Source organism: Haliotis rubra, unplaced genomic scaffold (assembly GCF_003918875.1).
Source record: "Haliotis rubra isolate DU_JTF1 unplaced genomic scaffold, ASM391887v1 Scf43, whole genome shotgun sequence".
Taxonomy (NCBI): Eukaryota; Metazoa; Mollusca; class Gastropoda; order Lepetellida; family Haliotidae; genus Haliotis; species Haliotis rubra.
Window position 1 is genome coordinate 1377166 of NW_025767113.1, and position 57532 is coordinate 1434697.

Here is a 57532-nt window from a genome sequence, read left to right on the forward strand (position 1 = left end):
CCTTTTAGTAATAAAGTGTATTGGCTGAGTATTTAGGTAGATATAATACCATTTTGCCTTTCATGTGTACTACTAAATTTAAGCATATGCATACGCGCTGGCTATCGGATTCGTGCTGGTGTTGTTTACGGTTTAGAATACAATGAAAACACATGAGAACCTTTTTTGTGTGTAAATGTATACTTTCTTTGATCCTTTATAACATATTACAAAAGGTTGTGATTTAATATATTTCTTTTAACATATATAATCATGTCATAATTTCCCATATAATATGGGGAGCAACTTATTTCGAAGCCATTGAAAATGTCCATGCATCCTATTTTAAAAGATTTCTTACAGTAGGTAAATTTGCTTTCAATAAAACCATACTTGGCGAAACAGGACGCTATAACATGCATATTGAGAGTCAAATGAGAGTTATTAGATACTGGATTAAACTTTATAAGAATGCCTGATTATCGCTACCCCATCAAAGCTATCAATTATTGTTATCACTAGATAAATGTGGAAAGTATTCATGGGCTTCAGATGTGAGAAATATGTTATTTTAAGCGGGTTTTCTTATGTTTGGTTTAAAGATGTTGGTGATATAAAAATGTTTTTGTCAACATTTAAACAACGAATAAAAGATATATATATTCAGAATTGGTACGCATCAGTCAATTCATCCAGTTTTCTTAGTCATTATTCACAATGTAAATCGATGTTCGAACCTAAAACATATATCAGTGTTCTTAATGATAAGTCCCTTTTAAGAATTTTTTGTAAATTTAGAATCTCTCTACATGCCTCATTGGAAGATTTATCATGTTCTTATTGTTCTTCTGGTAAAACTGAAGACGAACGTCACTTATTTAAAAGTATTTCAAATGCTCTCATGATGCCCCACAAACGATATATAATGTACTTAATTCTAAAAATGCTGATATTATTAAATCTGTTGCCATTTTCATAAAACATTTGATGTCCATCCGTAAATCACATGTAAAATCCATAATTTCATGTCACGTGACCAATAGTTGAAATTTAGCAACTTCAGTTGTACTCTGGGACACTGGGCCTTAACTACTGAATAAAACCTGTGTGACTGTCTGTCTGTCTATCTGTCATTGTCCAGGTACTCCATCAATGTCGGGTGGTTATTTGCAAGCCTGAACTTCAAGGTATCTAGTCGTTCCTCCAAATCTCTGTACTTCTTTTTGGGGACAGTCTTTGGCCGGCATTGTACTGAAGCATCTTTGCCTCGTTCAGTCCTTGTTCATCTTCCAGGAACTTGGCCATCTCGAAAAGGTTGGGATGTTGTTTTACCACAGCCTTCTTGAGACGGCCATGTCAATTGCAACCCCGGAGGTTGTTGTTTGTGCGGGGGCCGTCAGTATTTTTGGTACTGTCTAAAAGATTTACTTTGACTTCGTTGTGTACAGGTCAGTGGTTGTGGTCTCCAGGTATTTGGGAAATTATGTCGTTCACTGTTAAGACTGATATGCAGTCGTTCTGAATGCATCTCCACGAGATCCATTTTCCCCTTTTTTCTTGTTCACAATAAACATATAACCATTTACATGTATGTATGTTCCACCACGAGAAGTATGAAGAAACCAATTGTGCATTTTCCATAACTGAATTTGTGGAAATGATGATGAAAACTGTCAATTCCAACATTCTTATAACTTGCAAGTTTATGTAAGAAATTGAATAACTCACTACTAATGAATTGAGTGAACTAAGCTCACTCACTAAACCCGCTGGTTCACATGTCAACCCGCTGGTACAAATGTCATATTTCGTTCCCTGAGTGGAGACGTTTTACATTTTGTAGAAAATCAGTGTATTACTCCCTTAAAACAACACCGTTTTCACAATATCAAACATCAACTAAATTTGACAGATTTTTTACTTAAGGTGTTCTGGCACTAACCCCTCGATTAGTTTACTTAAATAAGTAGTAATGTTGAACATGAAATCAGTGATTAGAGATCAATAGCAGTACAACTGCATCACAAAAGGTTATTCCCCGATTTTCCAATATAACAATTTCTAAAACGTGCACGACGTCGATTTTGTATTTTTGTCGTAGATCATTCTTGTGTATTCTGCACGACGTCGTTTTCGACGTAGTCTTTTTTATGCAACGTCGCCCACGACATAGTTCTTATTTTACGCGCCACGCGATAGCAATTATAGTACACCATACAAAAAACATCTACTTTACTTTGAATTACCTTCCAACACAACAAGGCAGAAATTGTTGAACGAAACTATAAAGATAAACTAAAGATCTCATACCAAACAATGGCAATGACACCATTCGACAGGATAACAGTCCTCAAGAGGTTGATTTTACCTTCCCTAAACCCTCTTTTGACCATGCTTCCTAATCCAAAAAGAAGAATAATACATGCTCTACAAAAAAGATGTTTAGGTTTATGTGGAAGGATAAACCCGATAAAATAAAACGTACTACTGTAATACAGACATATGAAAATGGTGGACTTAATATACCCTCATTTAGGAAACAATACAGTATCAAAAGATCTCTTGGTTAAGAAGAAATATCAATCGATGCGAAAATAGAAACACTCATAGATATTAACATTACAACAGAAACTTTGTTTCCAACCGAGATGGGAAATAACTATTTGCGCAATTTTATTGTTCCCAAAATACCTAATCCTTTTTGGCGTGATGTCTATGAAGCATGGGCAAAATTACAATCAATACAAGAACACGATATGGCAGATACACCAAAACAATTTATAAGGGCAAATGACAAAATAACTGTTGCTAAGAAACCTATAATATACAGACACTCCCAACTCCATTGCCGGCGCAGCTCTTCGGCAAGGGTCCTTCGGCTGCGTCTTGCCAGACAAATTAGGACTCGGTGATCACGGTCATTGGTCTTTCTCGGCCTTCCAGGTCCGGCACGATTTAGGGCAGGGCTTGTGTAATTCCGTGGGAATTACATGTTTATTTGGGGAACCTATACTGATTGCAATCACTATAGTGTATGGATTCAGAAAAAAAGGTTCCAGTTTTTCTGTTTGCTGTAATTGTCATTGTGGGGTGATTGAATATGAGTTCCCAAACTTGCCTGCGACACCATTTCGAGAAAAACATATTTTCATAAACCTATCACAACATAGTCATGTAGCATATCAAAAGGTAGCTTATGATGTATGCTATAGAAATAACCATATATATGCTTCTAATTTCAATTTGGTGACATAAAATGTGACATAATCATATAAATTAATCAAATATTGTCTTTCCGTCATCGGACACCAACATTGTAAGTATTGGCCTATATTAATGGAAACCATTTATTCAATTAATGTATTCTCCCATTTCATAATACAAACTACCATGACACACTTATGTAGTAATAATAGTACCCAGGTAAGGTTAATGTGACTATCATAAAGTCGTGCATAAGTGTTAATCAGGCCTACCGATACAGTCAGAATTGACTCACTGACACTCGTGTCTGGGTAATTAAATGACAAATGACATAAAGCCAAATCTCCAGTCAATATAAACTGAATATATTAATACAGGAGTGACAAATTATATCATAGTGAACAGATAACTACATATTACAAGTGGGGTATATATATAATGTGCAATATATAATGTGTACTAGTATATTTATTTTAACTTTCACATTGTTAAGTAACTTGCATAGTCAATCAATCAGTCATTAACCTGAAAGACCAAACTATGCTGTTGAAATACAAGCTTCGAAATTATTTCACATACAAACACAAGCATGAATTCTACTCATATGCATATTGTTTTTTTGAGAACATGCCTCCACCTTGCACAGCAATCTCCAGTCACTATTACATTGTTAAAGTACTACTGTGTACTTGTACTTTAATGTACTTTCACCAAACACTACGCAGGTATGTCTTGTGTCATATCTAACATAACCACCAAGCTTTATTCAAATCCATCCATAGCCTTTTGAAATATTAATCATATTCATCATTTATTTAACATTGCGATTATTTTCAGTACCTAAATGTACATGTACTTTAACATACACTCTTCAAACAAAGAAACGCAAAATGAAATTTGAAGATAATAATCAAAAGTTTGCAGGCATATGTCAAATCAAGCTTCTTTTGAGGGTTGAATATTGTTTGTTGTTGGTTTGGTTTTGAAGAAGATGCGTGAGCGACTGCAACCATAAACGGTTTTGAAAGGTTTTATCGATCAAGATTGTCATGATGAGCTTGACTGTTATGGAACACAACCAAAAGCCGCAATTATTGCTGTACATGTGCAAATGCATCTCGCAAATTCATCCAAGATACTTGTCCATACTGGATGAGAAAATAGGAAGTCTCAACGGTGCCCACCGACATATATCCACTGGACGATTACAAGCTGGCGAATCCAAGAGTGTCGTGGCGAGGACCTTCAGCATTCATCCCAGCACAATAACTCGTTTGTGGGATCGTTTGGTGCATTCCATTCGACAAATGACCATCCAAGACCAGGAAGACCGAGAGTAACCACACCAGCCCAAAATCCGGGTAACCCACATACGTGACTGCCATCGCTCCGCCCTGGACACAGCACAAGAATGGTTTGGAGCCCGTAGAAGGTCCGACCAGACAATCGGAACCGTCTCCGAGAGGCAGGTAGGAATGGAGAAGGATTCCACAACGAAACATCCAAGAACTGATTCGATCTGTGTCAAGGAGGTGTCGTGTAGTTCTAGCAGTAAGAGGTGGTCATACAAGATAGTAACGTCAATGCCACCTCGTTGACAGCTGTAATGACTATGATGACTGTCATTCTTGTGAAATGTGCACGAGATACCAATGTATTGCTCTACATAATTTCCGTTTATTTTTTGTTGATTTACATATAATATGAATAAGACCAAATTTTCAATGGTATTTTGCTTTTGCGGGTGTTTTTTAAAGAGTGTATTGTCTTCACCATTAAATTGATTTGTCCTGGGTACACACCCAAGAGATCCAGTAAATTTCATTGAAATCCATCTAGTAGTTTTTGAGTAAAGTTGCTAACATATAAACACACACGCAAACAGGGTTGAATATATACCCTCGGCAACAAACCTTCGGCTTTGGCAGAGGCAGTTATGATCATAGTAATTATTAAGCACATATATTATTGAGATTCATGATATATAATGGTAGTTGTAAGGCACCCATCGCAAGGTACATTTTGATATATTACTTGCCTATGTTGTGATAGGTTTATAAAAATATGTTTTCTCACATTGGTGTTGCAGCTCGATTATGGGTACCGATGTTCAGTTACCCCAGAATGACATTTATAATCATCAGAAAAAATGGAACCATGTTCTTTCTGAATCCATATGCAATACTGATTGCAGTTATCAGTGGTTCCAAAAATTAGCATGCACTTTCCACGGAAAGCATATTTGCTACACAAGCCCTGCACTAGTTGTTTACTTCCCCGGTGGCCACGCGCTTCCTCAACAGTCGACGTATAACCGTGTTGTTCATGTTCGACGTAGAACCGTGTTGTTCATGTTCGACGTATAACCGTGTTGTTCATGTTCGAGGACATCCCTACGTTATGCAGGCTAATAACCAGGTTTTGCAACTGTGTATTTGTTAAGACGGTCAGAAAACTGTTGTACCCGTGTTGCTGAATGGTCACTTTACAAATGGCATGGTGTATCCACAGCTTTCGGCCGTGGGAGCCGTGCCAAGTTACACTTGCTAGAGGGGAACACAAAGTACGGGATCTAGACCACCAGTTGTCAGAGTTCCAAATTTTGTAGATGCTGCGCTGGCTGAGTGGGTTGGACTGACTTATTGGTTCAAACTTTTACACCAAAGGATAGAAATCTAAAGCAGTGCTATATTATGTTGCACATTTAGACAAAGTTGGTAGGAAACCGTGGGTATGTTTTGTCCGAAATAGTTTGTTTTGGGTTGTGTTTGGGTTGTGTTTGGGAACCTCAAGTTGTTGGCAACAAGGAACAGTTTTTACAAGATTTTAAAGAGTTAGTGATTGTCAAAAGCAATTCATATTTTCTGAACTGCACAAATGTTCATCACTTGATGTTTATTCCAGTTTCAAAATTGTATTTTGCATTAAACCATATTTAACTTTATTGAAATCTAAAGATGCGAGGCGTAGAATAACAATGTTACGAATCGGTGCACTTCCAATATATGAAAATACCAGTAGATTTGATGGAATTTCGAGGCACCAAAGACTTTATAATATTTGTAATGATAATTTTGTAGAAAATGAATTTCATTTCCTATTTGAATGTAAAATGTATCATGATTTGCGCTGTAAGTATTTTAAAGCATTACCAAATTACATAGACCAGCAATACTTTCTGAACACATTGTCACGTACGAATGTTTCAACAGCAACAAATTGTTCTACTTACAGTAAGGAAGCATTGTCATTGCGTTCTTTATACAGATGAATTTGGCTGTCAATTGCCGCTATCTTATAATTACACTTGTTTATTTGTATTGTACGTGGGCCTAAGGCCTTGTTACGAAATAACTTGAATTCGGAATTCGGAATGAATGGGGAAATATAGTGACATGTGAAAGGAAATGTTGCCAAGAGGAAATGTTGAATGTTGTGCAATAGTGTCTCATCTGTACAGTGTCATGACAAACACGAATCCCACTGAACTGTGAACATTTGAATAAACACAAGTGTGTTACACCTTGTCTGTTACACATGGCCTGTTTTACCAATGGCCGGAGACACCTTGTCTATGCAGCACACTCTCTGTTTCACACCTTGTCTCTGTTACACCTTGTCTGTTAAATCTGGCCTGTTTTACACATGACTGGTACATCTGAACTGTGTTACATCTGTTCTCTGTTACACCTTGCATTTTAAACCTGGCCTGTTTTACACAGTCTGTTTTTACACCTGATCTCCGTTACACCTGGTCTCTGTTACGCCTTGTCTGATCTGTTTTAACCTGTTCTCTGTTATACACGACAGGTCTGACAGCTTGTTCTCTGTGACAGGTTACACCTTGTCTGTGTTACACTGTGCCTGTTTCACCTGGTCTCTGTAACAGTTGGCCTCTGTTACGCATGGCCGGTTACAGCCTGTCTGTGTTACACTTTGTCTGTTACACTTGGTCTCTTTACGTATGATCAGTAACACATTGTTAAATCTGGTCTGCGCTGTACCTAGCTTGTGTAGCAGGGTCACAATGACGACACGCAAAGTGAATGCAGGGTTGTAAGTTCTGTTTATTTCCAAGTGGATGGAGATTTCAACATACACGATAAACCCTGAAACAATCGTAGCAACAACATAATAACAATATAATAACAATGTTCGGCATGTTTGCAGAACATACACTGACATCTATTTATATATATTCAGTATATTAACATTATAAATGTTAATAGAGCTTGAATGCATGAGCGCCGACGATATTATCTGTACATTAAAACATTACGGAAATATAATGATCGCCGAGGGATTGAACTTTACAAAGATCAGGGGCGATAACTCATGACATGACTTAAACAAAGCCATAAATGATATCGGCGGCAATCACCGCACAACATACACTATTTACCTTAGAAGGTTAATATAAAGGAACGATGATTCTGTATGCTAGAATGATATATACACATGATATAAACAGTATTGTACGGCACATTACATACCCTATGTATGGCACAGGGGCCCGTGTTTATGCCTGGCTGCCATAGCAGACGATGGAATAATGTGTGCTGGAAATAACATAGATTCCGATCAAAACCAAACCGATTCAGTGTAAACTGTCCATGCAGACATAACAATAAGCATGGAAAGATATATTTTATACACTGTAAAATCTTAGATTGAGACACTTTGCCATTATTTGTGCAAAATGCGATAATAATAATTAGACAACATTCATACACAAAGCATACTCACAATGCCTCGCTTTGAAGTTATTTCATGCTATTTATGGGAATATATAATACACATTAAAATGGAAAGTTTGTGTTTACCCGCGTGCCGATTACAACACATGTTAACTACCCTGACGGCATTAATTACCCTTATTAATATACGCTATGTGTTTAAGATTACTTATTGAATGACTGCTACATTAGATATGCATAAACATTATTTAAGATAGTTAGTTTACTAACCTGATGAAAATTAAGTTGACGCCTATGTTCGTCTGTCTCTCACACAAGTTTTGTCAGTTGTGTCAGGGTGCGAGGTGTTCAGGCATAGAAAAAGCATGCAGGTTTGAATGGACCAATCGTAACGTGTTGTCACGTTTGGGTCGACACTATTGGTTGTATTACTAAAACTAAGCGATTAACTATATGAATTGTTTCAGAGCTGATATGAGCTGAAATCAAGAAACTTATTTAAAATACATGAATTGTTAACTATTTCATTTTCAGTCACTGTAGTGAGTTGAAACAAAGCAATATATTAAAATACATACGACCTTTTACATAACGCCTATTGGATGCTGAAATAAAGACGCCTGATTGTTGATGCTGAATAGTGTCTCAAAAGCTAACTGAATTAATGTAACATTTCAATACACATACCAAACCTGTCCCTGCCACACTGGCCTGTTTTATAATGTAAATGGTCTATGCAGCACACTCTCTGACATTGTCTGTGAAATCTGTCCTGTTTTACACATGATGGTACATGATCTGTATTACATACATCTTGCATTATAAACCTGGCCTGTTTAACACAGTCTGTTTTTACTGATCTCCGTTACACCTGGTCTCTGTTACGCCTTGTCTGACAAACATGGTCTCTGCTATACATGGCCGGTTACATTTTGTCTGTGTTACACCTGGTCACCTGGCCTCATTGACACGTGATTGACACGGCGACCGTCTGTTGTGAAACAAAGGAACTTAGATCTAGAGAGGAGATATTAACGCACACCGTCCTTCACTTTTCCTTGTCCGGAACACAATTAATACACCATGCAGTATTTCTTCTGATGAAATAGTGTTACACTGTCCTGTATTCACATCAGCTGAGCTAAATTATATCTCTGCAGAGCCTTTAACTTTGAATCAGGTAAACCCTGAAACTGTGTATATTGCTTGTCAGGAAATGTGGACGTGACATTTTCCAGGCACTAAATTGTAATGTCACATGAAATTATACTAACTTTTGTAATTGAACAGTTTTGATTGGTTCAGTCATGTACATTGTTCCTGTTTTATTTGTTTTCCTCTGTAGATGTTGTCAAGGTAACCGAGAAGAAACAGCAGTGTTTCGCTATAGATAGTCGATAGATTTTCTGTGAAAAGAATGTTAATATATAATACATTTCTGTCCACTTGAAGTATTCATATGTCAATGTTTTATCAGGACAATCCAACGTTTGTTTGTGACGGTAACAAAGCTTATCGGTCATATGGCACATCAGAATACTTGAGTTTTTATATCCCTGTAAACAATAGAAATAAACTACTCAGGACAAACATCTATGGATGTGTGCATGTTCCCCGAATATTATAGCATTTGGTAAATGTTTTCAGGACACAGGACCTAGTATTATCCCAGATATCATCAAGATGATATCCATTCCGCCCTCTGTTGTCTCCTTGAGCCATCCGTACAAAAACAATCTACTCGAGAGACCACGTATGAAGTCAAGTGTTTGTGATTCACGTATCAGGTACCGTGTTAGTGATGCGTGGCATGTGTTTGTTTATATAGTGGACCTTTAAGTTCTGAAACAACATTGTCAATGTGTTCGTTGCACATGGTTTGTTTTACATGAAGATCCGTAAACCGTACTCAAGTAGCATGATAAACGCTTGCAGTGATGTATAGAGTGACTAGATATTTGTAGACACTACCTACGACTGTGTGCTTTATCGCTGTGTAGTTTTATTTGTAGTTTTGTTCACTACCTACGTCACTGTGTGCTTTACCCCATCGCTGTGATGTATAGAGTGACTAGATATTTGTAGTTTTGTTCACTACCTACGTCACTGTGTGCTTTACCCCATCGCTGTGATGTATAGAGTGACTAGATATTTGTAGTTTTGTTCACTACCTACGTCACTGTGTGCTTTACCCCATCGCTGTGATGTATAGAGTGACTAGATATTTGTAGTTTTGTTCACTACCTACGTCACTGTGTGCTTTACCCCATCGCTGTGATGTATAGAGTGACTAGATATTTGTAGTTTTGTTCACTACCTACGTCACTGTGTGCTTTACCCCATCGCTGTGATGTATAGAGTGACTAGATATTTGTAGTTTTGTTCACCTACGTCACTGTGTGCTTTACCCCATCGCTGTGATGTATAGAGTGACTAGATATTTGTAGTTTTGTTCACTACCTACGTCACTGTGTGCTTTACCCCATCGCTGTGATGTATAGAGTGACTAGATATTTGTAGTTTTGTTCACTACCTACGTCACTGTGTGTGCTTTACCCCATCGCTGTGATGTATAGAGTGACTAGATATTTGTAGTTTTGTTCACTACCTACGTCACTGTGTGCTTTACCCCATCGCTGTGATGTATAGAGTGACTAGATATTTGTAGTTTTGTTCACTACCTACGTCACTGTGTTGGTAAATCACCCTCTTTCTATCAAGCACTAAGACGCAATATGTAAGAACGCGCACGTTAAATATCCAAATCATCACCATCATCATCATCATCATCATCATCATCAGGGCTGATGATCATCACGGTCATCATCATCATCATCATATCATGCAATCTTTGATTAGTAAATCATCATTTATTGCTTATAAATTATGCACGATCATCACATCAAATGTATATTTTACATCGTGGAAATGTATTTTACTGTAACTACAGATATCGTAGTGACTCAGAGGTGCGATTAAATGTCTTGTATAACTCATTCACCTCAACCTCACGCCTCCAATCAATATTCACCAGGTAAAACATGGTATCGTTGTAGTGTGAGTCTTTGTCCTGGGCCGGCGATTGTCTCAGTCTGAGTGTGGTCTCATCAGTGGTCATTGGACAGTACAATGATGTTCGGTGTGATGAAGTGGAATATCCTAAACAACAACTGACTGACATAGTACAATAGTTCAATATTTCACATTTAAGAAGAACGACTCGTGTGGAACAGATGGCTCGGTCATTTCGGCATCAAGCGGGTCGGATGGCATATGGAGAATCTTCTTCTTGATGAACATCCTGGCAATAAAACAGCACCTGCAGCACCAACAACAACAGCCACTAATGTACCGCCGACAACGGCGACGATTACAACCGGGCTTGGCGTCTGCATCGGTAGTGACTCGTCCGACTGCATGGGTAGTGACGTGGACGACTGCCACGGTAGCTTTGTTTCGGCAGTTACTTCGCCTGTAAGTGTTACTTGTTTGAAAGTTGCCATAGCTATCTTGGATTTATCAGAGTCGTGATTGACTTCATCAAAGGTCACCATGGCAAACCCGACCGTCGTCCAACCAACGGGTGTCTTGATCGTCATCTCCTCCCTGCTGTTGGCGGGGCTGGGCGCCAAATGTCCAGATATGATCATATTTGGTGTCACGTTTAGGCAAGACGAGAACTCATTTCTCAGTGCGGCAGTAGTTTCTGCGATTCGTATTTCATATCTGGAAGCTGAAAAATATACTTAGAAAATTGATTTAGAAACAGGAATCAATCTGCTGTCTAGAATGAACATATGATATAAAGCGTCCAGAAATATCGGTGGTGCGAGAAGGGATCTGACTCTGTGTGCCTTATCTAAAATACGAGGTTGGTCCACATTCTAAACTAAACAGACTGGTACCGTCTACGTGCATGAAAAATGTGCATCAAACTGCTGTTTGGTGTTTCAAAATGTATTTCGAGATTTTTAATTTGAATTACTACAGCAGAATTCACTTCTACGATCATCGCTAAACGACATTGTTGTCTCATTAAAAGTATTACTGAAAACGTTTCTAATGACCAAGTTCCATTCAGCTGTAAACATATATATTTTACCGGCTCATATGGCCCACGTCCTTCACGGTAGAACTGGGTGCCCATTGCTTCTCAAAATGTTATGTCATAGTCATAACTAATAGTCATAGTCTTTGTTTACCTATCGTGGATGTACCGTCATATTAAATCATTCATAAAGACATACCCTTCAAAATGAGGACAATATATGTTGATAACTGTTGTTCTTTATCCATGGTGGACCATGGTGTATCATGGTGGGTCATGGTGTATCATGGTGGGTCATGGTGTATCATGGTGGGTCATGGTGGGTCATGGTGTATCATGGTGGGTCATGGTGTATCATGGTGGGTCATCGTGTATCATGGTGGGTCATGGTGTATCATGGTGGGTCATGGTGTATCATGGTGTATCATGGTGGACCATGGTGGGTCATGGTGTATCATGGTGGGTCATGGTGGATCATGGTGGGTCATGGTGTATCATGGTGGGTCATGGTGTATCATGGTGGGTCATGGTGAATCATGGTGGGTCATGGTGTTCATGGTGGGTTAAGAAGTGTATCATGGGTTTACCTATCGGTGTACAGTCATGGTAAATCATATGGGGGTATGTTGATCATGGTGGGTGGACCATGGTGTATCATGGTGGGTCATGGTGTATCATGGTGGGTCATGGTGTATCATGGTGGTCATGGTGTATCATGGTGGGTCATGGTGTATCATGGTGGGTCATGGTGTATCATGGTGGACCATGGTGTATCATGGTGGGTCATGGTGTATCATGGTGTATCATGGTGGGTCATGGTGTATCATGGTGGGTCATGGTGTATCATGGTGTATCATGGTGGGTCATGGTGTATCATGGTGGGTCATGGTGTATCATGGTGGGTCCACAAATTCAACCTAAAGAAGTCTAACGATTTACAAATGTTTTGTTCCGTATCTCCGACGGATGAAGTTGCACCGTTATTTAAAAAAAAACGGTTATGTACGTACGTTTCATGCAGTTTCACAATATTCAAACCAGCACTCCCTTTATGTTGCACGCAACACAACAAACAAAATATTTACCAGTGCCGACATTGAGATCGTCCCCAGGTGCAGTCCAGGTCAAGGTCACTGTATGATTTCTGGTATCAAAAGAGATGACCTTCAGATCGGTGACTCTACTCGGGGCATACATGTCTTTTCCTTTCTCAAAGCCATCCACGTCCATTGCACCAGCAGAGGTTGAGCGGGTGAAATTCTCGGCAAGTTTAGTTGTGACAGGGGAGTAACGTCTGGAAACAAACCATGTTCTCAGGTTACAGATCTACCAGGTAACAGTGAATGTCATGGGATGTAAAGCTCAGTTACCATTACCGGCGTAATGTGGTGACAAATAATGCCCTCATCTAAACACAAATAGATACATACTGTGAAATCTTGAGTTTGCCCTCCCGAAGGCGGGACCTCCCTGAATGAAGTAGCGTGTTTTGTGAGCGATGGTCCTCACGTCTACATCCAGGGAGTATCTCTCGTTTCCGCTGAACTGGGTGAAGTACACGGAATACACCCCGTCGTCGGCCATGTTGTCCGGCACTGTAACAGGGACAGCCTCTCGTTAACGATGTTCATGTATATCAGAGTAGTTCGTCTCACTTGTACTTAGTGTGAATCTAGTTACATACACGTTCTCAGTAAAGTACAGATTCTAGTTACATTTTTGGTTGAATTCCATCTGGGATTCGAACCCACACTCTCAGTCAGGACCCGCCAGCACATAAAGTCAGCGATCTAACCGAATCAGGCACCCAGGCTTCAATAGAGGTGAAAGTGGTATACTTGGTGTACCGACCTGACGAGTGACGACTGACACGGCTTACACGACAGAAAGCTTTGAATACAGAATGTCATTTAGAAGGTGGTTAATGTAATACTAGTATTTGTCATGTTTGGAATTACACTTCCTCAGTGACGTCACTCAGTCTGCTTCTGATTCTATACACACACCACCTAACCAATAACCAAAGTTACATCTGGACACTTGTGGACACGTACATGAACATACGCTAAAAGGAGTTGATGACCCCGAAGTGACTCCGAACTGATATGTTCTCATCGACATGGTTACAGAAAGCTACAATTCAAAATTTAATATAATACACAAGACCCTGTATCTAAACGTGTCACACCTGAAACCACGTGGTCACTATGTGCATCCAGGAGTACTTCTCATCCTTCATGAGAAATGCTGACTCCCGTCAAACGTCATACAAAACAACCGTATTGGAAACACACATACATACAGTCTTCATACCATGTCCAATGCTATAGTATACATATATATTTTCCACACTCTGTAGATAGATCCACGTTATACTTACATGTCCCGTCATCCTGTGGTTTTAGAGTCACGGGAGGACCAGTTGGTCGTTCTACAATCACAGTAACGTCAGCGTCGACAACGGGGGAGTAGCCTTTGCGTACACTGACATAGACGATAGGTTTAACTGGGTTAGCTATGGAGAGATCAGCGCCCGTGGAGGACAGCCAGGAGTTGATCTCATAGGGTTGGGCGTGGTCCGCGGGGAGCGCCTTCACCACAAGGGTCACTGTGCCAGATGTCGGGCTCCACAGTGAATAGCGCCATACCCCTGTCTGAATACATAAACAAAGTTAAAACACGAATGTCTTTGTGATGACTGAAACGGCCCATGATTGTTTTAGTAATAAACTCTTATACCTGTGCTTTGTGGAAGTTGAATCTGACGATGTTGAGTGTGGGGTCGATGGAATATTCACTACTTCCTAGAGGGCTTCATACTTCACGCCATCAGGGGGGTATGAAAAGGTCACCTAAAACACAACACAAATGGCTTTTGTCAGGCCCTTACATAAGCTACTACTTTCCCCGGTGCACCACGATACATATACATGTAGCTTGTCTCTTATCGGACGCTGGTGGACGCTTTGGGTATGTTAATACCGACTTTAAGAAATAGAACCCAACAGGGCTTGTTTTTCGCCATTGAATCTGGCGTGTTTGATGTGTTGTTTCACCACGTACTTCTTAACACCCTTAGCCTTCCGGATCTTACCATTGTCGGCCTTCAGGATGGAGTACATCTTAGGCCTCAAACCTATGTACTCAGCTATGGGCGTGCCAGCACACTTGTCCTTCATCTTACCTAGGACCTTTTTATTTACCGTGCTGTATATGGCATGGTCCTTGGGGTAGTCGCTGGTGTCATACAAATCGAGGCGTTTCTTCATGTCCTCGTACACATCCTCGGTTCGAATCTCCATCAGCAGGGAATCCGTGTCAGTGTACAGCACTTCACACCTGTCGTCGTAAACAGGCCGGTTGAATTTTATGTGGCTTTTCTTCATGTGTAGGGCAACCATGTCGTCGGTGAATATCTTGCTACGGTTGAATGCCGGGCTGGCTATCAGTCTCCTGAGCTTGTCTTCCTCATTCGACCGAACCAGCTTCACGGTCACGCGTTTCCTCAGGTTCACCATAGTCTTACCAAACACCGAGTTGTTCATGAGCTTGTAGAGGTTTTTCTCAAAGTCACTGGTGGCAAGCTTCCGGAGGTCTGTGTTCATTCTGATGTATGGCTCCATCCATGGGCTCTGGTTGAACACGAGCACCCTGTGTATTTTGGTCAGCTTCATACCCAACGACAGGTACAGCTGTAGGTTGCGATAGTGAACGATGTACTTGGTCTTATTCATTAAGTTGGGTACGAGTTTTCAACGTCTGTCACCCGCCCACCAAACAAGTTATGTTGGTACTCAGACATCCAGTCTGGGTTAACCCTCATACGTTCGGGGGCCAGGGGGTAGCTGTTGTGTGATGTGTGTAATGCCTTGGGGTATTCTAAGTCAACCTCGAGGATATAACCTTTGTTCGAATCGTCCGTGATGCTCATAACATCGATCTCGGACGATACCCGGCCGATATCGGCCGATACCCATTCGAATCCCCCTGTGGGTAGATACTGGCTCATGGCCCAACCGTACAGGTTGTTGGCGTCGAGATAGAGAATATGATTGATTGGCTTGCTCACGGGTTGTAGCCCTTCACGTATTGATTATTTGCTTTCGCGTATCGTTTGGTTTCCATGGAAATCCCGCCTAGCAAGCCTTTCTCAATGAATAGGTGTAGTCGTAATCTGTGAGCAATTCCAACTTAACTCCGGTCTTTTTCAGCAAGGCATCCTTACCTTACAGACCTGGGCTGGTGTAATACCACGCGGGTCGAAGTTGATACTGCTTGAAACACGTCCGCCTAAACGCCTCAAACACGCCGGGCTAACAGCAGTACATCTGTCCTCACGCACAGGTCGTGATAGTCACCCAGCTTCTACAGCCCAGTTTATTCCATACCTAATAGCGCATGCAGTAATCGCCTTTGGGATATTGCCGAAGTCGGTCAGATTGCTGTAAAATTCTCTGATGGAGGGTAGTCTGTCTCGCTAATCTTGGCTCCAGCCATCCATGTACTCATAGGGGTACACACCCTTCCTCATCAGCAGGGGTCTAGTCTCGGCGTCGGTGTATCGATCGGTGATGGGGAAGGTATCGTTGGCCTTGACCAGACTGTCGAGTGACGACAGGAGGAACTGAACCGAGTCGATGAACCTCAGGCCATTCAAGCTGAAGGAGATGTATCTCTCCATGTTGTTGGGGATGCACGTTAGGTTGCCGCCGACTTTCGCGATGGCTTGCATGATCAAGTAAGAGTCATACCCTCTCAAGTTGTGAAAGACCACGGGGATGTTTATTGTCTTGGGGTTGATTCTAAGCTTGAGGTTGCATGCGCTGCGAGCGGCGCCTCTATACTTATCGTTCAGTGGTGAGTCACACACGTGACAATTAGTGCTACAGGCGTGGGCTAGCCGGTCGGCTTTGGTCATAAGCATGGGAGCGACTGTATACAGTGCATTCCCTAATAATTTTTTCTTCCTCCTGCAAACGCTTTAGAAACTTTTCAGCCGCGTCGGGACCCCTGTACACTACGGGAGCTTTCGTTTTCCCATCACAACGGACGACTACGTATCCAAACCCACAGGCCTCATGCTCCTGTGTTTTCTGTGTGAAGCTCTCGCCTGTGGGAGTAGCCCCGGCAACCTCAATGGGTTTGACCAAGGCTTCAAAGTCGGCATAGATGACATAAGGCACAGACATTTGGTTTTTGTGGCTGCCGAATTTTAGGATATTGTCACCTTCCTTAGGCATGTCGACTCGTATGGCCGTCTGCCCCACACCTTGGCAATCCTCCCGGTGGGTTTCTAGTAAATCAGCTCGTGTGAAGCCGTGTAGGCACCGTTCGCAGAAGTGGCTCTTTTCTCTGTGTGCCGATTGGTCATACAACAGCCTGCTAAAATGTTTTATCCATGCGTAGTGGTGCTTGTCACCTCGCTGGATCATGAATATATTGATAACGCGGCGTGGGGCGGTGCCCCCCTGTTCCCCCAACGGACTGACCCTGTGCACTATTGTTGTGTTACCTTCGTGCCCAAAGACGTTTATAGCTATATTATTCTGTTTTTCTATTTTAGTGATCTGAGATATGGGGGTGGGTTCATCTATACCATCCCAGTTGAGCCCATCGTCTTGGTGATAACTAGAAGGCCTGTTCGAATTAGTGTCAGCCGGAAACAAGGCTGACCTGATAGCTAACCTCAGGCAATCTTCTCCTCTATTCTTGACGTTGACCATGGCCTGTTTTTTCTTATAGTAGGGGGGCAAGTCTAGGTATGACCCGCCTCTGAATGGCACGTAGTTAGCTATGTCTAGATAGACATTATCGATTTTATCAACAACCCACCCGGACCCCATGTGTGTGTAGCGTTCTAGGTATTCTCATATCTGCTGAAAACTGGTATCGATTGATGCGTCTATGGTCTCTGTATGAGTGACGACCTCCTGTTTACCTCGGAAGTAAGGCTGAAACCTACTCAGTGACCCCAGTGGGGGTTCCCCCCACGTTCTTATCAAGTGACATTTTCACTGTGATCTGAAACTTTATACTTCCCAGATTGTTTAGTTCCTGGTTGACTTTATCAGCTATCAGAGGCTTGATATCTGTGCTGTCTATGTTCCTATCAACATGCATGCTCCAGCCTCGCAAATAGTTACCTACAGCACGCTCAGTGGGTATGAACTGTAGGTCAATAGCTCTATTCTGCCATAATAGTTCTACAAGCTGTGGCTTCCTCATACGGGAATAACCACCTTAACCCAAATTGCGTACCTCGGCTTTTAATTGTTTTACAGTGGGGAGCTGACGGTGAACGGGGTCATGTGATAACAATGGGACTAACCCGGCTCTCCCCAGGTGGGAATAACCCGTGAACCCAAGCTCTTTTGCTTGGACTTTAAATTGTTTTACCATAGGAGGGGCTTGTATGTTAAGTAATCTCAACACTGCTGATTTGGTCATTCGAGAATAACCAATTACACCCCGCTGCCTCGCGATCTGCTTGAGCTCACTAATAGTAGTCATAGTTGCGTACACACCTAGGTATATCAATCTCTAATTGGGCCGCCGGCAAGGGAGGTAACTCCTCCAACCTTGATTAAAAAAGTAGTGAGGCGCCCATAAAATCAGAGGGTTATATCTCTATACTTAGATGGGCCGTTTCGATCCAGTACTTACACTGGGGGATATAGTATTCCTTGAAGTTGTGCAGGGATTCCTGTATACTTGTAAAACAATTTATCTGGTATTGAGTCGTGATGCCCCGCCCACATGTGCAGGGGAGAGTATACTAAACACCCTCTTTAATCCATGCCGCTTCCAATATGACCTGAAATCTGAAGCGTCCCCATAAGTTCAGTTCATCTTTGAGTATGTTTTTGACCAGAGATTCGATGGCGGGTATACTTTCCCTGGGCTCAATTTCCACAAACATAGTTATCCCTAGGTGTGTCCTCCTCTAATTGGGGGTCTATCCTGAGGAGGCGCCTACGTTCTTTTATGAAGGCCTTTTTATTCTCGTAGATGAGATGATGTCTGACTACGTTTGCTCCGTGAGCTTTGCATAGGCAGTAGTGCCCTTTAACCCCTATACCACACACAGAACACGTGTAGTTAGGGCTTCCCATGTGTAAACAACAGTACCCCTCAGTCCTGCATCTCCTACCACAGGCTTCTTTCTTCCCCATAAGTATGTATTCGCATTGGTATGGAGCAGATCTCATCTTTAGCATACTTATATGAGTACTTAGTCTAATTGTTTTGCAACCAACGCAGTCGCTGCTATACCCAGCGCAATGAAGACCAGTTCACGGTCCATTTGCCCCTTGGATGGTATGTAGTGCTGAGCGAGTGTGGGGTTATGTAGTGGTTTCAGCTGTTTACCTGTTAGTAGGTAGTATTCTCTCGCTGCGTCGTCGACATCGTGGAATGTTTTAACGGCATGGCTCTCACGCCTGAGTTGTTCGTTAATGTAATCGATCCTCTGAACACGTTTTTTCGCGTACTCGGATTGTGCCGATTGTAATTTCTCAATAGCAAGGTCGTGCCGCTTACGCTCTGCCTGAATCTCAGCCACGTGTGACTCTCGTAGTTTCGAGAAGAGGAAATTACTCCCGGAAAATGCCAGGGCATTTACTAACTTCCACCAACCATCATGGCAATCGTGAGCCATCCTATATTTACTTCATAATATTTTCAGGTAGTATCCCTTGTTTTACTAGGATGTCCTTTGTGGCCATCGCCATACCAAGGTTCATTATGAGCATACCCATATCCTGCAGGTTGAAATCTAGCTTAATAGTCGGTTGTTTAAGCACCATTTTGGTCAACCTAGCATACCCTACAGCTAGACTGGCGACCACGTTGGCGTGGTATGCGTCGTTGACGAACGTTTTCCCCTCAGACATTATGTATATGATATAAAAATATATATTTTATAACATGATATGTGGGTTGACCTCTAATTGTGGGGACTCCCCAGGATCCCTGTGTCGTGTATATAACCATGAGATAGCCACGGCAGCAGTTACGCCTACAACCAACAAGAGTCGAGTCGGGTTCACCGTGATACTTTTATGTTGGTGACACAACCGTTTTTTACCGGCAGCTACTCTCTTAGGATTCTTCTGCCTGGTGACTGTAGGGGGTTGGGGTTCCCCCAACTTTGGGTTAACCTCCCTGGGGGTTTCCCACATTTGGGGTTTCCCCAACGTGGTGGTCTCCCCCAAAATGGGGGTCTCCTTGGGGGTTTGGGGTTCCTCCTGTGCAGTATCCATCTATACTATTATTATTATTTTTCCCCTCCTTAAATTGGCAATGCTTTGCCGTGATAATCGCCGCCGTCACCGGGGCTAACAACATACCATATTTGTGGTACAGCACGCAGCTGATAGAGCTCAAGGCATGTTCAATAAAAGGGTCTTTCTCAAGGTCTTCCCACAGGTAAAGTCGGCGCTCCGGGGGCATGGGAAGGAAGTACGACGCTATACCAGTGTATATCTGGGTCATAGCCGATCCTATAGTCTTCGTCATCTCTGGGCTAGTGACCATGTCGAACTCCAGAGAGATGTTGTTGATGGTGTAACTGGCCTCATTGCCGTTCGGCGTACGCACTACTTTGCTGTAGTCGTTAAACGTGAGCTCGTATTCAAGCCTATCACCCAGCGCGGCCTGGTAAAACGGCGTGTGTTCCGTGAGCAACTCGAAGTCGAGTGGCACGCAGAACCTGTTCCCATACGCTTGGGCGATGGCCTTTTCACCCTCTGATATCTTGTCTAGCTGGTCTTGCGTGAAGCCAGACCCCATGCGCAACCGGGTCGATTTGCTGATGCCTTGATACACGTCATTGACGCGTTCTCCCTCGCTTTTCCAGAGGTCCCCGTAGCAGTGAAACACGTCACTGTCGTTGATGCTCAGCACCTCGTTACCGCTGATCTTGATGGTGGTTTTCTTGATGATGGCTCGACCTACGTTCCGCACTAGCTCGCGTTTGTCGTTGCCGGAGGTCAGCGTGAGGTTGAACGCCAGTCGAACCGTGCCTGGTACAATGAGGTAATTCTTGCCAAGGTTTGGGAATCTAACCAGCAGCGTTTGTTTCTGGTCTATCTTGCTGGGATTGTTGGTGATGGTCACCGACTGGCGCACGGCTCTGACGCCTAGAGGCTCTCTTGATCTTCTGAAAGGATCTAGTTTTCTACCATACATTGTTATATAAATGAAATATATAAGTTTTAATACTAAATAATGGCTGAGTACATCCCTATGGATGATATGTAGGATGATAGTGCCCTGGCATTCGGGGAGGATGAAACCACATTCGAGAATGAAACCTCATTCTCGCAAGGCAATGAACTTGTGAAGCAGGCCATCAACGGGTTTTACGATGGTTTAAAAGGGGATAAAAATTATGTAGAGCCCTGAGGGCGAGACTATTCCAAGTTTTTTGTCGATGGCAAGGGCACGCTGCGATTGAGGGATCGCCACCTACCTTAACAAACCCTTACCCGGGTTCGAATTTACCGTTCGGGAACTGCAGGGGCTGGACAAGGCCATGCAAACCTTTCGCGGACATCTCGTGAACAACACGGCCAAACTGGATGCGATAGACGACCACATCGCCCATGAAAAGGTCGAACTCGATGAAACGAAGGACGAGTATCTGAAAGCCACCATCGAGGAACGAATACGTAATTTGGAAGAGGAAAGGAAGACCCGGCTGGAGCATCCTCCTTCCGAGACCAGCTTCGATCCCAGATCAGCCTTGCGCGGGAAACCGTTGATCGAGTCCTAGACCAGGACACCACGCTAGCTGACAGGATTCGGATCCTGTGCCGGGAGCAAGGGATCACCATCGCCAGCATTCTGACTGCATTGGGCTTCATCATATCAACCCTGGTGGTGTCATTGACAGGGGGTACACCCACGCCTGCCAGCGGCAGTGGCACACCAACACCCACAGGTGGCGTCAAAGACTGGATAAAAAACTCGGGGAGGCCCTGGCTAAACTGGCTGGTAAGGCAGCCGAAGCCCTGACAAGCATGCTGGGTAGCATCGTCTCGTGGCTGCTGAGCGCTCTGGCTAAAACTGCTACGTGGCTCAGTCAAAACCTGTGGGCAGCCATCGTCGCCGTGGCGGGTTTGGTGTACGTAGCGGCTAAGGAATTTTTAACCAAATAAGTCCCAAACCAACCGCGACCCCACCAACCACCAGGGCTGTTTTACGATCGATGTGCTGCTGATTGGATGCCTGCTGTGCAGGCTGTGGGGGTGTTGGTTGAACCCTAGGCTCCGGGGGTGGCGACACTATACCCGTTTCACCGGTCGTGGGTGGTGGGACGTGGGGGACGTTGACGTCGGGTTGACGCCCAACTTTTAGCCGCCGTGGCTATAACTATTTCGTTGTTGCAGCCCACCACTTTTTTTACTCTCAGTTGCATATCGCTCGGAGCCATGTACAGCCCCACGTCGAACACGTAGTCGACTTTCGACCTGGCGTATTCCAACACGTCTTGGTAGCGTTTGATAGCACTCGGTATATCAACTGGAGAATTGATAGCATCCTCAACGTTAACAATGAACTGTTTCTGAGCGTCGTAAGCAGTCCCCTTACCGAGGATGTTGGAACGCGTTTGCATCTGCGCACCCAACAGCGCCCACACGTACGTTCGAATCGAGTCGTTCAACCTGATTACCCCGGCACGAGTAAACCCTCTCGACGTGTCCAACATGAACTTTTTCCAGTCATCCGCTGCCCCCTGCTCAAACCTCCAGACTCGGTAATCCTTGCTGTTGTTGAAAGCCATGTAACGGTCATTCCACTCGTTTGTTGTGATATGATCCGACTTGTAACCCCATTCTTTCATCTTCTCGCTGGCATCCACGAGGGGCATGTTGTGAACGATGGGGATACCCAACCCGTGGTTCCGTCCAGGCAAACGCCAATCCGTCTTCGGGTTTAGTATGAATTCGTTGCAAGGCCCATCTATCGTACTGGTTGTTTACTGCGTTCCACGCCTTGTCCTGTGGGAGCGGGTCGCTGATCTCATTGAGGATACGTCTGACCTGGTAGTACACGTGGAACGTGAACACAGACTGACTCAGAGGTCCACGCCGAGTGTCTGTCAATGTCACACCACACCCCGCGCACCACACTGCGAAGTTGAGTTGATTCTGCCAGAACTGCATCGGTTTGTTGAACCAAGCATGAACTACCTTGGCGTTTGTCACCGAAAACCTATACCGATGGAACACATCTATGAACTGGGCGCCGAAATACAGCCCATCAGCGACTACGATCTTCATGTGGGGGAAATCTATGTCCAGTTTAGGGTAAAACACTCCAGGGGAGTAAAACACTCCTTGAGAGGATGCTCCTCCTTGGGAGTACATTTTAAAACTATTATATAATGAGCATATATACTCTAACATGTACATAACACTTCCAGGAATAACGAGCGGCGAGGCCATTCAGCTGACGCACGCGATCGATAACACGTCGGGTCAACTCGAAGTCGCACTCTGCGATATCACCTACCTACCGCGATGGACTAACATCAATGCCAACAACAATAAGCTGTTCGTCAGTGGAGCTTGCAGCCAGATAACTGACGGCTACTACAGCGTGTGCTCGCTAAGCGACGAGGTCTTCAAACCCCTGGGAGCCGAACTCAAGATGAACGACTCAAACGGCACAGTGGTGTTAATCAACAATGGAAGAAACTCCTTGAGGCTCGGTCGACCATTGGCGAGGACACTCGGTATGCCGCCTGACGAGATAAAATCAACAACTACCGGCACAGGCACGAAGTTACCCGACCTAGTACCGTACCGAGAGCTGTGCATTCATCTCGGCCAGGTGAGCACAACAGACAACAATGAAGGTGGGCACCCTTCCACGATACTGAGAGCAGTACTGGTGAAAACGGAGAAATACAACGACGGCAGAACCGAGTCGTTTTCATCGCGGCAGTATAAGAGGTTGACTCAGGGCAACATCCCTGAACTGATAATATGGGTGTTAGATATAAATCATAATCCCGTGAATATAGGATACCTCAGCGTAACGCTGCACATAAAATGACCAGCGCACAAGGCCCCGGAATGAAGTTGAAAAAATGCATCAATGTGGGGATCTCCGACCTCGGGGACACGCTCGGATTCGACGACCCCGGAGTAGATGGTAAATTGTACGCCTTGCAACTGAAAAACAACATTTACAAACGCGTTGAAGTCCCCTCCGGTGGAGCCTTGGTGATAAAGTAGATACCTCAAGAGCGGTCGTCAACACTCGGTACACCCTAGTAAACACCGGTGATGATAAATGGATAATATACCCATCGTTCGGGGGCAAACTGTTCGACTTAGACGATGTTGAGAGCACTACCGTCGCCCGAAACAAACCATATACGCTCGTCTTCACCGAAGATGACAAGTGGGTGTTGTTACCCGATAAAGGCGACTGGTTTCTCAATATTAGGCTCTGCTCCCCCTACGTGTTCACGGATAACAAAGACAACTACCTAAACAAAGTCGTGAACAACGGAACCCTGCTCGTGGCTTACGTCCCGACTCAGAGACGTAGCGTAATCATCAGTCCAGTCGCCAGTATAGCAGCCCACATGCTATCGGGTAAACCGGGAGTGCAAGACGTGACATTGCAGTTGGTGTCTGAATTTGCTGGCGTGGTCAACATCCTGACGAGCCTACCGGATAACGCCACTCTGATCATCAAAGTCTTCCTAGGGGAACCATCGTCGGATGATGTCGAAATCGTGAAGGGGATCAAACTCGGGTGGGCGAAACGACACCAGTATCACGTTTGCACCGTTTATGTACGGGTGGGTGTCGACTCCAAAACCAGTCTGCAGGGAGTCACAGTGATCGTGGAAGACACGATATCACTAACCAAGATCTTCCTACCCGACAACATACACTTCATGGGGGTGAAGTGCACCCCTGAACTATTATCAGAAAACCAGTTGGAAACTATATCGTAATAGTATTATAGCAATGACCAGTCATCGCCCCAACGCTACGCTTAACGACCTAGGGGACACAAAGGGATTTGATCAGCCTGGTGAGGAAGACACCTTATACATCCTGCACTTCAAAGACAACGTGTATAGGCGGGTGTCATTATCAGATTTTAAAGAGCCTGAATGGTTAGTCAACTTAACCCTCACCTCACCTTATATCTCATTAAAGGAACAAAGTCGTATCTCTGAAATTAGGAATAGTGGTATCTTACCCGCGTGTTTCGTTCCGGGGCCTAATACAAGGATTATACTAAGACTGGTTTTACCCAATATGTTACAGGCATTCCACGGGGGTGAGTTAAGGTATGACTGCTATGGGCACATAGGGGTTCCGGCTATGGTACCAGGCTCCACACTCATCATAGAAGTCTATATCCTGGTACATTCTGTTAGTAAAGAACAACAACTTTTACCCAGGGTGACAGTACACTGGAGTCCCCGGTACAATTCTCAACTTTACCGTATCATCATACAACCGGACCCCTCAACAGGTTCTATAACCCCCTCAATAAGCCCCTCCTATGGGGCTCGTGTGGATGCAGAGTTCCCTATTAACTTCTCACCTATTCTCCTACATGAGGATCTACACCTTATAAGCCTCAAGTACGTTGATCGACTGTTAACTGAAGACCAATTAAAAAATATCTCATAAGATATATTATAGGCACACAGGATGGGGCTATACCCAGTCGTAGAGGAAGTAGCGAAGACACTGGAAACTGTAGACGGGTTCTGCTTGAGACAGTTATGTGATGTAAAACGCCAACTAGAGCAAGACCGCGACACACGGAAAGCACTATGTAAGAAGTACCATAGAGCTTTCAATATCGTGGATGGGGCTGATACTGCCCTTATGACAACCAGCATGGGGCTGGGGGTGACAGGTGTTGGGTTGTTAACTACCATCGTGGCTACACCCGTAGTGCTAGGTATCGAAATAACAGCCGGGGTGGCAGGGGTGGTAGGGTTGGTGCTTAAGTTTGCATCCCGCAGACTGCATCGTAAGGCATTGAAACACGACGAGATCAGGGTTCTGGCTGAAGCAGAACTGAACCAGTAAGTGAGCGTATTTCCACGCCACTCACTGACAGTAAGATCTCAGAGGAGGAGTTTCGTTCAATCATCTCTGAACTCACAAAATATAACAAAATGAAACAAGAGATTCGATTAAAGTCTCGTAAGTCTGCTATCAGCGATGACGAGAAAAAAAAGTACATAGAACAAGGGGTACGAAAAGCCCAGCAAGCCTTTATTACGAACTCCAAAGAGATCATAAGGGGATTCACATTAAACTGTTTCATCGAGGTCAACGACATAGGGTAATCACACAATAGTGTCATAGCGGCACGTGGAGCTATTATAGACGCAGCCCAGCTTTGGATGATGCAATCCCAGGATAGACCCGTTAAACCGAGATTATTCAGCTAAGTCCCTGGTAGCTCAATCGGTTGAGTGGTGGGGCTGTGAGGTATACATGGGGGGTTCGTATCCCGCTGGTGTCTCAATTTTTTTAATTTTTTTTTATAGGTCGGGAAAGTAGTAGGGGTAATGGGGCGAGATCTAAGGGTCTGACAAAAGCCTTATTTGTGAAATAAGGCTTTGCAGAGGCTTTTGTTGGACTTGATTTCGTACCCCCATTATATATACTACTACCCACGTACCGTCACTGATGTTCCATGCGGGAGGGTGAAGACAAACATTGTATCACTCCCTACTGTAGCGTCCATAATTACGTCGTCTTCCACAGTTGTACCGCCAGTCACAAACTTAGCTGCTCTCAATATCTGAAAAAACAGACCAGGAATTACGCTGGTGTAGGGGCCTAGGGACATGGCTTTGAACCTCCAAATTCGCCTTGAACATGGAAGTTGAAGATGTCATCGTTCTGTGACAAGTAATAACAAAACCCAACATTGTTACATTGAAAGTAGTCACAAAACACATTCGAGTTCATTCCATATACTCCCGTTGTCAGGGATGTACATCTTCACAATGGAGGGGCACTCGAAAGGAGGCCACTTTCATAGTTGGTAAAACCAAAATCTGGGTATTCTGACTTTTAGGAAACGTGTGAAAGTGTTTAGTTTTACGGCGCTTTTAGCAATATTCCAGCAATATCACGGCGAGAGGACGCCAGAAATGGACTTCACACATTGTACCCATGCGTGCCTGGGTCTTCGGCGTGATGAACGAACGCTTTAACCTCTAGGCTCACCCATCGACTCCTCGTGCCAAAGAGCACGTGCACATGTCAGAATGGATCTTTGCCAAGCTTAGCACACAATACAACGAAAGAGTTGAAATAGCACTGGGTTCCTTCAGGCACTTGATCCGACCAATCCGACATCTGAGAGGCCCGGACTATTCTACAATGTTCCAGGAGTCATTATATGAAACCATCTGACCCAAGTGGTTGTCACAAACCATCCTATATATCACGTATGACTTTCCTAAAGAGGAATATATGACTACGTTAATAAGTTGATTTGCAACGATGTCGTGAACGTACCTCTATACGGACCCTGTTGTTACAGATGGAGATGTCTTTCATCAAGGTCTCGATGACGCTGTCGAGGACGGTGGAGGCGGCGCCCTCAGAATAGTAGGCGTATTGGCCACCTGGCAAACATCAGCAAGCCAATGAAATAATCTCCCCCCTCCTGATTCCCATTGCATGGCTTAATGAAATGTTCCGTAGGAGCAACAGAGCATAGAGTATACTTAGCATATAAATAAGCATAGAGTTGACTGACCTGTTTCATTTGCTAGTTTCCCTATGGCACGGGCAGCTGCACTACTGTAGGCCACTGCGTGTACCCGGACTCCAGCCTGGAGTAACTGTCCTTTCATATCAGCTACGTAAGGTGGAACGTTCTCCTCTCCATCTGTGATCAGCACTATCCTGCCTTCCTTTAACGCACCTGCACCTTCTAGCATCTGTCAGCAGCAGTTTATAGTCCATGTATGTAAATATACACATAATGTACAGCAGTCGGAGTAACAATCGTCTTTCATCAGCATGCATGACACATACACTAAACGCCAAAAGAAACCTTACCCTCCTTCCTTAATGAATGGGGTACCTGTCTTCAGCTGGCGTTGTGATGCGTGGACGTCCACTTCTTGGTCTGTCTACGGGGACCCCAGGCTGTCTGAAGCCCTGAATAAATCTTATAACCGTGATACGATGGCATCCGAGGGCGTTGGCAACGGCATTGTATGGCGACCCATCTGCTCAATTACAATGGCTCCTTCTCTCTCTTCAGCTGTTAATCGTGGCATATTTCTCGTACTTGTGTATCATATCATGCATTCTAGGCTCTCTTTATACCCTACAGAATCATTCTACATGTGAAATGGATGCTAATACTGCTTCAATATTACTGCGTTTTGGCAATTGATACTGCTATGTGTAAACAGAAAATGGAAAAAGCAAAAATGTTAACAAAGATAATTTCAGATATTCCCAAACTTTTTTTCACAATATCACAGACACGTTTTGCTTGTTTTCACTCATGCAAATCAGCAAAAAATGTTTTAAAAGACTGAAATCATGGGAATGATTATTTGACAATTTTACACACTCTACAACAGTTGTTTCTTGTTTTAATAGTTGAATATATTTTTTTTAGTTTCTTGTTGAACAGTTGTTTCTTGTTTTAATAGTTGAATTTTTTTTTTTCAACCTTTCTTTTGGACATCTAAATCATTGTTATTGGTTTATTTCGGCATGGACGAAAATAGGACAATTTATCGTCTCTTGAAAAAGATGCATTTCAGTTGAATATGAATGCATTTGAGAAATATATTTCGTGATTTGCATAAAGCTGTGTTGTTCACCTTTCCTGTAAACTAATACCTTCTAACATATCTTTGATAGTTTTTAAGTAATTCGTAAATGTAGGAGGGTTACGTTTCTTTTGGCGTTTAGTACACATATTCTGTAAAACTACAAATAAAGATAAAGTTCTTTCTACCTGTTTAGCAAGAAGGAGTCCACGACCAATCCCGGTGGAACCTCCATAGTTATAGCTGTGTCGGCAGCTGGTTTGAAACACGGTCTCTGTCAGCGGTCGTCGACAACAGCGTCAGTGGTATTGCTATAGACGCTGTGGAACTAAACGTTACCACCCCGACCTTGGTTCCCACGGGAAGGATATCTCTGATGAGTTTGTCTGCTGTCTGACCTTGTTTGAAGTAGCGGTCGTTCTAAAACACAATTCCATTTCGATACCGCATTACACATTCCATAACATAATGAATGTAAGACCAATATAACATTGGCAGTCAAACTGTTTCGTGTGTACTAAATATCCTTTGTAGTGATGTTCAGACTGTTAAGCCACCCTATATTGGGTTATAAGTCAACTCTTACCGATAGCATTGAACCGGAAACATCCAGGACAAGGACCACGGGTCTACCACAGACTTCCCCTCCAGTGTGTGTTGTGGTTTTAGCGTTGAACAGAACGTTGAACGTCGGTCTTATCTCAGCCTCGGTCTTGTTGACGGGTGGGTTGGTACCTCCCCTGAAGTCGGGGCTCTCCAAGATGACGTCCCAGGTGCCCTTGCCCCCACACATCTTGTTATGCAGGTTCGGGGCCAGGTCGTTGTGAAGGTAATCCGGGTCATTGGTATTGCTCTCACAAAATGTAGTCACCTGCAATATAATGTATGATGTATCCTGGACACTTGCTGCGGACAACAATGCTGAAAGTGCCCAGTGGTCACATCATGAAACACACCAAAACCATTGTATTCCGAGTTAGAACCGGATGTCCACATATGCATGTAGCAATCTTTTGTGGTCAAAGCATTCACTTAGACATTAATCTGTGTGTATCCACTGTATGACGTCATCAGTTATACTCATTGGGGAAAACGTTGTACAAACCAGAACGTATTACTGAGCAATATTCAAGTTACTGTTCTTTTTCAGTAATCTGGGCCACATAATCTGATTGACATCATGATCAACAAAGACATGTATAATTCAATTCAACGACCTTGAACACCCCATTCCATTCTTAATGGCTGCTCGGTACCAAATCTAACCCAGATCGTTACGGTCGAAGCAGAAACATCTCAGGATATAATAGTATCATATATTATTTTGTATTGTTGACCTTATTTCAATGAATGTATTTTAGTCCTAATATTACTATAACTGTCAGTGTTTCATATTACAAAATATATCTGTATGAGGGTAGACGAAGTCCCTAGTATGTTTTTTTTTTCTTTTATACCCGTCAAGAGGCAAAATGAATCGGTGAAAACACTTTACCGATTTGACGAAGACATCGTTCATGATGGACGCTCTAGCCGTGTTGCCGTCCACGTCCGACAGAAAGTAGCAGTCCTTCCCTGGCAGCTGTGTGGCCGGGTCGATGCTGCAGTCCCCTTGTAGCTGACCCTTGATGGAGTCGGTGCAGCCGGTGGGCATCAAGGTGTCGTCGTCCAGGTAGAAGTTGGGGAAGTCGGCGTTGCCAAGTCCATGCTCATCAAACACGCCGTAACGGAGATGCGCGAACTCATGTACGAGTGTCCGACCTGCAGGTCGCAGTCCAAGTGTTTTGTTTGTTATTTACAATTTCACTTACAAATCCCATCAACTTCACAACTTTGTTTTCTGAGCCTTCGAACCACACAGATATAAATACTTAATGGGAAACCTGACTTGATATGAGCAGCCTCAGTCACAGTAGCATCCGCCCACACAACAGGACCTGCTCACACAGCAGCATCCGCCCACACAACAGACTTGCTCACACAGCGGCATGCTCACACAGCAGCATCCGCCCACACAACAGCACTTGCTCACTCAGCGGCATTCGCCCACACAACAGGACTTGCTCACACACCAGCATCCGCCCACACAAAAGGACTTGCTTTCACAGCGGCATTCGCCCATACAACAGGACCTGTTCACACACCAGCATCCGCCGACAAAAGAGGACGTCCTCGCACAGAAGCATCCGCCCACTCAACAGGACCTTCTCACAAAACACCAGCCGCCTACACAACAGGACGTGCTCACACATTAGCATCCGCCAACACAACAGGACCTGCTCACACAGCAGCATCCGCCCACACAACAGGACCTGCTCACACAGCAGCAACCGCCCACACAACAGGACGTGCTCACACATTAGCATCCGCCAACACAACAGGACCTGCTCACACATCAGCATCTGCTCACACAACAGGACCTGCTCACACAGCAGCATCCGCCCACACAACAGGACCTGCTCACACAGCAGCAACCGCCCACACAAGAGGACCTGCTCACACAACAACATCCGTTCACACAACAGGACCTGTTCACACAGCAGCATCCGCCCCCACAACAGGACCTGCTCACACAGCAGCATCCGCTCTCACAACAGGACCTGCTCACACAGCAGCATCCGCCCCCACAACAGGACCTGCTCACACAGCAGCATCCGCCCTCACAACAGGCCCTGCTCACACAGCAGCATCCGCCCACACAAGAGGACCTGTTCACACAACAGCATCCGCCCACTCAACAGGACTTTATCATGCAACAGACCACATCCATGCAGTACCATCTGTCCCCCTAACAAAGGTGAGTCCTCATGATTTATTGCATCATGATAAGTTGGTGAGATAAAGGCTACCTACCTCCCTGGCCCCAGTTTGTCAGCCTGTACCGAGTATTGAGGACATATTCCGGTGTGAGGTGGATGAACTTCCCAGGCGTGCCACATCCAGCAGGCTGCTCCGTGTAGGGACTGTCCCCATATACTGGAGATGGCTGGTCGATTCGGATATCTGCTTCTTCAAATGTCTCATCCGTCGCAGTGCCCCAAGCTGGCTGTTTAGACCACGTGCCTGGGACAAGGAACGTGACGCTGCCAATGTAGGACCGTCTCCTGGTTGCCTGGTACAGCGCCCAGGAGGCATCAGTGATGATGCTCTGTAAGGAAGTGAATGTGTGAATACATTTTTACACCGATTTTAGCAATATTCCAGCAATATCACGACGGGTTCACCAGAAATGGGCTTCACACATTGTACCCATGTGGGGAATCGAACCCGGGTCTTCAGCGTGACGAGCGAACGCTTTAACCACTAGGCTTGCCCACCGTCCTCTGTAAGAAAGACATGATTGGACATTATACCAACATATCATATGGCGTTATACAATGTCTTGTAACTGAGGTTTTCTTTAGTGTAGGATTGAGGACAACACGTTGGTGCAATACCAGGGGAAGGAATGGATTCATAACAGAAACATCCATCATGGTGGGCGAGCCGGACCACTAAACATGAAAAACATTCTAAAACGTTTACTGTTCTTAATTAAATGTGCAAAAGTCAATTCTTTTGTAATTTGAAACAAGGGTGGACTTTATCTTTGTTCAGATGCGGAGACTTGACGAGGAATGTTTGCACTGTGAAGGAAGTCAACGGTGACATGCTGTGTGTGGTGTCATGTTTAAACATCTCCCTCTGTCGCTTGATAATCAGAAGGTGACATTCTAAAACGTTTACTGTTCTTAATTAAATGTGCAAAAGTCAATTCTTTTGTAATTTGAAACAAGGGTGGACTTTATTTTAGTTCAGATGCGGAGACTTGACAAGGAATGTTTGCACTGTGAAGGAAGTCAACGGTGACATGCTGTGTGTGGTGTCATGTTTAAACATCTCCCTCTGTCGCTTGATAATCAGAAGGTGACATGCTGTGTGTGGTGTCATGTTTCAACATCCCCCTCTGTCGCTTGATAATCAGAAGGTGACATGCTGTGTGTGGTGTCATGTTTAAACATCTCCCTCTGTCGCTTGATAATCAGAAGGTGACATGCTGTGTGGGGTGTCATGTTTAAACATCTCCCTCTGTCGCTTGATAATCAGAAGGTGACATGCTGTGTGTGGTGTCATGTGTAAACATCTCCCTCTATCGCTTGATAATCAGATGGTGACATGCTGTGTTGGGTGTCATGTGTAAACATCTACCTCTATCGATTGATAATCAGAAGGTGACATGCTGTGTGTGGTGTCATGTTTAAACATCTCCCTCTGCTGCTTGATAATCAGAAGGTGACATGCTGTGTGTGGTGTCATGTTTAAACATCCCCCTCTATCGCTTGATAATCAGAAGGTGACATCCTGTGTGTGCCGTCATGTTTAAACATCTACCTCTGTCGCTTGATAATCAGAAGGTGACATGCTGTGTGTGGTGTCATGTGTAAACATCTCCCTCTGTCGCTTGATAACCAGAAGGTGACATGCTGTGTATGGTGTCATGTTTAAACATCACCCTCTGTCGCTTGATAATCAGAAGGTGACATGCTGTGTGTGGTGTCATGTGTAAATATCTACCTCTGTCGCTTGATAATCAGAAGGTGACATGCTGTGGGTGGTGTCATGTTTAAACATCTCCCTCTGTCGCTTGATAATCAGAAGATGACATGCTGTGTGTGGTGTCATGTGTAAACATCTCCCTCTATCGCTTGATAATCAGAAGGTGACATGCTGTGTGGCGTTATGTGTAAACATCTCCCTCTGTTGCTTGATAATCAGAAGGTGACATGCTGTGTGTGGTGTCATGTGTAAACATCTCCTCTGTCGCTTGATAATCAGAAGGTGACATGCTGTGTGTGGTGTCATGTGTAAACATCTCCTCTGTCGCTTGATAATCAGAAGGTGACATGCTGTGTGGGGTGTCATGTAAACATCTACCTCTGTCGCTTGATAATCAGGTGACATGCTGTGTGGGGTGTCATGTGTAAACATCTCCCTCTGTCGCTTGATAATCAGAAGGTGACATGCTGTGTGGGGTGTCATGTGTAAACATCTACCTCTGTCGCTTGATAATCAGAAGGTGACATGCTGTGTGTGGTGTCATGTGTAAACATCTCCCTCTGTCGCTTGATAACCAGAAGGTGACATGCTGTGTATGGTGTCATGTTTAAACATCACCCTCTGTCGCTTGATAATCAGAAGGTGACACGCTGTGTGTAGTGTCATGTGTAAATATCTACCTCTGTCGCTTGATAATCAGAAGGTGACATGCTGTGGGTGGTGTCATGTTTAAACATCTCCCTCTGTCGCTTGATAATCAGAAGATGACATGCTGTGTGTGGTGTCATGTGTAAACATCTCCCTCTATCGCTTGATAATCAGAAGGTGACATGCTGTGTGGCGTTATGTGTAAACATCTCCCTCTGTTGCTTGATAATCAGAAGGTGACATGCTGTGTGTGGTGTCATGTGTAAACATCTCCCTCTGTCGCTTGATAATCAGAAGGTGACATGCTGTGTGTGGTGTCATGTGTAAACATCTACCTCTGTCGCTTGATAATCAGAAGGTGACATGCTGTGTGGGGTGTCATGTGTAAACATCTACCTCTGTCGCTTGATAATCAGGTGACATGCTGTGTGTAGTGTCATGTGTAAACATCTCCCTCTGTCGCTTGATAATCAGAAGGTGACATGCTGTGTGGGGTGTCATGTGTAAACATCTACCTCTGTCGCTTGATAATCAGAAGGTGACATGCTGTGTGTGGTGTCATGTGTAAACATCTACCTCTGTCACTGGTTTAATCAGAAGGTGACATGCTGCGTGGGGTGTCATGTGTAAACATCTACCTCTGTCGCTTGATAATCAGAAGGTGACATGCTGTGTGGGGTGTCATGTGTAAACATCTACCTCTGTCGCTTGATAATCAGAAGGTGACATGCTGTGGGTGGTGTCATGTTTAAACATCCCCCTCTGTCGCTTGATAATCAGAAGGTGACATGCTGTGTGTGGTGTCATGTTTAAACATCACCCTCTGTCGCTTGATAATCAGAAGGTGACATGCTGTGTGTGGTGTCATGTGTAAATATCTACCTCTGTCGCTTGATAATCAGAAGGTGACATGCTGTGTGTGGTGTCATGTTTAAACATCTACCTCTGTCGCTTGATAATCAGAAGGTGACATGCTGTGTGCGATGTCATGTGTAAACATCTCCCTCTATCGCTTGATAATCAGAAGGTGACATGCTGTGTGGGGTGTCATGTGTAAACATCTACCTCTGTCGCTTGATAATCAGAAGGTGACATGCTGTGTGTGGTGTCATGTGTAAACATCTACCTCTGTCGCTTGATAATCAGAAGGTGACATGCTGTGTGTGGTGTCATGTGTAAACATCTCCCTCTGTCGCTTGATAATCAGAAGGTGACATGTTGTGTGGGGTGTCATGTTTAAACATCTATCTCTGTCGCCTGATATTCAGAAGGTGACATGCTGTGTGGGGTGTCATGTGTAAACATCTACCTCTGTCGCTTGATAATCAGAAGGTGACATGCTGTGTGGGGTGTCATGTTTAAACATCTCCCTCTGTCGCTTGATAATCAGAAGGTGACATGCTGTGTGTGGTGTCATGTTTAAACATCTCCCTCTGTCGCTTGATAATCAGAAGGTGACATGCTGTGTGTGGTGTCATGTGTAAACATTTGCCTCTATCGCTTGATAATCAGATGGTGACATGCTGTGTGTAGTGTCATGTGTAAACATCTACCTCTGTCGCTTGATAATCAGAAGGTGACATGCTGTGTGTGGTGTCACGTGTAAACATCTCCCTCTATCGATTGATAATCAGAAGGTGACATGCTGTGTATGGTGTCATGTTTAAACATCCCCCTCTGTCGCTTGATAATCAGAAGGTGACATGCTGTGTGTGGTGTCATGTTTAAACATCTCCCTCTGTCGCTTGATAACCAGAAGGTGACATGCTGTGTGTGGTGTCATGTTTAAACATCACCCTCTGTCGCTTGATAATCAGAAGGTGACATGCTGTGGGTGGTGTCATGTTTAAACATCTACCTCTGTCGCTTGATAATCAGAAGGTGACATGCTGTGTGGGGTGTCATGTTTAAACATCCCCCTCCATCGCTTGATAATCAGAAGGTGACATCCTGTGTGTGCCGTCATGTTTAAACATCCCCCTCTGTCGCTTGATAATCAGAAGGTGACATGCTGTGTGTGGTGTCATGTTTAAACATCTCCCTCTGTCGCTTGATAACCAGAAGGTGACATGCTGTGTATGGTGTCATGTTTAAACATCTACCTCTGTCGCTTGATAATCAGAAGGTGACATGCTGTGTGGGGTGTCATGTGTAAACATCTCCCTCTATCGCTTGATAATCAGAAGGTGACATGCTGTGTGTGGTGTCATGTGTAAACATCTCCCTCTGTCGCTTGATAATCAGAAGGTGACATGTTGTGTGGGGTGTCATGTGTAAACATCTACCTCTGTCGCCTGATAATCAGAAGGTGACATGCTGTGTGTGGTGTCATGTGTAAACATCTACCTCTGTCGCTTGATAATCAGAAGGTGACATGCTGTGTGTGGTGTCATGTTTAAACATCTCCCTCTGTCGCTTGATAATCAGAAGGTGACATGCTGTGTGTGGTGTCATGTTTAAACATCTACCTCTATCGCTTGATAATCAGAAGGTGACATGCTGTGTGTAGTGTCATGTGTAAACATCTACCTCTGTCGCTTGATAATCAGAAGGTGACATGCTGTGTGTGGTGTCACGTGTAAAGATCTCCCTCTATCGATTGATAATCAGAAGGTGACATGCTGTGTGTGGTGTCATGTGTAAACATCCCCCTCTATCGCTTGATAATCAGAAGGTGACATCCTGTGTGTGCCGTCATGTTTAAACATCCCCCTCTGTCGCTTGATAATCAGAAGGTGACATGCTGTGTGTGGTGTCATGTTTAAACATCTCCCTCTGTCGCTTGATAACCAGAAGGTGACATGCTGTGTGTGGTGTCATGTTTAAACATCACCCTCTGTCGCTTGATAATCAGAAGGTGACATGCTGTGTGGGGTGTCATGTTTAAACATCTACCTCTGTCGCTTGATAATCAGAAGGTGACATGCTGTGTGGGGTGTCATGTGTAAACATCTCCCTCTATCGCTTGATAATCAGAAGGTGACATGCTGTGTGGGGTGTCATGTGTAAACATCTACCTCTGTCGCTTGATAATCTGAAGGTGACATGCTGTGTGGGGTGTCATGTGTAAACATCTACCTCTGTCGCTTGATAATCAGAAGGTGACATGCTGTGTGTGGTGTCATGTTTAAACATCACCCTCTGTCGCTTGATAATCAGAAGGTGACATGCTGTGTGGGGTGTCATGTTTAAACATCTCCCTCTGTCGCTTGATAATCAGAAGGTGACATGCTGTGTGGGGTGTCATGTGTAAACATCTCCCTCTATCGCTTGATAATCAGAAGGTGACATGCTGTGTGGGGTGTCATGTGTAAACATCTACCTCTGTCGCTTGATAATCTGAAGGTGACATGCTGTGTGGGGTGTCATGTGTAAACATCTACCTCTGTCGCCTGATAATCAGAAGGTGACATGCTGTGTGGGGTGTCATGTGTAAACATCTACCTCTGTCGCTTGATAATCAGAAGGTGACATGCTGTGTGGGGTGTCATGTTTAAACATCTCCTTCTGTCGCTTGATAATCAGAAGGTGACATGCTGTGTGGGGTGTCATGTTTAAACATCTCCCTCTGTCGCTTGATAATCAGAAGGTGACATGCTGTGTGTGGTGTCATGTGTAAACATTTGCCTCTATCGCTTGATAATCAGATGGTGACATGCTGTGTGTAGTGTCATGTGTAAACATCTACCTCTGTCGGTTGATAATCAGAAGGTGACATGCTGTGTGTGGTGTCATGTGTAAACATCTCCCTCTATCGATTGATAATCAGAAGGTGACATGCTGTGTGTGGTTTCATGTTTAAACATCCCCCTCTATCGCTTGATAATCAGAAGGTGACATCCTGTGTGTGCCGTCATGTTTAAACATCCCCCTCTGTCGCTTGATAATCAGAAGGTGACATGCTGTGTGTGGTGTCATGTTTAAACATCTCCCTCTGTCGCTTGATAACCAGAAGGTGACATGCTGTGTGGGGTGTCATGTGTAAACATCTACCTCTGTCGCTTGATAATCAGAAGGTGACATGCTGTGTGTGGTGTCATGTGTAAACATCTACCTCTGTCGCTTGATAATCAGAAGGTGACATGCTGTGTGTGGTGTCATGTGTAAACATCTCCCTCTGTCGCTTGATAATCAGAAGGTGACATGCTGTGTGGGGTGTCATGTGTAAACATCTACCCTCTGTCGCCTGATAATCAGAAGGTGACATGCTGTGTGGGTGTCATGTGTAAACATCTCCCTCTGTTGCTTGATAATCAGAAGGTGACATGCTGTGTGGGGTGTCATGTTTAAACATCTCCTTCTGTCGCTTGATAATCAGAAGGTGACATGCTGTGTGTGGTGTCATGTTTAAACATCTACCTCTGTCGCTTGATAATCAGAAGGTGACATGCTGTGTGTGGTGTCATGTGTAAACATTTCCCTCTATCGCTTGATAATCAGATGGTGACATGCTGTGTGGGGTGTCATGTGTAAATATCTACCTCTGTCGCTTGATAATCAGAAGGTGACATGCTGTGTGGGGTGTCATGTGTAAACATCTCCCTCTATCGATTGATAATCAGAAGGTGACATGCTGTGTGTGGTGTCATGTTTAAACATCCCCCTCCATCGCTTGATAATCAGAAGGTGACATCCTGTGTGTGCCGTCATGTTTAAACATCCCCCTCTGTCGCTTGATAATCAGAAGGTGACATGCTGTGTGTGGTGTCATGTGTAAACATCTCCCTCTGTCGCTTGATAACCAGAAGGTGACATGCTGTGTATGGTGTTATGTTTAAACATCTACCTCTGTCGCTTGATAATCAGAAGGTGACATGCTGTGTGTGGTGTCATGTGTAAACATATCCCTCTGTCGCTTGATAATCAGAAGGTGACATGTTGTGTGGGGTGTCATGTGTAAACATCTACCTCTGTCGCCTGATAATCAGAAGGTGACATGCTGTGTGGGGTGTCATGTGTAAACATCTACCTCTGTCGCTTGATAATCAGAAGGTGACATGCTGTGTGGGGTGTCATGTTTAAACATCTCCCTCTGTCGCTTGATAATCAGAAGGTGACATGCTGTGTGTGGTGTCATGTTTAAACATCTCCCTCTGTCGCTTGATAATCAGAAGGTGACATGCTGTGTGGGGTGTCATGTGTAAACATTTGCCTCTATCGCTTGATAATCAGAAGGTGACATGCTGTGTGTAGTGTCATGTGTAAACATCTACCTCTGTCGCTTGATAATCAGAAGGTGACATGCTGTGTGTGGTGTCACGTGTAAACATCTCCCTCTATCGATTGATAATCAGAAGGTGACATGCTGTGTGTGGTGTCATGTTTAAACATCCCCCTCTATCGCTTGATAATCAGAAGGTGACATCCTGTGTCTGCCGTCATGTTTAAACATCCCCCTCTGTCGCTTGATAATCAGAAGGTGACATGCTGTGTGTGGTGTCATGTTTAAACATCTCCCTCTGTCGCTTGATAACCAGAAGGTGACATGCTGTGTGTGGTGTCATGTTTAAACATCACCCTCTGTCGCTTGATAATCAGAAGGTGACATGCTGTGGGTGGTGTCATGTTTAAACATCTACTTCTGTCGCTTGATAATCAGAAGGTGACATGCTGTGTGTGGTGTCATGTGTAAACATCTCCCTCTATCGCTTGATAATCAGAAGGTGACATGCTGTGTGGGGTGTCATGTGTAAACATCTACCTCTGTCGCTTGATAATCTGAAGGTGACATGCTGTGTGGAGTGTCATGTGTAAACATCTCCTTCTGTCGCTTGATAATCAGAAGGTGACATGCTGTGTGTGGTGTCATGTTTAAACATCTCCCTCTGTCGCTTGATAATCAGAAGGTGACATGCTGTGTGTGGTGTCATGTGTAAACATTTGCCTCTATCGCTTGATAATCAGATGGTGACATGCTGTGTGTAGTGTCATGTGTAAACATCTACCTCTGTCGCTTGATAATCAGAAGGTGACATGCTGTGTGTGGTGTCATGTGTAAACATCTCCCTCTATCGATTGATAATCAGAAGGTGACATGCTGTGTGTGGTTTCATGTTTAAACATCCCCCTCTATCGCTTGATAATCAGAAGGTGACATCCTGTGTGTACCGTCATGTTTAAACATCCCCCTCTGTCGCTTGATAATCAGAAGGTGACATGCTGTGTGTGGTGTCATGTGTAAACATCTCCCTCTGTCGCTTGATAACCAGAAGGTGACATGCTGTGTATGGTGTCATGTTTAAACATCACCCTCTGTCGCTTGATAATCAGAAGGTGACATGCTGTGGGTGGTGTCATGTGTAAACATTTGCCTCTATCGCTTGATAATCAGATGGTGACATGCTGTGTGTAGTGTCATGTGTAAACATCTACCTCTGTCGCTTGATAATCAGAAGGTGACATGCTGTGTGTGGTGTCACGTGTAAACATCTCCCTCTATCGATTGATAATCAGAAGGTGACATGCTGTGTGTGGTTTCATGTTTAAACATCCCCCTCTATCGCTTGATAATCAGAAGGTGACATCCTGTGTGTGCCGTCATGTTTAAACATCCCCCTCTGTCGCTTGATAATCAGAAGGTGACATGCTGTGTGTGGTGTCATGTGTAAACATCTCCCTCTGTCGCTTGATAATCAGAAGGTGACATGCTGTGTATGGTGTCATGTTTAAACATCACCCTCTGTCGCTTGATAATCAGAAGGTGACATGCTGTGTGGGGTGTCATGTGTAAATATCTACCTCTGTCGCTTGATAATCAGAAGGTGACATGCTGTGTGGTGTTATGTGTAAACATCTCCCTCTGTCGCTTGATAATCAGAAGGTGACATGCTGTGTGGGGTGTCATGTGTAAACATCTACCTCTGTCGCTTGATAATCAGAAGGTGACATGCTGTGTGGCGTTATGTGTAAACATCTCCCTCTGTTGCTTGATAATCAGAAGGTGACATGCTGTGGGTGGTGTCATGTGTAAATATCTACCTCTGTCGCTTGATAATCAGAAGGTGACATGCTGTGGGTGGTGTCATGTTTAAACATCTCCCTCTGTCGCTTGATAATCAGAAGGTGACATGCTGTGTGTGGTGTCATGTGTAAACATCTCCCTCTATCGCTTGATAATCAGAAGGTGACATGCTGTGTGGCGTTATGTGTAAACATCTCCCTCTGTTGCTTGATAATCAGAAGGTGACATGCTGTGTGTGGTGTCATGTTTAAACATCTCCCTCTATCGCTTGATAATCAGAAGGTGACATGCTGTGTGGGGTGTCATGTGTAAACATCTACCTCTGTCGCCTGATAATCAGAAGGTGACATGCTGTGTGGGGTGTCATGTGTAAACATCTCCCTCTGTCGCTTGATAATCAGAAGGTGACATGCTGTGTGTGGTGTCATGTTTAAACATCTCCCTCTGTCGCTTGATAATCAGAAGGTGACATGCTGTGTGGGGTGTCATGTTTAAACATCTCCCTCTGTCGCTTGATAATCAGAAGGTGACATGCTGTGTGTGGTGTCATGTGTAAACATTTGCCTCTATCGCTTGATAATCAGATGGTGACATGCTGTGTGTAGTGTCATGTGTAAACATCTACCTCTGTCGCTTGATAATCAGAAGGTGACATGCTGTGTGTGGTGTCACGTGTAAACATCTCCCTCTATCGATTGATAATCAGAAGGTGACATGCTGTGTGTGGTTTCATGTTTAAACATCCCCCTCTATCGCTTGATAATCAGAAGGTGACATCCTGTGTGTGCCGTCATGTTTAAACATCTCCCTCTGTCGCTTGATAATCAGAAGGTGACATGCTGTGTGTGGTGTCATGTGTAAACATCTCCCTCTGTCGCTTGATAACCAGAAGGTGACATGCTGTGTATGGTGTCATGTTTAAACATCACCCTCTGTTGCTTGATAATCAGAAGGTGACATGCTGTGTGGGGTGTCATGTGTAAATATCTACCTCTGTCGCTTGATAATCAGAAGGTGACATGCTGTGGGTGGTGTCATGTTTAAACATCTCCCTCTGTCGCTTGATAATCAGAAGGTGACATGCTGTGTGGGGTGTCATGTGTAAACATCTCCCTCTATCGCTTGATAATCGGAAAGTGACATGCTGTGTGGCGTTATGTGTAAACATCTCCCTCTGTTGCTTGATAATCAGAAGGTAACATGCTGTGTGGGGTGTCATGTGTAAACATCTACCTCTGTCGCTTGATAATCAGAAGGTGACATGCTGTGTGGGGTGTCATGTGTAAACATCTCCCTCTGTCGCTTGATAATCAGAAGGTGACATGCTGTGTGGTGTTATGTGTAAACATCTCCCTCTGTCGCTTGATAATCAGAAGGTGACATGCTGTGTGGGGTGTCATGTGTAAACATCTACCTCTGTCGCTTGATAATCAGAAGGTGACATGCTGTGTGGCGTTATGTGTAAACATCTCCCTCTGTTGCTTGATAATCAGAAGGTGACATGCTGTGGGTGGTGTCATGTGTAAATATCTACCTCTGTCGCTTGATAATCAGAAGGTGACATGCTGTGGGTGGTGTCATGTTTAAACATCTCCCTCTGTCGCTTGATAATCAGAAGGTGACATGCTGTGTGGGGTGTCATGTGTAAACATCTACCTCTATCGCTTGATAATCAGAAAGTGACATGCTGTGTGGCGTTATGTGTAAACATCTCCCTCTGTTGCTTGATAATCAGAAGGTGACATGCTGTGTGTGGTGTCATGTTTAAACATCTCCCTCTGTTGCTTGATAATCAGAAGGTTACATGCTGTGTGGGGTGTCATGTGTAAACATCTCCCTCTGTCGCTTGATAATCAGAAGGTGACATGCTGTGTGGTATGTTATGTGTAAACATCTATCTCTGTCGCTTGATAATCAGAAGGTGACATGCTGTGTGGGGTGTCATGTGTAAACATCTACCTCTGTCGCTTGATAATCAGGTGACATGCTGTGTGGGGTGTCATGGGTAAACATCTACCTCTGTCGCTTGATAATCAGAAGGTGACATGCTGTGTGGGGTGTCATGTGTAAACATCTACCTCTGTCGCTTGATAATCAGAAGGTGACATGCTGTGTGGGGTGTCATGTGTAAACATCTACCTCTGTCGCTTGATAATCAGAAGGTGACATGCTGTGTGGGGTGTCATGTGTAAACATCTCCCTCTGTCGCTTGATAATCAGAAGGTGACATGCTGTGTGGGGTGTCATGTGTAAACATCTACCTCTGTCGCTTGATAATCAGAAGGTGACATGCTGTGTGGGGTGTCATGTGTAAACATCTACCTCTGTCGCTTGATAATCAGAAGGTGACATGCTGTGTGTGGTGTCATGTGTAAACATCTCCCTCTGTCGCTTGATAATCAGAAGGTGACATGCTGTGTCGGGTGTTATGTGTAAACATCTATCTCTGTCGCTTGATAATCAGAAGGTGACATGCTGTGTGTGGTGTCATGTGTAAACATCTACCTCTGTCGCTTGATAATCAGGTGACATGCTGTGTGGGGTGTCATGGGTAAACATCTACCTCTGTCGCTTGATAATCAGAAGGTGACATGCTGTGTGGGGTGTCATGTAAACATCTACCTCTGTCGCTTGATAATCAGAAGGTGACATGCTGTGTGGGGTGTCATGTAAACATCTACCTCTGTCGCTTGATAATCAGAAGGTGACATGCTGTGTGTGGTGTCATGTGTAAACATCTCCCCTGTCGCTTGATAATCAGAAGGTGACATGCTGTGTGGGTGTTATGTGTAAACATCTATCTCTGTCGCTTGATAATCAGAAGGTGACATGCTGTGTGGTGTCATGTGTAAACATCTACCTCTGTCGCTTGATAATCAGGTGACATGCTGTGTGGGTGTCATGGGTAAACATCTACCTCTGTCGCTTGATAATCAGAAGGTGACATGCTGTGTGGTGTGTCATGTGTAAACATCTACCTCTGTCGCTTGATAATCAGAAGGTGACATGCTGTGTGGGGTGTCATGTGTAAACATCTCCCTCTGTCGCTTGATAATCAGAAGGTGACATGCTGTGTGGGTGTCATGTGTAAACATCTACCTCTGTCGCTTGATAATCAGAAGGTGACATGCTGTGTGGGTGTCATGTGTAAACATCTACCTCTGTCGCTTGATAATCAGAAGGTGACATGCTGTGTGGGTGTCATGTAAACATCTACCTCTGTCGCTTGATAATCAGAAGGTGACATGCTGTGTGTGGTGTCATGTGTAAACATCTCCCTCTGTCGCTTGATAATCAGAAGGTGACATGCTGCGTGAGGTGTCATGTGTAAACGTCTACCTCTGTCGCTTGATAATCAGAAGGTGACATGCTGTGTGGGGTGTTATGTGTAAACAGCTACCTCTGTCGCTTGATAATCAGAAGGTGACATCCTGTGTGGGGTGTCATGTGTAAACATCTACCTCTGTCGCTTGATAATCAGAAGGTGACATGCTGTGTGGGGTGTCATGTGTAAACATCTACCTCTGTCGCTTGATAATCAGAAGGTGACATGCTGTGTGTGGTGTCATGTTTAAACATCTCCCTCTGTCGCTTGATAATCAGAAGGTGACATGCTGTGTGTGGTGTCATGTGTAAACATCTCCCTCTGTCGCTTGATAATCAGAAGGTGACATGCTGTGTGTGGTGTCATGTGTAAACATTTCCCTCTATCGCTTGATAATCAGATGGTGACATGCTGTGTGGGGTGTCATGTGTAAACATCTACCTCTGTCGCTTGATAATCAGAAGGTGACATGCTGTGTGGGTGTCATGTGTAAACATCTCCCTCTATCGATTGATAATCAGAAGGTGACATGCTGTGTGTGGTGTCATGTTTAAACATCCCCCTCTATCGCTTGATAATCAGAAGGTGACATCCTGTGTGTGCCGTCATGTTTAAACATCCCCCTCTGTCGCTTGATAATCAGAAGGTGACATGCTGTGTGTGGTGTCATGTGTAAACATCTCCCTCTGTCGCTTGATAACCTGAAGGTGACATGCTGTGTATGGTGTCATGTTTAAACATCACCCTCTGTTGCTTGATAATCAGAAGGTGACATGCTGTGTGGGGTGTCATGTGTAAACATCTACCTCTGTCGCCTGATAATCAGAAGGTGACATGCTGTGTGGGGTGTCATGTGTAAACATCTACCTCTGTCGCTTGATAATCAGAAGGTGACATGGAAGAGTTTGCTGAGTTAATCACCATGAAGTCAGAACCCCGTGTGTAGATCATGGTGCCTCTAACGACACCGAATCTGTCGACCTCGCGAACGCAGTGCGGCATAAAGCGTTCATTTTGACGTTGACAAATACGCTGTGCTCCATCTCGACGTTGGAGACGAAATCGAACTTTATCACTGAACTAGACTAGTTCTCAGAGTCGTGCGCTCCGGTGCGTTTTCCTTTTTGGGGAGTACATTTTGGCTATGGCTCCCTCGTTAAACATGTTTTCATATTGTGTATAATTCTATAGATACAGAAAGACTATCAGCTCACTAGCCCGACAGACATTCCAGTAGCACGTCACCCTTATGACATGGAAACAATACAATATATACTTGTTTCTGCATTGTAAACCTTGCTCACCTTCATCTCGGATATCATGGTGTGGTTCTCTGGGACGCTGTCGTGAATGGCAACAACGAAGTTGTCATATTTGTTGTTGTGGATTGTGAGGATGGTGCTTCTGGTCGGGGAGAGCTGGAGAATCAGGGGAACCATCAGCAGGACAGGAGAAGACATATTCCTGGACCTCAGAACAGGTGCTCTCTCTCTGAGGAGACCATGGACATACACAGGCTGTAGCGGCGTGAGGCGTAGTGCACCTGGTTAACTAAGCAACACACTCATTGGTTATCAAGACACAGCTTATCTGATACAGTCGCTTTGATCGACATTTCTGTAAGCCTGTATACGTGTAGTATGTCCGAGTAAATCTCATTAATATGAATACACAATGCCATGTATAAATTGGTGAAACGTAACATATGTTATATTTGGGATTACACTTTCTCAGTAAAGTACAGATTCGAATCCACACTCTAAGAGTCAAGCATCTAATCTCCAGCACTGAAAGTCATCGGCATAACCACTCAGCCACCTTTCCTTCTAAATCTCATTGTTTTCTTATACGCCAGATGAAATGTTCCTGGTTGTCAAGGGTTGTCTCCCTTAGTAGAAAACTTGGTATTTACAATAATCAGGGAGAAGAAATGTCAGCTACAGGTTTCGTTAACCTGGTGAAACAAAGGCTCCATGGACTAGATAATCAGACAGAAGAGATGTCAGCTACAGGTTTCCTTAACCTGGTGAAACAGAGGCTCCATGTACTAGATAATCAGACAGAAGAAATGTCAGCTACAGGTTTCGTTAACCTGGTGAAACAGAGGCTCCATGTACTAGATAATCAGACAGAAGAAATGACAGCTACAGGTTTCGTTAACCTGGTGAAACAGAGGCTCCATGTACTAGATAATCAGACAGAAGAAATGACAGCTACAGGTTTCCTTAACCTGGTGAAACAAAGGCTCCATGTACTAGATAATCAGGCAGAAGAAATTTCAGCTACAGTTTTCCTTAACCTGGTGAAACAAAGGCTCTATTTACTAGATAATCAGACAGAAGAAATGTCAGCTACAGGTTTCCTTAACCTGGTGAAACAAAGGCTCCCTGTACTAGATAGTCAGGCAGAAGAAATGTCAGCTACAGGTTTCCTTAACCTGGTGAAACAAAGGCTCCATGTACTAGATAATCAGACAGAAGAAATGTCAGCTACAGGTTTCGTTAACCTGGTGAAACAGAGGCTCCATGTACTAGATAATCAGACAGAAGAAATGACAGCTACAGGTTTCGTTAACCTGGTGAAACAAAGGCTCCATGTACTAGATAATCAGACAGAAGAAATTTCAGCTACATTTTTGCTTAACCTGGTGAAACAAAGGCTCCATGTACTAGATAATCGGACAGAAGAAATGTCAGCTACAGGTTTCCTTAACCTGGTGAAACAAAGGCTCCCTGTACTAGATAGTCAGGCAGAAGAAATGTCAGCTACAGGTTTCCTTAACCTGGTGAAACAAAGGCTCCCTGTACTAGATAATCAGGCACCTGTCTACAAGATATCCCACGCTAGAGAGCACCTGTCTACAAGATACCTTTGCAGACCTCTCATCACTTGAGAAGAATATTAAAGGTCACATGCAACCAAAAAATCAAACATAATTAAAACACAATTATCACTTATTCATGACAGATAATATACATTGCGGGTTATGAAAAAACATATAAACAAAATTATAAGCGTACAATCGCAAATCAGAAGTGCAATATTGTGTACTTGGGTTTACTTCCCAAGAAACGAAGCAGCCGGGATACCGAACCTTGTCAGAGCGGGTGGGTGTTCACTCAAGTGTAACGGCTGGTTCATTTGCAGATGCCCTCACGGCTCATTGTGTGTGTATATATAGAGATGTTAGGTTTTGTAAATACATGCTCATTTTTTGTGTATAACATTTTGCAATCAACAGACATCATAACATGTCATGTATTCAAGTATCACACCTGCCTGTCTGTGTAATTACATAATGTGACAGAGACCGAACTCGGGCCATAAATCAATGCGTTTTGTTTATGGTGTATAGCCTGATTGATGTTAAGTTCAAATTGCATGTGGTCAGTGATCGCAGTTGTGTATTGAATATTGTCATTAGCAGACAGGCAGGCAGACACACAGGTGTCAATAAAACAAGACATTGAGTTTTGTCTGTGACAACGACATATCTATATCACAGTTAGAAATTGTGTCAACGCTAAATAACGACATTGCTTTTAAGTATCAAATTGAGAAAGTGACTCTGTAAGAAGAACGTGTGGTGAAATAGACAAATGAAATTATATAAACAGTTTATTTACTGTCATAACATATAAAAAGCTCGCGCCTGTGAGATATCAACAAAACATTAGGAAAATAGCTCACACCAAAGCCTTCAGCGAGTATTCACCGGACAGCCCGCTTCCAAGTTGCGCGAACCCATTTCACTGCGCACGTGCTATGAGCGCAGCCCAGCTGTTGAAACCAGTTTTCCCCGGAAAAGTCGGGGGAAAATTAGTAAATCGTTTGAACTCCGATTTCGCGCGGTTTTTAATCGCGTTATTTTTTAATGTTTGAACAGTGAGATTTGCATGTGTGAATATATTGTGTGCCTTAGTTTATTGTGTGCATGTTGGTTGTATGATCTAGTTTATTGTGTGCATGTTGGTTGTATGATCTAGTTTATTGTGCGTATGTTGGTTGTATGATCTAGTTTATTGCGTGTATGTTGGTTGTATGAGCTAGTTTGTTGTGTGCACGTGTATGTTTGTTGTGTGATTGGGGCATGTTGTTGTGTGACCTAGTTAAACTGTATTTAGTGGTTGTGTGACTGTTAAGCTGTTCGTGTGTGGGTTGTTACGTTCTATATACTGTGTGTGAATGAGACATTGTGTGCATGTGAGGGGAGCTGGGTGGGGTGAGGTATGCTAACTTTCTTGTTAATCTGCTTTTGAGTGTAAAGGGATGAGGGAACCTGTGTGCGTGTGTGCGTGTATGTATCTTTGAAGTGAGCGATAAAGGTGGTCTAGCGGGTGGAAGGGTGTGGTCAGTACTGTGTGAGGTGAAAGGGATGGGTGTGAGACGGAAGAAACCTTGTGTTATCTCCCTTATGTCTACACGTGTGTGAAAGGTGAATGCAAGAGTGGATATGTCTCTGCTGTCTGTGAGCTTTAGATTTGATTACGGTAGTTGTTATGGTGTGAAAGGTTCCCCTTTATGCTCAATCTTAATGTATATATTTATTTGTTCATGTTTGTCATAGATTGAAATGTTTTTAACTTCTCCAAGAACCATTATACATTTTAAGTGGTCATATACTATATGATATAATTCCATTGCACATGGCCATTCGTTTGGAATGGTATCCTATGTTATGGTATCCTATGACTAAGAAAACATATACTTTTTTCACAAAGCGCCATACTGAAAGGCGGAAACGGACATCGATTATCAAGTGTTTTCCACGCAAATAGTTATTTGAGTACCATTTCAACCTGGCCCTCTGTTTGCTTGTACCTTATGACTTTGTCTCCGTGAACGGCTGGTGGAGCATGCAGCGTTCTTCTACATAGTGACCTTTAGGAATCGGTGTTTGAAAATATTCCCAGGAAATGTTGCTAAAATACAGATGACAAAAACACAAACGTCACTTGACCTCCAGAGCCACGTATCGCCGCGCTATGAATGAGTGTCCGGGTGGTTATTCAGTCGTGGACAGATATACATGCCCCTTGATACGGTACAGCTTCTAATCTAACTTCTCCAGGTAAATCTTTCTGATAACGAAATTGCAGGGGCCTTGCTAACACAGTAACAAATGCTTATCGGTTGACACATGCAGGCTTTACGGGCAGTTAAATCAAAGACGGCAAACAGCATAAGCTGATAAATACAAATAAATAATCAGCCGATTATGTAAACTTGACTAGTTGACAAAATCGCCACCATGTTATCTGCAGTGCTCCAGGGGTAACGAATTAGGCTGTCAACGTCGGCAGCGACAACAAACGTAACTACAAAACGTGATTGCTTCAGAATAATTTGTCTCAAAAACACATCTCACAGTTCGTAAATCGCGAAACAGTGATGGAAATTATGGTTCTGTGGAAGACAGTGCTGACACAAGGTGTTCGTAGCAGTGTGAACCTATGAAGATCCGGGGTAGAATAGATCTCCAGCAACCCATGCTTGCCACAAAAGGCGACTATGCTTGTCGTAAGAGGCGACTAACGGAATCGAGTGGTCATTCTCGCTGACTTGGTTGACATATGTCATCGGTTCCCAAATGCGCAGATCGATGTTCCTGCTGTTGATCATTGGATTGTCTGGTTCAGACTCGATTATTTACAGACCGACGCCATATAGCTGGAGTATTGCTGAGTGCGGCGTAAAACTAAACTCATTCACTCTCCATTTTCAACATATCCTCAATGAAAAGTGTTAAGTCTCTGTTGGCCCCACTTGGCCCGGGCTGTCAAAAGCAACTTACACCTCACACATGTATTATGAAATGTGTCCAGATTCATAGATTAGCATTATATCTACCTACATGTCACTGTATAAAGTTCCAAAACGTAGTATTTGAAGCAAACACGTTGCTCAAAGTGAAGCCCGCTTTTCTTTATTCTCAACAGAGTTGCTATATCACAAGCGTTCGGTCTGGCTTAGCCCGGGCTCTCAAAAGCACCTCACTTCAACCTACACCTCACATATGATCTGTTTGATTGGCATTTAGAAGTTGGTGACTAATAAGAAATTAAGAAAGTTTATGGATAACAACTTCTTTATTATATATGATGCGACGTTTCGGTATGGATTCTTATACCGTTGTCAAGCAAGAGTGAAGTACTACAGCACAGAACAGACTTATATACATGAACAGGGATTAAGTAATAATAACATGCAGGACTGAATCAGGGGGATTAACAATAACAACAAGGCACGGTGGCAATAATGTAGTGACAATAGGAAGCCAATGGTGGTGGAGGTAAAAACAAAATATACATGCTGATGAGATTAATTAACAATGATGGCTGAGGTGCTCTAATCTGTTGTTTTTATCAGATCATTGTATGCAGAAGGGATGAGATATCCCTGGTCTCTGTTGATTGAGGGCTTGTGTCTCCAGATTTGAACTGCTTCTGCAAGTTTCCTTTTGGTGAAGTCCTGGTGGTTTTTGGATAATATCTCAACATTGTCCCAAATTATGTTGTGATTGGGGCAGTTGATGATGTGGTCTGGTATTGCCGATTTTCTATTAGATTTAGTGGTAGATTATAAGTGTTCTTTGATTCTAATATTTATGGGCCAGGAGGTTTCGCCGACATAGGCCTCGCCACAGTCACAGTTGATTTTATAGACACGGCCTCATGGCCATGTATTTCGGTACCTTGGGGTGACAACAGAAAGAAGGACAACAGCCCTGTGCAAACAAAGTATATAAAACATGATGTGCACCCATCAGTTCTTTTTCCCAACCGCTGAAATCTGAAAACAGAATTAACTCAAAAATAATATATCGTCTGACAATGCCTGGACTATACGTGACCTTACTTTGCAGCCGTTTGTTTAGACACATATGTCAGATTGTGCTTCACAGTTTATAATTGGGTGCACAAAACTTGATAAAATAACGATAATATTCAGAACTGACCCGGTTAGGGCAATAAAATAATAAAATACGTTTTACAACATGTCACATCCACTATGATGGGTAAATTACCACTACGAAACCATCCTCATTCATGATGCTTCTTCCTTCAACCGTGATATAGTATGAAGATGTTTCCTACTTTAAACCCGCACCCCACCCCACCCCACCCCCTTGTCCCAGAGGAGATGAGGCAAACTTGACTCCTGACAGGGATCTTGTCACTATATCTTCCAAAAGTCTTTCTCTGTGTGACATCCGACATGCTTGATTTAAACATATTTTGTTCATGAAAATATGCGTTATGAATGGATTGACCAACAAACTCCTCGGAGCTTATTTGAAGGCTGCTCCCATATGCAAATGCATGTGCAAGTACATGCAGAAATAGATCACACAGTGATGACACAATTCTTATTTATCAACAATCAAGATAAGGGTAATGCATGAACATTGATTTGTTTGTCTGCCAGTCAATATTTATGAAACATCAAATCGATCAGATTTTATTATGTAATCAGGAATAGATTTTAATAATTTGTGTAGATCATTGCTAGTGGGCGATGCACATTCTCATAGTACTGAGTTTATGCTAAATCCCTTTAAATAGAAAGAGTATTTTGTCATAATTCAATGCATTCTTGCATGTGAAGAAAAAATGTACAGCATTTTCGACTGGATGACCACACAAACACGAGGGGCTGTCGATGATATCTCTGTCAAACCTATCGGCATCCAAATCAATGCAACGGAACTTGAAGCGAGAATGGATAATTTGGCATATGCTTGATCCCATAGCGAGTTTTGGGATAAGGTATCAACATTTTGAATTTCAGGACTTTGGGAATTCCATAGTTTTATTGTATCAGGTAGACGTGAACTGGCATATGTCTACATGTAACTGTCCGGGCTGATAAATGTCCACTGAGGTTATACTGATTAGTATTAGGTATTGCAGGTAAGAGCTATTGAGTCGAAAGATTATTATTCATTTCAAAAAATGTTGTCAGCTAGGAAATATATTTATACGTTCTTTAAATGGTTTTTGGTTAGTTTCTTTATATATATTGTTTGGGCTTGTTCCTCGAACTGCACCACTTATTGATCGCAATTCGTCTAGGTTCAATTTTTCTAGTAAAATAGACTGTTCCTGGGTACAATTGTCCCCTATGTGGCCGAAATAATAAAAAATAGGTAAGATGAAAGATTTATAGATAATTTCTAAACTTTTACGCGATAGTCGATACTTCAAACTTCTTAAGGAGTTAATCAATAGATTAACTTTCTTAATCATAGAGTTTATGTGAACAGTAACAGTTATTTTGAAGGGTCAGGCCTAGATGCTTGTGATTTTCTACGACTTGAATTATCACACCGTTCATTGTGAGATCAGGTTTGATGCTTCTGTTTAGTTTTCTAATAAACTGTACTCATTTCGTTTTGTTAGGATTGAATGAAACCTTCCATTTTTGGGCCCAATTTGAAATTCTTATAGTAATTACTTGAACAGTCTGCAGCTATGTCAGGGTCATCAGTTATAACATATGGAGATATAACAAATAGATAAACGTGCTATAGCATACTGGTGCAAGTTATCATGTCCTCATCCTACCAATAACATTGCCTCATTTACGCTAAATCACATGATTAGTAAACGTACACAGGGCTATTCTTATCCTTGGTTAAATTACATCAAAGATATTTTCAAAACTTGTGGTATCCCGCATTGTTTTGAATATCCATATATTTTTTCCAAAGAACGGTTAACTGCAAACGTGGTTCGAACTTTAAAGGACCAGGTTTTGCAGTCTTGGAGAAGTGTCACTCGAAAGGTTTCTATGATTCCATTATTAAAGATAGACCATGCTTTGAAAAATATTTATTACGCCCAGATAACATTTATAAACCTTGACTATATTTAAGATCAAGTAATCACAAATTGCCTATACAACAGGGTCGTTGGTCGAACATTCCTCGTGAAGAGAGATTTTGTACATTGTGTAACTCTCAACAAATTGGTGACGAATTCCACTATTTATTTAGATGTAAAGCATTGGCGAATGAACGTTCTTCTTTTATCAGTGATTATTATTATAAATGGCCTAACATGTCAACATACAAGCAACTTGTTGGGAATAATGAGATACATGTCCTGAAACAAGTGTCAAGATGTCTGAATGGTGTGTATGCCATCTTGCTGTAATTTCTAAACTAGTGTCCAAAAGAAACGATACCACGTGTTTCAAAGATCACTAAATGAAAACAAAACAACATAGACATTTCAAATTGATATCTTTCCTTAGATAAATGATTTTACGGCATGTGTACAAAAAGTCATGGCAACCAAAGATTTACAATCATTAACACAGGGCTTTAAACGAAGTGTGGTGCCCAAAATTGAAAATTCATTTTACTACAGTGGAGGAGGCTAGTGAGGGTAGTCTCTGAAAACAGTCTTAACGCCACTTTAGTACCGGGTATGTCCACCAGCAGCTGCGATACATGCTATGACACGCCTCCGAGCTGATGACGTCAAACGTCGGATGACGTTAGGGCGATTCGCTGCCACTCATCCTGTAGACAATGTTCCAATTGTTGGAGGTTGGCTGGGGGGCGCAGGGCGTTTTCTGATTTTCCGATTGAGGTGAACCCATATGTGCTCAATTGATTCAAATCCGGTGAAAACGCTGGCCATGGCAGTACCTGTATGTTGGCGTTGGCAAGGAAGTTCTGGGTCAATCTTGCCGTATGAGGCCTAGCGTTATCGTGCTGGAACACGATTCCTCCTGGATGCTGTTGGGCGAATGGCTGCACGACTGGTCGTAAAACCTTATCCTGGTAACGCTGGTGCATTCAGGTTCCCCGAATAATGACGAGCCTCGTTTTCACATCACCGCAGATACTTCCCACATCATTACACCCTCGCCTCCAAAATGCATGGACTTGCTGGATGTAGTTCGGCGCCAAACGTTCACGAACTCTTCGGTATACTCGCTGCCGACCATCGTTCTTGTAAAGGCAAAACCGGCTTTCGTCCGAAAACAAGACACGTGCCCAGTTTCGACGTTGCCACCGCCGAACACGCCTGGCCCATATCAATCGGTTGACTCTGTTTTGACGTGTCAGGTAGACTCTGCGGTAGGGGCGACGTGCACGGATACCATGTGCCTGCAGTCTCCTGTAGACGGTTTGTCGACTGATCCGGTGTCCCAGTCCCGTCGCCGCCGTTAACGTCGCAGGAACGAAGCGGTTACGTGGGTGAAGTAACCGGATGTGGTTGTCTTGAATAGGCGTGGTCACCATGGTCCACAAAACTAGGTCGTCAGCGCAATCAAATTGGTTAATAAAATGACAACAAATGCACGTGCTAAAATTTGAGGGAAACTCAAACGTCTATCATCCAAGATGTCACTTTCTGATGTTTTATCTTGGTAAGAATAATTTTAAAAACGAGTACAAATATTTTTTAAAGAAACACATTCATTCAGTGTAATGTGTTAGCCAATCAGATCGCCGGAGGTAGTGAAGTCGAGCTAGTTTTGTACACTTCCGGCACAGCAACTCGGTCTTTGGCAATTAAAAAACCTCCAACAAATGCACCCTCACGGAGAGCACGTGTATATGCCTCCTACACACATAGGAAATATGGACAAAAGCTTTTGATCCCGGTGAGGCCTTTAAAATAGGATATATTGATTGATGTGTGCGTAATTGTCCGGTTTTCGATCATGTCGCCGTATTTTCGTGATGAACCTTTATGTATTATATAGTAGGGGGTGTTGATACTAAACCGGGGCCTAGTTTATCGATTTTCTGACCCGCAGTGGGGGCCTGTGCTGAATTTGTGGAAATGATGATGAAAACTATCAATTCCAACATTCTTATAGCTTGCAAGTTTATGTAAGAAATTGAATAACTCACTGCTAATGAACTGAGTGAACTAAACCCACTCACTAAACCCGCTGGTTCACATGTCAACCCGCTGGTACAAATGTCATATTTCGTTTCCTGAGTGGAGACGTTTTACATTTTGTAGAAAACCAGTGTATTACTCCCTTTAAAACAACACCGTTTTCACAATATCAAACTTCAACTAAATTTGACAGATTTTTTACTTAAGGTGTTCTGGCACTAACCCCTCGATTAGTTTACTTAAATAAGTAGTAATGTTGAACATGAAATCAGTGATTAGAGATCAATAGCAGTACAACTGCATCACAAAAGGTTATTCCCCGATTTTCCAATATAACAATTTCTAAAACGTGCACGACGTCGATTTTGTATTTTTGTCGTAGATCATTCTTGTGTATTCTGCACGACGTCGTTGTCGACGTAGTCTTTTTTATGCAACGTCGCCCTAGACGTAGTTCTTATTTTACGCGCCACGCGATAGCAATTATAGTACACCATACAAAAAACATCTACTTTACTTTGAATTACCTTCCAACACAACAAGGCAGAAATGGTTGAACGAAACTATAAAGATGAACTAAAGATCTTATACCAAACAATGGCAATGACACCATTCGACAGGATAACAGTCCTCAAGAGGTTGATTTTACCTTCCCTAAACCCTCTTTTGACCATACTTCCCAATCCAAAAAGAATATAATACATGATCTACAAAAAAGATGTTTTAGGTTTATATGGAAGGATAAACCCGATAAAACGTACTACTGTAATACAGACATATGAAAATGGTGGACTTAATATACCCTAATTTAGGAAACAATACAGTATCAAAAGATCTTTTGGTTAAGAAGAACATATACAATCGATGCAAAAATAGAAACACTCATAGATGTTAACATTACAACAGAAACTTTGTTTCCAACCGAGATGGGGAATAACTATTTGCGCAATCTTATTGTTCCACAAAAATACCTAATCCTTCTTGGCGTGATGTCTATGAAGCATGGGCAAAATTACAATCAATACAAGAACACGATATGGCAGATACACCAAAACAATTTATAAGGGCAAATGACAACATAACTATTGCTAAGAAACCTATAATATATAGACACTCCCAAATCCATTGCCGGCGCAGCTCTTCGGCAAGGGTCCTTCGGCTGCGTCTTGCCAGACGAATTAGGACTCGGTGATCACGGTCATTGGTCTTTCTTGGCCTTCCAGGTCCTGCACGATTTGGGGCAGGGGCTTGTGGAATTCCGTGGGAATTACATGTTTATTTGGGGAACCTATACTGATTGAAATCACTATAGTGTATGGATTCAGAAAAAAATGGTTCCAGTTTTTCTGTTTGCTGTAATTGTCATTGTGGGGTGATTGAATATGAGTTCCCAAACTTGCCTGCGACACCATTTCGAGAAAAACATATTTTCATAAACCTATCACAACATAGTCATGTAGCATATCGATAGGTAGCTTATGATGTATGCTATAGAAATAACCATATACTATGCTTCTAATTTCAATTTGGTGACATAAAATATGACATAATCATATAAATTAATCAAATATTGTCTTTCCTTCATCGGACACCAACATTGTAAGTATTGGCCTATATTAATGGACAGACAGACAGTTTTATTCAGTAAAAGGCCACTGGCCCATAATACAGTCAAATGCGTGATCACACATCACATGAATGGTACACAATGATTTATAAAAATGTATATTAATGGAAACCATTTATTCAATTAATGTATTCCCCCATTTCATAATACAAACTACCATGACACACTTATTTAGTAATAATAGTACCCAGGTAAGGTTAATGTGACTATCATAAAGTCGTGCATAAGTGTTAATCAGGCCTACCGATACAGTCAGAAATGACACACTGACACTCGTGTCTGGGTAATTAAATGACAAATGACATAAAGCCAAATCTCCAGTCAATATAAACTGAATATATTAATACAGGAGTGACAAATTATATCATAGTGAACAGATAACTACATATTACAAGTGGGGTATATATATAATGTGCAATATATAATGTGTACTAATATATCTATTTTAACTTTCACATTGTTAAGTAACTTGCATAGTCAATCAATCCGTCATTAACCTGCAAGACCAAGCTATGCTGTTGAAATACAAGCTTCGAAATTATTTCACATACAAACACAAGCATGAATTCTACTCATATGCATATTGTTTTTTTGAGAACATGCCTCCACCTTGCACAGCAATCTCCAGTCACTATTACATTTTTTAGTACTACTGTGTACTTGTACTTTAATGTACTTTCACCAAACACTACGCAGGTAGCCCTTGTGTCATATCTAACATAAACAGCAAGCTTTATTCAAATCCATCCATAGCCTTTTGAGATATCAATCATATTCATCATTTATTCAACATTGCAATTATTTTCAGTACCTAAATGTACATGTACTTTAA

The 57532-nt window shown here is 43.1% G+C and overlaps 4 protein-coding genes and 1 long non-coding RNA gene across 5 annotated transcripts; 1 reads left to right on the forward strand and 4 right to left on the reverse strand.

Moving 5' to 3' along the window:
• Nucleotides 1-7196: 7196 nt before the first annotated feature.
• LOC124289022 lies at nt 7197-8278 on the reverse strand. The gene is made up of 3 exons (XR_006901568.1): nt 8151-8278; nt 7677-7742; nt 7197-7292 (listed from the first exon to the last, which is right to left on the reverse strand). It is a non-coding gene; the product is annotated as an uncharacterized LOC124289022 (long non-coding RNA).
• Nucleotides 8279-10730: 2452 nt separating this feature from the next.
• LOC124288931 (calcium-activated chloride channel regulator 3A-1-like) lies at nt 10731-30333 on the reverse strand. The gene is made up of 11 exons (XM_046725523.1): nt 30231-30333; nt 29322-29606; nt 28924-29155; nt 27700-27883; nt 27456-27565; nt 26604-26730; nt 14668-14732; nt 14309-14582; nt 13359-13523; nt 13014-13222; nt 10731-11613 (listed from the first exon to the last, which is right to left on the reverse strand). Exons 4-10 carry the CDS (start codon nt 27881-27883, stop codon nt 13095-13097), a joined length of 1053 nt encoding a protein of 350 aa, XP_046581479.1. The 5' UTR covers nt 28924-29155; nt 29322-29606; nt 30231-30333; the 3' UTR covers nt 10731-11613; nt 13014-13094.
• Nucleotides 28973-30725, reverse strand: LOC124288933 (calcium-activated chloride channel regulator 1-like). Its single transcript, XM_046725524.1, has 4 exons — nt 30716-30725; nt 30231-30496; nt 29322-29606; nt 28973-29155 (listed from the first exon to the last, which is right to left on the reverse strand). Exons 1-4 carry the CDS (start codon nt 30723-30725, stop codon nt 28973-28975), a joined length of 744 nt encoding a protein of 247 aa, XP_046581480.1.
• On the forward strand, nt 30724-31527 carry LOC124288934 (300 kDa antigen AG231-like). The gene is made up of 2 exons (XM_046725525.1): nt 30724-30975; nt 31117-31527. The coding sequence occupies exons 1-2, from the start codon at nt 30724-30726 to the stop codon at nt 31525-31527; spliced, it is 663 nt and encodes a 220-aa protein (XP_046581481.1).
• A 53-nt stretch (nt 31528-31580) lies between these two features.
• Nucleotides 31581-45665, reverse strand: LOC124288935 (calcium-activated chloride channel regulator family member 3-like). Its single transcript, XM_046725526.1, has 2 exons — nt 45510-45665; nt 31581-31883 (listed from the first exon to the last, which is right to left on the reverse strand). The coding sequence occupies exons 1-2, from the start codon at nt 45663-45665 to the stop codon at nt 31581-31583; spliced, it is 459 nt and encodes a 152-aa protein (XP_046581482.1).
• Between the last annotated feature and the right edge of the window lie 11867 nt (nt 45666-57532).

Bases quoted from the DNA above. Each gene is read 5' to 3' on its own strand.
- LOC124288934 (XM_046725525.1), top strand. From the start codon at position 30,724: ATGCTCACACAGCAGCATCCGCCCACACAACAGCACTTGCTCACTCAG. The intron at 30,976-31,116 runs GTGCTCACACAT...CCAACACAACAG, and splicing joins AGCCGCCTACACAACAGGAC to GACCTGCTCACACATCAGCA.
- LOC124288931 (XM_046725523.1), bottom strand. From the start codon at position 27,883: ATGCTAGAAGGTGCAGGTGCGTTAAAGGAAGGCAGGATAGTGCTGATC. The intron at 14,583-14,667 runs GTATAAGAGTTT...TTATGTATTCAG, and splicing joins TCAACTTCCACAAAGCACAG to ACAGGGGTATGGCGCTATTC. The intron at 13,223-13,358 runs GTATGTATCTAT...GTTTGTTTCCAG, and splicing joins GGCAAACTCAAGATTTCACA to ACGTTACTCCCCTGTCACAA.
- LOC124288935 (XM_046725526.1), bottom strand. From the start codon at position 45,665: ATGTCTTCTCCTGTCCTGCTGATGGTTCCCCTGATTCTCCAGCTCTCC. The intron at 31,884-45,509 runs GTGAGCAAGGTT...ACTTCCTTACAG, and splicing joins CCATGATATCCGAGATGAAG to AGCATCATCACTGATGCCTC.
- LOC124288933 (XM_046725524.1), bottom strand. The intron at 29,607-30,230 runs GTAAAGTGTTTT...ATTATATTGCAG, and splicing joins ACGATGTCTTCGTCAAATCG to GTGACTACATTTTGTGAGAG. The intron at 29,156-29,321 runs GTAAGAGTTGAC...ATTGTGTTTTAG, and splicing joins TTTCCGGTTCAATGCTATCG to AACGACCGCTACTTCAAACA.